Raw genomic sequence first — 71,828 nt, forward strand, 5'->3', positions numbered from 1 at the left:
CTCAGTTGAGAGGGCCCTTATTGACTTAGGGCGCCTTGCTTTCCGGAGGCCTTCTGCCCCCCCCCGGAGTCCGCCGCATGGCGTGAGTTACTGGATTGCGTTGCCCTCCACAAGCCTGTGGTGGACGGTGGCCCGGATCAGGTGAGATGGCGGCTCGAGCCATCGGGCCAATTCTCCACCAAGTCTCTCTACCAGGCCATCGCCCCCTCCTCTGCCCCTCCCTCCCTTACGACAGTGTGGTCCATCTGCCTGCCTCTGAAACTCCTGATCTTCATGTGGCAATGGATTCGCGGCCGGATCCCGTCTGGGGTCGAGGTTCGCAAGCGCAATGGCCCGGGCACTGGCCTTTGCCCGCTTTGCGGTGTCCCCGAAGACTCGAATCACATCTTCTTCTCCTGCGTGTCCGCTCAATTCGTGTGGAGCTGCTTCCGCGAAGTGGTGGGTGGAAATTGGTGCCACACCAACTTCCCCGACCTGTGTGCCGAACTCCAGAACTCCCCCTTGGCTGCTCGCCACATTAGGTGGCTTGAGATTGGGGTCATCGCTTGGACACTCTGGACGATCCGCAATAAGCTTGTGATTCAGCGCACTCCTCTGCGACGGGCTACTGACGCTATCTTCAAACTGTATGGTTTCTTGCAGCTTTGGCGGCCGCTTAGCTGTCCTCAGGACCGCGACGCCATCTCCGCCTTCATCGCCGACCTCCACTCGATGGCCGTCCGTCTATCGCCGCCGCCTCCGCCGGATCCTGACTAGGCGCTTGTCGTGTTCTCCGGCGCTTTTCTTTTCGTTTTGTTGGGCTTGTTGAGCTGTGCCCTCAGCAGAACCTTTGTACTTCTCTGTGAGACTTGGGTGTGTGTGTTTGAACTAGTCCTTGTATGTGTGCTCTCTGGCGGTTTGCTTTATTTATAAAGCGGGGCAAAAGCCTTTTTCGGTAATATGAAGTTTGAGCTTTCAACGGCTGACACAAGCACACATCTACTCCTGCTTGCCTATTTTGGCTACTTGGTCGTTGGCATGCCTTGCAGTTTTCATTAAGCTATTGATGTGCTTCGGTACACCTTAAAATTCTGTTTTGGTTTTGAATTGTAAATTGTATCCCCATAATGTTGTAATTTGACCTATCCGCGCAAAATTAACTTTAGGAAATAGCATGCCTTTATATTGTTCTCTTTGAAGGATAATTTATACTTGTTGAGAAGTGTCTTGCATGTGCATGGTTACTAGTAGTATACTGATTTATACTGTATTTGTTTTTAGAAAAAAATAGGGTATCTTCTGTACTAAACATGCGTTCCAAGTCTCTTCCCAAGGATGCAGCAATACCAGCTCACTCCGGCATCATCTGCTATCTCTGACCACTCCCGCCTGGTTCTCAAGAAAATGGATGTCAAGATTTTCAAAGGGTTCAGATTTGAGGCATACTGGTTAAAGATGGCGGGCATTGATACAGTGGTCGCACAAAGTTGGAACAAGCCCCTAAGATCTGCTGAACCGGTGAGGAGACTGCATTCCAAGTTGGCTCGCACTGCCAGAGCCTTGAAAAAGTGGGATAAAACGATCAAAGCCTCTGCGAACCTGGCTTTCAATGTGGCAAACGAGGTTATTTTCAACTTGGACTTGGCATTGGAAAGCCAAGAGCTTTCGGAGCCTGAATGGGCGCTCCGTAGGTCTCTCAAGGCTAGGCTGTTGGGGATCGCTGCCTTGGAGCGGATTGCTTGGCGCCAACGCTCGAGAATCTCCAAGATCAAAGCAAGTGATGCAAGCTCCAAATTGTTCCACCTCCGAGCTAATGGCCGCAGAAGAAAAAACCACATCCCTGTTCTGACTGGCCAACATGGAGATGTAACGGAGCACAAGCTGAAGGAAGACATTCTTCTGCAACATTTCAAATCCATTCTGGGTTCGCCGGGGGCAAGGACGAGGGTAATTAACTGGGATTTGCTGCAACACCCCTCCATGGACCTGCAACACTTAGACCTGCCATTCTCGGTGGAGGAAATTAAAAAGGCGGTTTTCAATTTGCATGATGAAAAAGCTCCTGGACCTGATGGATTCATTGGCATTTTTTTCAAGAGATTTTGGAATCTTATTAAGGATGACTTGGTGGCTGCTGTCAACCAGCTGTTTTTCCTCAGAGGGGACAATTGGAAGCTGCTCAACTCCGCACACATTGTTTTGTTGCCAAAGATTGATTCGGCCAGAAGTGCTTCTCATTTTAGGCCAGTGAGCTTGATTCACAGTTTTGCAAAAAAATTCTGCAAGTTGCTAGCAAATCGGCTGGGACTGGAGCTTGAAAAACTGATCTCATGCTCTCAGAGCGCCTTCATTCGTGGGAGAGCCATTCAAGACAATTTCCTCTATGTTCAGAACACTATCAAATATGCACACAAAAAGAATATCCCCCTCGTCTTCCTGAAGCTTGATTTCGCAAAGGCGTTTGACTCAGTCCTTTGGCCATACTTGATTGATGTCATGAAGGCTTATGGGTTTGGACAACGATGGAGAGATATCATTACTCAGCTGCTTGCCTCCTCCACTTCGCGCATTCTGCTTAATGGTTGCCCTGGGCCAGTGTTTGCTCACAAGAAGGGATTGTGACAGGATGATCCCCTATCTCCGATGCTTTTTATCCTGGCTATGGACCCCCTGATACGGATGTTGGACGATGCTACAAGGAGGGGCTTGCTCCTACCAATTCCCGAGAATGCTGTTAGGATGAAAGCAAGTCTTTATGCAGATGATGCTGCAATTTTCACCTCTCCTGACCCTTGGCAAATTAAGATCATTCTCAAGATCCTTGATGTCTTTGGTAGCATTTCTAGCCTATGTATCAATCCTACAAAGTGTGTCTTATACCCAATCCGCTGCCACCAAGATGAGCTACAGGGCCTGCTTGAGGATTTTGAGGGATCGGTTGGCTCCTTCCTGTGCAAATACTTAGGGTTACCCCTCTCCTTCAGGCGCCTCAGAAGGATTGATATGCAGCCACTGCTTGACAAGAGTGCGGGCAAATTGAGCATTTGGAAAGGAAAGCTCATGAACCGGACTGGTCGTCTTGACCTCATCAACTCAGTCCTCACGGCTACGATCACCTTCTTCCTTACCTCTTTTGCCCCCAATGCCTGGTTCACTAAAAAATTTGACAAGATGAGGAGGAATTTCATTTGGGCTGCTGATGAAGAGGCCCATGGAGGGAAATGCCTCGTTAACTGGAAGAGGATTTGCGCTCCAACGAGTGTGGGGGGCCTTGGCATCAAGGATGTTCAGGCCTTTAGCAGATCCCTTAGGCTTAGGTGGCCTTGGTATGAGTGGGACGGCTCGTATAGACCCTGGAAAGGAACACTTGTGCCCTGCGAGAAGGACGATCTGAATCTCTTCGCGTCCTGCACATCGATCTCTCTGGGAGATGGCGCAACTGCAAAATTCTGGACTCACAGATGGCTCTCTGGAAGTGCACCATGTGAACTGGCCCCTGATCTATTCCACATGGCCAGATCAAAGCATCTTGCGGTGCGCGAGGCTCTAGCAAATGGGGCTTGGATGAGAGGGCTAAGGAACATCAATTCGCCTGACCAACTGGACTCTTTCATTGATCTATGGTGGAGACTACAGAACACGGTCCTGTACCCGCGGCCGGACACAATCTCTTGGAACCTCTCTGCCAATGGAGAGTACTCAGCTAAGTCAGCCTACGTGGTTCAGTACCTCACTAGGATCCCACAGCCGCATCTTCAGAAGGTTTGGAGCATTAAGGCCGAACGCAAGGTCAAATTCTTTATATGGACCCTCCTCCAGAACAGGCTATGGACTGCGGACAGGCTATTGGCTAGAAACTGGGATCACAATGATGCTTGCTCAGGATGTGATCAAACGCTGGAATCTGCCAAGCACCTAATCCTTGATTGCCCCTTTGCTAAAGAGGTGTGGTTCAAGGCTCGTGAGGATTCCCCTCTTGCTGCACAGGCTGCTTTGGGCGCGACTTCGATTTTATCTTGGTGGAACACAGTTCGGAGCCTAAAAAAGAGAGGAAGGGATGCTGATGAGTGCACTGCAGCAGTGTACATTTCTTGGAATCTGTGGTTGGAAAGGAACAGCCGGATTTTCAAAGACAAGACAAACACGAGCGTCGCGCTTCTCTTGCTGGTGAAGGACGAGTTAGGCCTCCCAATGGAGGCATGGGAGTACTCCTATTTTTTCTTTCTGGCAGCTAGGCTGCCTTTCTTTTCCTCCCCCCCCCCCCCCTGTGCCTCTCTGGCTGATCGCAGCCATGTACAGATTTCCCCCTACTTTAATGAAAAAGCAGAGCTCCTGCAGTTACGGTCAAAAAAAGTCTCTTCCCAAGAAAAAGACAGAACGTGTTCTGAAGGCATCCACGTAAGTTCAGATCATAAAACGGAAGAGACTCCCGCAGTCACAAGACCAAAATCCGTCAGACCCAACACCCAGTACATCAAGCATGCTATTTGTATCCCAATACAAAGACCAAAACATTCAGTACATTAAGCACGGTATTTGTACAGTAAGTCTTGATCTCCAGACTTTGGTCTGAGTGGAGAAAAGAGACACAAGCAGAGATTACATCAACTTCTTTTCAAACATTCTAGAAGGGGTTGTGGTCCTTCATGAAACGCTCCATGAAATCCATACGAAAAAACTAGACGGGGTTGTTTTCAAAGTGGATTTCGAAAAGGCGTACGATAAAGTCAAATGGCCATTTCTGCAACAGGCTTTGCGCATGAAAGGTTTCGACCCGGCTTGGAGACACCAGGTTGAATCTTTCACGCAAAAAGGGAGTGTTGGAATCAAAGTGGATGACGACATAGGTCACTATTTCCAGACACACAAGGGCCTGAGACAAGGAGATCCGATGTCACCTATTATGTTCAACATTGTAGTCGACATGTTGACCATTCTAATAGGAAGGGCAAAGGAGGCTGGTCAAGTCGGTAGCCTGGTACCTCATCTAGTTGATGGAGGGGTGTCTATCCTACAGTACGCTGATGATACTACCATCTTCATGGAGCATGACTTGGCAAAAGCGAGAAACATGAAGCTGGTGTTATGCTTATTCGAACAATTGACCGGCTTAAAGATTAACTTTAACAAAAGCGAATTGTTCTGCTTCGGAAGAGCCAAAGAGGAACAAGAGGTGTACAAGCAATTGTTTGGGTGTGAACTGGGGGCTTTACCTTTCACGTATTTGGGTATAGCAATTCACCATCGTAAGCTAACAAATAGAGAATGGAAGTGTATTGAGGATCGATTTGAAAAGAAACTGAGTTGCTGGAAGGGCAAGCTGATGTCGTATGGAGGCCGTCTAATTCTCATTAATTTGGTACTCACGAGCATGCCTATGTTTCTCTTGTCGTTTTTCGAGATACCAGTTGGAGTTCGGAAAAGACTGGATTTCTATCGATCCCGCTTCTTCTGGCAGAGTGATGACCTGAAAAGGAAGTATAGACTCGCTAAATGGGATATTATTTGTCGACCGAAACACCAAGGGGGTCTAGGTATCGAAAATCTTGAGGTTAAAAACAGATGTCTTCTCAGCAAGTGGCTGTATAAGCTATCTGTAGAATCGGAGGCCACGTGGGCGCAGATTCTGCGTAATAAGTACCTTCATTCGAAAAATTTGTCACAGGTGATAGTGAGGCCGACGGACTCGCCTTTTTGGAAAGGACTGATGAGAGTTAAATCAGTCTTCTTCAACAGAACAAAGTTTCTACTCGGAAACGGTACTTCTATGAGATTCTGGGAGGATACATGGCTATGGGAAACACCCCTCGCGCTTCAATATCCCTCCCTTTATAGCATTGTGCAACGAAGAGACGCTTTCGTTGCAACCGTGCTTCAGTCCACTCCCCTCAATATCCACTTTAGGAGAACACTTGCCGGAGCCCGTTGGGAAGCATAGCTTCATTTGGTGAGAAGACTGATGTATGTGCAGCTTTCTCAACAGCCGGATATGTTGTGCTGAAAGCTAACCAGGAATGGAGAGTTCACGGTTAAATCTATGTATTTGGATGTGATCAACTCTAGCTCTATTCCTAGTTCGAAACATGTTTGGAATGTCAAAGTACCTTTGAGAGTTAAAGTGTTCATGTGGTTTGTACACAAACAAGTCATTTTAACTAAGGACAATTTGACAAAGCGCAACTGGACTGGTTCTACGAGATGTAATTTTTGTGATCAGGATGAGACCATCAAACACCTCTTTCTTGACTGTCCGATGGCGAAGATTTTATGGCGGACTGTTCACATTGCTTTTAATATTACTCCTCCGAATAATATCAACACGTTATTTGGGACGTGGCTTGACGGGATAGACTCCCAAACAGCGAGACACATTCGTGTAGGAGTATGTGCTTTACTTTGGGCAGTCTGGAACTGTAGGAATGATTTGGTTTTTAACAGAACAATAAATACTCATTTTGTTGCAGGTTATCTTCCGAGCCACTGCGTCGATCCGTATGTGGTCGCTGCTCACTCAGACGGAGGCCAGGGAGCGTTTGGTTACTGGATCTACCCGATGGGAGATGGTAGCTCGGGCTATATTCAACCGGTTTGGATGGCGGTCATGTAATAGGATAGACAATTAGTTTTCCTATCTATCTTTTGCCTGCCGGTTGTGGCTTTCCTATTCACTCTTCATGAGCCTTTTTGCGGTTCGTTTATTTCAGACTTCATGACATTTGTTGAACCTATTTGCTTTGTAATAAAGGTGGTCGTATGCATCGTTCTGATGCAGAGGCCGGGGTTATACCCCTTTTGCAAAAAAATCGATATGAGCCGCCCACAGATCTCAGTGTCCTGGGTTGCAAGCTAAGGGCATCTCCAACTGCAACCCACAAATTTCATACCACATCCGTCCGCGGATAAGAGGACTAGTCCGCGGACACGGATGCGGGAGGACGCCATCCAAAGCTAGCCGCATACATTTTCATAACTCAAACTAACCGGACGAAATTTGATCAAATCGAGCGAATTTTGATATAAACATGGCGGATTTCATTGAAATTAGGATAATTTGTACACAAAACTGGACGATATTAAGTCCGGTGAACTAAAAACCTTAAAATAAAACCCTAAAGTAGCCTATACTTCATGGTGACCTCGTAGGTCATGTTGGGTTGGCTGGCGGCTCGTCCTCTGTCATCCTTGCCCGAACCGGCGTCGGAGTCGGGCTTGGGGTGGCGGAAGGTGGTGGCATTGCGGCAGGGCTTCTAGGCAGCCGTCTGACGCTTGTGGATGATCCTCTTTGCTTCCTCGTGCGTCGTGCGCAATGCGGCCACGGCCACCGAGGACGCGGGCTGGGGAAAGGGTGACGCTCGTCGGAGGGGGTGTCGGTATCGTTGATGGACCATTCCTCGCCGTACCTAGCCATCTCCCCGTCGAGGCGGCGGAGACGACGCTTGGCCGTCTCCGACGTCGTCACCAAGCGGTCCAAGGGCCAGGAGTACGCCAGGTCCGGGTCCCCGCGATGTGTGGCGGGGAGACATCCGAGTCCACGAACTTGGACCGGTGCGCAGCGTTGCGGCTGTACCACCGGCGCTGCTCCTGATCAACGCACTCTTGCACCGTCATGGCGCTCCGGAAGGACGAAGAGCTGCCACCGCTCCCGCCGTTGCCGAGGTAGTGGAGAAGGCGACCGCGCGCCTTGGGCAGGTGCGACGGCGCGCGGCGCTCCTCCTTGACGACGCGCCGGGGCGATGGCGAGAGCCGCTCCTCCTTGACGCGCCGAGGCGGCGGCGAGAGATGCTCTTCCCTCATGCAGCGTCCGATTTGGACGCAGCGGCTGCGTGGCGGCGGAGAGTGTGGAGGGGATGCCGACTTCACTGGGAGGAGAGCCTTGAGTGGCACAACCGGGCCGTTGATGTGGACGACGGAGCGACGGAGCATCAGCTCCATCTTCTCCTCGAACTCTGCGTCGGTGGCGGCGTACACCTGGTCCGGCACCGCCTGCGAGAACTGCGATGGCAACGGCTGCTGGTCCTCGTCGTCGCCGGAGGAGATGACGATCTCCTCCCACGTCGAGTCGCCGCCAGCCGATGAGAACGATGGTCCCAGAGTTCGAGGGCGGCGTCGCCACGATCCGCTAGATCCCGCCCCGGAACCGTGTGCCAGCGCCGACGTCCAGGACTTCCCCATCGCCGGAGATGTGGAGGGAGATGTGCGGGGAGGGGAGGAGTAGGAGGAGGAGGATGACGAATTTCCGGTGGGCGAGGGCGGTCAGAAGAGGACTTGGGATCAGTCCATACTCCGGCAATCCCCCCCCACCACCACCACACACACTTTTGTCTCCGGTCCGCGGGAGAAATCGCGTCCAGTCCGTGCCGTCCCCATTGGATGGCTTCCTCGGTCCAGACAACGTGGTCCATACGGATGCGGACGGTTTGCGGGTCCGCCTTGAAGATGCTCTAAGAGCAGCAAAACAATTCATCATTAATTTTTTTCCTCCAATATTGGAGCGGGCTACAAGCACAAATTTCAGTAATTTAATGGTGGCAAAAGAAAGCAGCCTCGAGTCTGAAGAATTAAAGGAATTTTACTTTGAAAAAAGAGCTAGCAGGTAATTTTACCGTGTTTAGCCCTATGATTTGTGGACTGTCAATAAACCTTTCAGAATACTTAGTAAATTCTGAAGTTAACCCTACGCTGCACTGCGCAAGAGAGTAAATGTCTTGCAGTTTTGTAAGTGAGGAGCTATTGGAAGCAACAAATGAATCGATTTGAATCAATAAGCAAGGTTGCTTAGTACTTAAATCCATAAAAGAAGGTCTACACCGATTTCGATTACCTCAGTTCCGGTGTCACAACAAGATTTTTTATAATATTTCTCTGAATGGTCAGATATATATTTGTACTAATGTTGATATGCAAATAAATAGCCATTGTCTTGCAAAAAAATACTAGCACTGTTACAATTATGTGTGGCTGCGACTTAGATTTATAGATCTCAACCATCCAAAGTACAGAGACGGTGATGTGTGCGATGAACCAATTATTGGCCAAGTGTGGATTGAGCAATGTATTGACTTCCCTAGTAAAACCAGACATGAATGCCTAGTAAAGAAAATGCCGATCGAGGCCTAGCCGTTGAGCTGGCAGGTTGCACACGGGCACTCTCCAACAGCTTATGGTATCGTGACTAATGTGAATACGAAGTTTGAGCCTTCAACAGTTGACATCTACCGCAAGACCGACGGCGGATTGCGGTGGCATTGCGCTGCCGTGTTTTGGGGCCGGGCGCGTGTGGATGGATACGTGCAGGATGGTGGCGTTGTCTGGCGTCATGTTGGCGTTGACGGCAGGTCTCGCAAGGTCGGTGCGTCAATACCTGCTCTGGAGATGAATCAGTGGATGACGGCGGCGGTGGCCTATGAGAGTGCGCCGGACCGGTGTGTGACCCAGTCCCAGCATTGTGGCTTGGCTGAGGCATCCGGATTTAGATGTTAGGCTTTGGTGCAATGTCTGTTTCGTATTCGGCTCCGACATTCGGCATCCTGCAGCAGAACCAAGCTTGTCTCGCGCCCGGCAGCAAGACCGAGCTCGTCTTGCACCTTGCGGCAGGACTGAGCATGTCTCGCGCCTGACGGCAGGACCGAGCTCATATCACACCCGGTGCCGCAGGACGGGTCGATGGAGGCCAGTTTTGGCCGGCCGACTGGGTCTCGGCGATGGGGGCTGTCTAGGGGTGCGAAAGGCAAGTCCTTTCTGCTCGTCTCTTTGGTTGGGGTAGCGGCAGGTCTCGGGTGAGGTGGTATCAAGGTCTTGGATACCGGGGCGTCGGCCCTGGTGGTGGTACTGCGGCGCGGCTTGGTGCTACCCGATGGCCATGGTCGTGTGGGCGGCGTGGGTGGCGGGATGTGGCGTTCGGTGGCCCTGAGTGTTGGCGGGGGTGAAAAACCTGATCTATCTTCGGATGGACCGGTGGTGGTGCAGCTCGTTCCCTTCTTGAAGGCGTCGTTGTGGCTCTCATTTGCTCGTCGTGTTGCTCCAGGGGAAACCCTGACCCTCGAGTCGGGTGGTGGCGACGCTCTGGTGTCGTAACCTTCCTGAAGGTGCCGCCTTGAAGCCCACGGTTCGTCGTTTGCGGTCTCATCTCTTCACGGTGTCGTGTTCACGGTGGAGGACCCCAGTTGTTCTTGTAGTGTTAGGGATGGTGTTGCTGCGCTTAGCGCCTATGTATCCTGTCTTGGGTGTATGCGTGTGTTGTGGTGGCGTGCGTTTGTATCGGGTTGTGGAGGATTTTTACTTTATATATAAAGCGGAGCGAAAGCCTTTTTCGGTAAGTAATATCATGCCCTAATATTGTTCTCTAAGTTGTGTGAATTATGTGCAAATCTAAAAATGGAAGAGACTCACACAGTCGCATGACCAAAATCTGTCAAAACCAAGTATTCCAGCACAAAGACAAGCATTCTCTAGACAGTAAGCCTTGATCTTCAGACTTGGGTTCTGAGTGCAGAAGAGAGCTTTGTAAATCATCACAGCCAAAGACTACCTTTACTTCTTTTCAAATATTCATTCGACACGAGCCGCCCACAGACCAGTGTCCTGGTTCCTAGCTAAGAGCAGCAAATCAATTCATCGTTAATTTTTACCCCTTCAAAACTAGAGTGGACCCAAAGCACAATATTCAGTAAAATAATGGTGCAGAAGAAAGCAGCCTCGAGATCGAAGAATAACAATGAAAGAAATGATGTGATTCAGTGACGCCAATGTACACCAAGTAGCATTGTTTGTTTCCAACCAATTGTGAAACGAACCTACTATAACTTGCAGCTTGATACTTTGATACGAGATCATGCAACATCATACTTTGCTACTTCGGTTCTAACAAAATTCCAACATTCAAGAATAACATAAATTATGAGACACGCATCAAAAAGCAAAGATCACTTTAACGGAAAATGTTACTGTACTTTACCTAGCAAATAACTATTTGTACAAATAAAGGAACAAATTATTCACTCCTGTACTGATATGATGCACTCAGTAAATAAATAAGATCATTGCCAGGATGATGATGCTTTGTGGAGTACTGTCTCATACAAGAAAAGAAACAAGTGGTCCTCCAGCAGGTGATTTACTTACTTTGAAAATAAACATGGGTTATTTTGCTGTGTTTAGCCTGGCGTGTGATATATGGATTATCAATAAACCTTTTAGAATACTTAGAAATGCTAAATTTGACCCTGTGATGATTGTTGATTGCGCAAGACAGTGTCCATATTACAACAGTCCTGAAGTTTTGCAAGTGAGGAGCTATCCAAAATAACAAATGGACCTATTAGAATCAGTAAGCAAGGCTGCTTAGTAGTTAATAAATCCATAAAAATAAAAATGTATAAATCATATTTTAATTGCGTGTATTTTTATCGGCACGGTTTAGGATAATTAATAAAGATGGCTGCATGCATCGATTGATGCAGAGGCCGGGGGTCTAACCTCCTTTTCTAAAAAAATATGTATTTGTATTATATCGATACATTGGTAACGAATAACCCCTTGTCCTACAAAATTTATTTCTAGCACTGCTAGAGGCATGTGTGGCTACATTGTGTTGGAGCTTGGAGTATGTACTTTTTCTAACAACTTTGATTTATACATCTGAACCATAAAAAGTACAAGCACTGTGATGTGTGTAAGGAACTACTTGTTGGCCAGTGAGCAGTGAGCAATAACTTTGAGTTCTCTAGTAAAACCGGACAAGAGTATATATATATATATATATATATATATATATATATATATATATATATATATATATATATATATATATATATGGACACTGAAATTCCATAGCATTATGTCACCCTAGGTTTGAGACACAAGAGGAAGAGGGCTCAATTGAAGTGATCACCATGGTGGTTACATTATTCTTCATGCTAGCGTCACGAAAGGGAGTATCTCGAATGGGAATAGATGGTATTGGGAATAGGTGTAAAACTATATCAATGTATCTGCCGGTCTAGGTAAAGCCAGTGAGCCGGCAAGTTACAGGCCCCCTCTCGATATCAGGACTGAGTAGTGACCCTCGTGAATAGAAAGTTTGAGCTTTCAACGGTTCACACAAGCAGACGTCTCCTCCGGATCTCAGGGCCCCGTTCTGCTGCACGGCTGCTGCAACACCCTGTAGTAAGGCCAGACTCAGCTTCAACTTTACCGATCTTAAAATGGAAGAGACTCCCGCAATCACAAGGAAAAAATCCGATCAGATCCAAGTAGACCCGGGCTTGGACAGCCCGGCCCAAAAGCCCGACATCCGGGCAAGGCTCAGGCTCAGCTTTCGCCCCAAAGCCCTGCCCAAAAGCCCGAAGAAAAGCCTGAACAGGGCATAAATCACTATTTTATTAGAAATATAGGTAATATATCATTTAAATGTCCCGAAATTCATTATTTTAATTGAATAGTGCACTGTCATGTGTTTTGGGCCAGGCCGGTTCGGGCTTGGGCTTGGGATTTTGAGGTCGGGCTTTGCAAAGCCCGACCTGAACCAGGCCCAACACGAAGGATGCCCAGGTTTAGATCCAAGTACCCCAGCACTAGAAAGACCCAAACACTAACTACATTAAGCACACTATTTGTAAAGTAAGCCTGATCTTCAGGTCGACTTTGGTTCTGAGTGGAGAAGAGAGCCATAGTCAGAGAGAGTCTCAGAGATTACATAAACTTCTTTTCAAATATTCATTCGGTATGAGCCGCCCACGGACCATAGAGTCATGAGTTCACAGCTAAGAGCAACAAATTGAGTCATCGTTAGTTCTTGCCGCTAAAAAATAGGAGGGGGCTAGAAACACAAATTCAATAAAATAATGGTGGCAAAAGAAAGCAGCCTTTAGACAGAAGAATAACATAAACAAAATATGTGATTCAGTGACACCAATGTACACCAGGTAGCATTGTTTTGTTTTCAAGCAATTGGTAAGGAACCTCCGTGTCATACTATAACTTGCAGCTTCGGTACATTGGTATGAGAAACATGAAACATCATGTTCTAACAAATTTCAGCATTCAAGAACGACATAAATGTGTGGTTGGTATCAAAGAGTAAATATCGCCTTCATGGACCATGTTACTGTGCATGACTTTACCTAGGAAATTATTATGTGCCAAGAAAGGAACAGGTTATGCATTCTTGCACAGACTGAAGAATAACAGTTAAACAAAATATGTGAATCAATGACACCAATGTACACCAGGTAGCATTGTTTTGTTTTCAAGCAATTGGTAAGGAACCTCCGTGTCATACTATAACTTGCAGCTTCGGTACATTGGTATGAGAAACATGAAACATTATGTTCTAACAAATTTCAGCATTCAAGAACGACATAAATGTGTGGTTGGTATCAAAGAGTAAATATCGCCTTCATGGACCATGTTACTGTGCATGACTTTACCTAGGAAATTATTATGTGCCAAGAAAGGAACAGGTTATGCATTCTTGCACAGACTGGAGAATAACAGTTAAACAAAATATGTGAATCAATGACACCAATGTACACCAGGTAGCATTGTTTTGTTTTCAAGCAATTGGTAAGGAATCTCAGATCTATTATGAAACATCAGGAACTATAACTTGCAACTTTGGTACTTTGAGAAACATGAAACATCATAATGTTCTAACTTCTAACAAATGTCAAGATTCATGGACGACATAAATGTGAGGCAAGTATCAAAAAGTAAAGACCGCCTTCATGGAACATGTTTACTGTGCATGACTTCACCTAGGAATAGATTATGCATTATTGTACTCATATGTGCTGGGATCCTCGTGCTATTTATCCACTAACATGACACTACAGGTGCGTTGTGATGCACCACCATGCTCTAAACAGTATCTGATCCCCATCACCTTGCCGTGATCTGCTTGCAATATTGCATGTTCCGAACTCATGGTATTGTCCCCACCAATCATGGATGGCACTCGGCATGCTCCTACCTTTGTTCAGCTATAAATTCTTTGTTCAGCGGCCTCCGGACATCATCACTTCACCCCACTACTCAGGAGGAATTGTCACGGAAGAAATTATACACAATCTGCAAAAAGATGAGCAGGTTTCATCCAGAGCATCAGTGCAAAATGAGAAGCAGGTTGCATTAAACAAAACAAACCTCCACTAAAGTTGTGTTTTCCTCTGGAAGCAAGTCGAGGCTACAAAGTGCATACTCTGTACATTCGTAATAAATCCTAACACTACTAGAGGCATGTGTGGCTCGAGTTTGGAGTATGTCCTTTTTTGACGACTTTTATTTATACATCTCAACCATCCAAAGTACATAGACGGTGATATGTGCAATGGACCAATTATTGCCAACGAGCAGTGAGCAATATAGTATTTGAGTTCTTCCAGTCATGAACGCTAACTTGGCTAGCCTATATATATGTAGGATACTTTCCGGGTCACTTCTCTAGCACTGTTAGCAGGCATGAGCCACTCAAATTCCATAGCAGTATGACAACCTAGGTTTGAGACACAAGTGGAAGAGGGTTCGATTGAAGTGATCACCATGGTAGTTTATCTTAATGCTAGCACCACAAAAAGTGAGTATCTGGAATGCGAATGGGTGGTGTTGGGAATAGGTGTCAAACAACATTATAAGGAATACCGATCCAGGCCTAGCAGGCAAGCTTGCAGATTGCAAAGGAACTCTCTGTGAACGTATGATGAAGTGACAAATGTGAATACGAAGCTTGAGCCTTCAGCGGTTAGCACAAGCCCACGACTCATCCCGCTTGCCTAATTCTGTTATAGAGTCATTGCCACGCATTCTAATTTTCAGTAGGCCCATGATATGCTTCGGTACACCCCCTTAAAAATTCTGTTTTGGTATAGCACTATATAGTGAATGCTCATAATGTTGTAATTTTACATATCTACATATAATTAACTTCAGAAAATAGCATGCCTTGATATTGTTCCCTGTGTAGTGTGAATTATGTTCTTAAAGGTTAATTTATATTTATTGTGAAGTGCCTTTGCATGTGCATGCATGGTTACAAGTACTAGTACACTAAAAGCAACTACCTAATTTTTAGAGTATTCCAAGTTTCTTCTGTACTGAATATTAGTTCCCAGTCTCTTCCAAGAAAAAGAGAAAGTGAACATGTTCAAAAGGCATCCACATAAGTGCAGATCTAAAAAATGAAAGAGACTCCTGCAGTCGCAAGACCAAAATCTGTCACATCCAAGTATCCCAGCACAAAGACGAGCATTCTCTGTACTGTAAGCCTTGATCTTCAGACTTGGGTTCTGAGTGGAGATTAGAGCTTGTAAATCATCACAGCAAAAGATTACCTGAACTTCTTTTCAAATATTCATTCGATACGAGCCGCCCACACCCCACAGTCAGACCAGTGTCCTGGGTTCCTAGCTGAGAGCAGCAAATCGGTTCATCGTTAAATTTTGCCCCTTCAAAATTGTAGTGGGCCATGAGCACAAAATTCAGCAAAATAATGGTGGCAAAAGAAAACAGCCTTGAGAATGAAGAATAGCAGTGAAACAAATGATGTGATTCAGTGATGCCAATGTAAACCAAGTAGCGTTGTTCTGTTTCCAACCAATTGTTAACAAACATACTATAACTTGCAGCTTGATACTTCGATACGAGGTCATGTAACATCATACTTTGATACTTTGGTTCTAACAAAATTCTAACATTCAAGGATAACATAAATTATGAGACACGTATCAAAGAGCAAAGATCACTTGAACGGAACATGTTACTGTACTTTACCTAGCAAATAATTATTTGTAAAAAGGAAAAAAAATTATGCACTCATGTACTGATACGCTGCACTCGGAGCAGCGTATTATTTTTTCAAATACCACATTCAAAACCTTGTTTATTACTAACTGAACATAGCTATATATACAGTAACTCATTGACCAAACTACTGAAATTGGGATACATAATTGGGCGAACATTAAACTGCTAAATCCTCTCATATAAATATATTCAGACATAATATACTTGGAAGGCACAAAAGTACTCTTTCATCAGATCATGCATCAGTACATTGTCTCACTAACTGTTCACATAAGGTAACTAATAGCAACTACTACGATACATTATTAACCTCATCGGTGACAGCCACTCTATAAACTCAGCAGGCTTCCTGTATAAATGCCAATGGAATTGGGGTCTCTCAGTTTTAGCGAATCGGGATAAGTGTCATGTCTTGGATCATAACTTAGCAGAAATCCCTCTCCTGGCTCTCCATTACAAAGGATACCTTGTAGATTACCCTCTGCACTGAAGAAGATCTTCCCATCATCGAACATCAGAAAAGGGTAACTAAAAGGCCTAGCAACACGTGAAGGCATGCTGTATTTCTTAACCCAGATAACTTTCTCAAAATCTGTCAGAAACCACAAGTCCATAGATATGTTATGAATATTGTGAACCATAACCAAACAACCATTCAACTCAGCCAATGATAACTGGAGTTCAAGTTTTGAGTAACTGCAATCCTCGTTCTCTTGCACAAACATCTGCACCTGTTCTGGACCACGTAGAACACCCCACTCTTCCGTCTCAAGGTTGAAACAAGCTATGCTGCCAGGCTCAATGGTTATAACCCCAGTTTCAACGTATGTGGAGTAAAAGTCCATCAAGAAGTACACCATCCCATGGACGACCACCCATCTCATCTTGTGACCGCTACAGATATGGGACGGAGGGTCCTGTTTTCTCCTCCAGCTTCCATTGTTCATGTCATCAAAGGTGATAATCTCACATACCTGCCGGTCACCAATTCTAGAGACACGTAGTGCCTTGTACTCTCTGGTAGAGGAGACCTGCCCAATTGCACACGACTGGATTTGGCAGTGCCATTTGTTCATTCCCTTCACCTCTAGCTCATGCACCAATTCCTCTGAAAAATCAATCGGCAAGGTGATGGTAGCTCCACTGGCCGGGTTCAGCACCCAGAAAACCTGAGAGAACAAAACCCAGTTGAAACAGACGAGGTCTAGCCGCGTGCGTGCAACACGGATGATATCGCCCTTGCTTGTGAGCCGGCGAACGGCATCACCCGACTCGTTGACCAAAACAATCTCATAGCCGTTGCTTGGAAACCTCTTCACGATGTTGCCCGACAGATCCGAAATAGCAACGCTGTTGACCTCACCGTCGTCGCGGTAGGCAATGGCGAGGAGCGGGGGCGCCGTGTGGTGGCGGCACATGTGCGCCGCGATGAAGAATGGGTCGGAGGTGAGGGCGCGCCAGGAGGGGCAGACGGCGCGGAGGCGGCAGAGGTCCTTGGCCGGGATGCGGAGGAGGACCTCGTACAGAGCGTCCGCGGGCAGGTCGCCGGAGCTGGAGGCGGCGGGGCGCGGCTTCGAGGACGACATCGCTGCGGTAAGTAGATCCCATGAGCAAGCGAGGGAACAAAATCGACGATGGGTTCAGATGGGGTTGTGTGCCGAGTAGACGAAGCAATTGGTCTTACCGAGAGAGGTGGCGGCGAGCAGTCGATCACTGAAGACGAGATGTTGGAGGGGAAAACGGCCGGCGGTGAATCGATGGCCGTCGCACTGATCTAGGGTTTGGTTTAGGCCTTTGGGACAGCAAGGGCTCGAATGCGAAGTGTCCCGAACTTCCGAATTTCCCAATTTCGGCTAAATCAAAAGGGAAACACTTTAACAGTCACCTAATGGAAGTCATTCGTCAAACCAGCCGCATGCCATCGATTCGCTTAAATCTCACGGTCAAGGGTGCTTTCCTCATTTGACGAGTTTCCAAAATAGCTCATTCGATTTTGTCGTAGCATCCTCTCCAATAAGGCGATAACACCTCCCGCATTAACCCCACGCCCCCACCAGCCTCAAACTCACCCCATCGCTCGTCCTCATCTCCATCGCCTACTCTCGTTCCACCGATCTCGCCAATCCCCTCGCCGCCCTCACCTCTTCACCATGAACGAGCCCTGGTGTGCCGTCCCAACCGGTGGCTCCCACCGATATTAGCACGACGCCCATGTCCTATAAGCTCGCGACCCCATAGCCGTCCCGGTCATCCCCTTTAGCTTCGATCCCTGATGAGTGATGCGCTATCAGTCCATTAACTCAATCTGATTGCACGCTTTAGGCCAAGAACTCGAGAACCGATCAATTTAGACCATAAACTCGTTTATTTGATCAAATAAGCCAAAACCAATTTGAGAGGGGAAAACACGGGCATGTGACTGCCATGTCAGCACACCTTAGACCCCTAGCGCTTTGGTTAATTTGTAGTGGGTGTTTTTTTGCAAACTGGCCATTACAATAAAGTGGCTGAAGAAAAAATAAGATCCTGGTTCATGGTACTCGAACTCGTACTATTAGGAAAGAGGATTGCCTAGAAGACCACTAAATACAATTACTGGTTGAAGAAATGGGAAGCAGCTGCACTATATATTTACAACAAGATGTTTGGCGTTAACGGTAGCATGCAAAATCTGCTCATTGACCGATCGCTTTCCTTTTTTTCACGAGTAGTATTGTACGACAAACAAAGGAAAATGTAGCTACGAGCAGCCGCAACAGTTTTTGTTATTCAGTTGCACATAGCCTCTCACTAACCAAGTAACCATCTATTTAAATTAAGCATATTGCTTGTGATCTGACAGAAAGTAGCTTGTACCATGGTCATTGCCTTATATGATCTCTGAATAACTTCCCACGGTTCCGCTGCTTGGTCTAGAGAGCAGACTCTACCAAAAAAAAACTCTACATACAAAGGTATAATGTCACGTCGTTCTAACACTCCCTCCATTTCATAATTTAGTGCGTCCTTAAGATTCAACTTTGAGCATAAATTAGACCAACAATACATAAATCGTTTTACTGAAAAATTGTACTTTTAAAAACTTCTTTCGAATACGAATTCAAAGGTATTTGTTATTTCCCGCAAAAAAAAAGGTATCTGTTATGCTACCGGCGCAGTCGCCCATGTTGGTTAAATTTGTGATAAAGTTAAATCTCAAAAATCTACATTATAGAATGGAGGGGGTATATAGTTTGTGCTGCATAAAGTTAGCAAACTGATTGATATCTGTCGCATGTGTCTCCAAGTAAAATTATCGATATATGTCAAACAACTATTCCAAATGAGTTGAAATTTTCCCAGATCGGTACTAGGTACATTTGTGTTTTAATGGCATTTTTTTTCTGAAAATATTAGTTTTGAACCAAATTTTGAATGAACTAAAACTGCCGACACCTCTCAAAACCATTTGTCGAAATGAGCTGAGATTTGAAAGGAATCATAATTTGGCTACAATGTTCAGAACACTAGCACCCCAGATGGTAGATATAGTTGGCACCAAGTTTTAGCATTGAAGTAGTTGCCGTATGGTCATTACACGCATCATCGAGCCTCGCACGCCATCGACTTTAGCATCCCTCCGTGTAAAGTTGGTGGTTCGTGCAAAATTGCCAAGTTGCAACACTGCCAATGGTAGATGTCTTGTGCAACAAACCTGTATAGTAGACGGTCTGTGCAAAATTGACCTCAATAGTTGACAGTTCGTCAAGAGAACGCACGCATGCAGCGCTTAGATCGTTTTTCTCTCCCCGGTGGCTGGAACCCTAGCCGCCGCCTGGAGAGGCCATCTTTCAGCGCCGTCCTCCAGTGGCTCCCCTTCGCCGGCGACCTCGGTCGTCGGTGGTGAGGGGGGTCGCCGGATCCACGCGTATGGATTGTTTTTTTACTCTTGTAGTCTAGGTTTTTAGGCTGTTCATCGTCTTGACTTCGACGGCGACGATGACGGCGCTGAATAAAGATTCTTCGAATCCTTCCCTGACGAGGCCATCGGTCCTATGGTTGGGGATGGATTTGGAAACCAGTCTGTTCAAGTAAGGATGGCGTGGCGACGGCGGCATCCTCGTGGTGGACCTGTGTCCTCGGGCTCTGCCGTTGTGACGGCGTTTGCTCCAGCGTCGACGTGGAGCTTAGGAGGTAGTCCAGGAGCGGATGCAGATTGTGGTCTGCATCGACGACATCTGGAAGACGGAACGTGTGCTGGGTTCGTGGTTCGTGGATGGCAGGTATGGTTTCCTCCTTCGACGTCTTAGTCGTGGTGGGGTGTCAGATCTGGAGTTTGATGGCGTGTCCGGGGTGTTGCCCCGGTTTGATTCGTTCAACGGCAATGGCTTCACTTTTGATGAGCCACCTTGGAGGTCCGCAAATCTGCATATCAGCGATGGAGCCGCGTCGAGCTCCGGTGAGGAGGTGATCCGTCATTCTTTTCTTCGGTGGCTGTTGTGGTGGTGCCGGAGGCATGTGACGGGCGTTGGTGTCAAGCTTAGAGATGTTCTGCTATCTTTTCAGTTTTATCATGTCGGTTCTTACATGACTTGTACTTTGTTCTTTACGATATGAATGAGACACGTATTACCATGAAAAAAAGGTTGACGGTTCATCGAACAACGCGCCCTGTCGACGTTTCGGCTGAGCCATCAAACCAGTATTCATCTGCATCAACTCAGGTGGGGTGTCTTTTTTTTTTTGAGAGAGAGAGATAGAGAGGGAGGGGGGAATCAGTATTCGGTTTCAGTCCTGACATTCTTGGTTTTGGCTTCTCATTTGGAACAAGCACAAAAAAAGTGCATTTGAACTTGCCAGGATATCTCCGCCTCACTTTGGCTGGATCTCCCTACAACCTGAGGGCCCAGTGCAGTGAGCTAAACCATGTAAGAAAGTGAGAGTTCCGGTGAATTTTAGCTGAACACATGGCACGCTTCCCTTGCCGTGCGTACAAAGTACAAACAGAAACAAACACAGTATTCCCTCCATAAAGAAATATAAGAGCGTTTAGATCACTACTTAAGAGCAAAGTAGTGATCTAAACGCTCTTATATTTTTTTACAGAGGGAGTACCTCGCAAGCAAGGTCAACAAAGACGGAACACCATTCTAATGGAAGCAATACATATTATGTACAGAATTATTCAGGAGTTTTTTAGCCACATCCAAATAGCGTGTGGCAGACATGCATGGCGTAGCAAATTTAGCAAATGCACAAGTTATACAGCAAGCATTCTGTTGCGGCTTCGCATCTTCGCTGCTGATACCACAACGACGATGGAGCCTAGCCGACTACTAGGTATTAAAGTTTCTTTCTAGCGATACACCGAAACCAAGATCGACTCCAGGAGGGCTGCCGATCACATCAGAACAGAGCCTACTCCTCCTTCGAGGCGTGCGTGGCGGACACCGTGGAGACCATGGAGTCGACGCCGCACTTGTTTCGCACGTTGGAGCCCCTGCAGATCTTGTAGTAACCCTTGTCCCCCCAGTTCTCGCCCCATGAGTTCTTGATGATCCAGTAGGGCTTCTCCTTGAAGCGGGAAGGCGCGAAGCCGGACGCCCCGTAGCCGACGAGAAGGACACCGTGGTCGAGGTGCCTGCCGCATATGTATGGGCATGACACTCCGCCGATGTATGTCTGCATGTATGCAGCGTTGATACCGACTACACATGAGAGGAAAAATATGTGTCAGTGATTTCTAATATATATAGATTGATTGTTCCATGTGCTTAGAAACACGGATCTGGATTGTAAACTCCATGTGAGACAGTTATACTCACTGGCCAGCGGTCCATATTTCACAAGGTTAGCAGCAATCTGTTCTTCATCAACAGCGACAACGCTGAAGTTTTGAACTGAAGCAGCAATCTTGGACTTCTCAAATTTGCAGGTACCGTCCTTCCCGGTGTAAGGGTAATCCTTTTCTCTCTCAAGGCCACCAGATTTCAACAGATAGCTGAAGGCTGAAGTCATCAACCCACCGTTGCATCCAGCATCGCATGAATCAGGTTCTGCTGGGTCGCACTGAAAAATTCACAATATGATGCAGCATATTAAGTTGAGGCACCCATCAAAGTAACCAGGCAATAAAAGGTAATATAATTGTTTTACTACCCTTGCATTCGCATTGCAGAAAGAATTGTTCAATGAAAAAGGCAGAACAGCACGGCATCTACCTTACTAATATTTTTCTAGACAACAGTTTCCTGTGATACCAGTGGTTATTGACTGGAGAAGATAGGTAAACTGAGATAAATACAAAGAAACATGTAGTATCAAAACTAAGTAAACAGCAAGACAGCAATATAAGACCTACCCAGCTAACAGTTTGCTTTTTTCCCCAGTTACAGATCAGAATATCAAGTTAAGTGGCATCCAGTTCAATGAGTTGACAATATAGAAATCATCAAACAACTTGGATTAATTACACAAAAATTTCAGTGGCTATGCCTATTCTGGTGGATGGACAGTAATCTTGATAGTCCATAGAGATCAAAGTGGCACCTTTACAGCTCGCCCACCAAATCAGTGAATAAGCACAAGGCACCTTGGTGAATACTGAATACTGAGTCACTGACCGATGATAGGTCTGTCTCAACCTATCCATTATCCTAAATTATGACATCCATCCACTCACCAAACATTCTTATCTTCATCTTTATTCTAGGCTTGAAGCTATCATCTCAACAAAAGGAAGGCTTTAAGCTACCCCACCCACCACCACCAACAGGTTCTCCAATATAAGTTTGAGGTGATTACCATGTTGATTATTTTGGCTCTTCTCATAAAAGAAGTCGATCGCTTTTGTTGACTGTTAATTAATGATATCTCAAACGATATTGCCACTCTTTGTCCTTCAAAATTCCCTTGTAAAGTTTTCCATGGAATACTGATCCCAGTTCCCCTCTCAGAATTCACCTAGACCCTTTATTTGGTTTGGTGCGTTGCCCAATCAGAAATCGACAACATAGAAAAGGTCCACACCAACAGACAAAACATAGTGACGTGCCACAAAAATCCAACCTATCTTGAAACAATCAACCAATCACAAAAAAAGAAGAAAAAGGAGCCTCACCTCATGGTCGCAGTCGACCAGCTGCTGCTCGGAGAGCACCTCCATCTTGCCCGTGGCCAGGTAGTTGGCCCCCTCCAACGCCCCGGACGCGCTGAACGACCAGCACGACCCGCACGAGCCCTGCAAAATCACCAAGGTCAGGGGACGAGGCCAGATCGGAAGATAAAACGGCCAAAGAATCAGGGGAAACCTGGTTCTTGACGGGGCCGACGGCGCCGTGGTCCCTCCAGTCGAAGTCCTCGGGGAGGCCGTCGGTGGGGAGGACGGGCGCGTCGTGCGCCGACCCGGCCATCTCCCGCAGGAACGACCGCCGGGTGGTCTTGAGCCCCAGGAAGGTCCGGCGGAACTCGGCCGGGGTGAGGTCGGAGAACTTGGTGACCCCGTGCTCGGCCGACGGGTCGAGCATCTGGTGCCGGCGCGCGCGGCGGAGGTTGGCCTTGAAGACGGAGAGCCGGTGCGCGTGCTCCTCCGCGTCCCTGTAGGTCTTCCCGAACCGCTGCACGAAGCCGAGGAACTGCGAGTCGAGCTCCAGGTCGTTGTCGAGGGGGTCGGGGCCGCCGACGACCTGCCGGATCAGGGGCTCCTCGTCCCCCGCGGCCGCCGCTGCCGGCGGCGGGGAGAGGAGGAGGCCCAGGAGGACGAGGAAGGGGGCCACGAGGCGATGATCCATTGGGGGGATTTTCTTGGTCGCTTGTCCGGGTGGGTTATCTTTGCTTCGGCTCCACTTCGTGTTGCTTTATAGGAAGTTGTTAAAGGGGATATTTTCTGTTTAGACTCCTGGGTGCTGTTCTTTTTGCGGACGGGTCCTCCGAAGATCCATGGATTATCCAAAGATATTTTACTCCTCCTTGTGGGCCCCACGGGATATACCCACCGTGGACGGTGGGGTCTGGGAGAAGAAGCCGACTCAGCAGGGGCCTACACACACGACGAGGTTGATGGCACGAGACCAACAAGCCGATGAGCAAACCAACATCACACACTAAATGAATATAGATACACATCGGACACTCACAACGCAGGGTTTCCTTCCCCTCGCGTCATCCAAGTAGAGATCAAGGTGCTGTTGGGTTAAGTCCCTTCACAAGTCCAACACATATGAACCGTTGATCTGTTCTGCATCCAACGGTTGCGAGTGCTTCCAAGGAAGTGAAGCAAGGAGAAAACCCTAGCCACTCCATCCCTGCTGGTGGTGGCTGCCATTCGTGAGAGTGAGAGAGAGAGCACACAAGAGAAAACACAACCTGAGAGAGAGGAAGAAGAAGAAGCAGAGGTTCTGTCCAGATTTGCTGCATCTGACTAGACAGTGTTCAAGCTGGTGGTTGGAGGCTCAAACGTGCTTGGATCAACCCCAAACTTGGTGAGCTCGTTCCTTACTTTGAGTACTTCGATCTGGTTAGCTGGTTTGAGGATTGGGTCAGTGGAGCATCAGATTTGAGAGTGGTTTTGTCAGCTCTGACTGCTGCAGTTTCAGAACAGGGTAGTTTTGGGAGACGAACAGTTTGGGTAGGCAAATGATGTCCGATTGAGCTGCAATTTGGAGGGGATGTCAATAACTCATGTGTCTACTTGTCTGCCAAATTTGGTGTTGTTTGGTTCAGCGGTTTAAGAGCAGTTTGCAAAACACTGAAGGGTACAGAAGCTGTGTAAACTCTGCTTTGCTGAAATCTTGCTTCTCGTGGTTGTTGTTGCTTTTGCCGGTTGGCAACGTGGAGAGTGTGTTGTAAATCTCTCTAGAAGTTCTAGAGCAGACTTTGTACTCATCATTCTCATAGTGAAGATGCGTGGACCGGTCAGTCCACAGCCGTGGTTTTTACTCCTCAAGTTGAGGAGGTTTTCCACGTTAAATCCTGTGTCACATGTGCATGTTGTTTGTGTTATTCCGCTGCTTACTTGTTGGTTGAAGCTTTCCTCAAAGTTCATCACAAGTAGAGGGGGCTGTGTAGTGTGCATATTTGCCGTGTCGGTGAATTTGTGCAGCGCATTGTTGCTGTCCAGCCTCAACAAAGTGGTATCAGAGCCTTGGTTTGCTTGTGCAAATTGCTGAGTTTCTTGTGGTGAAAGATGGAAGTGAATACCAGCAGGATGATATCTTTGAATGGTACAAATTATCAAGCATGGAAGAGCAAGATGGAGGACTTGTTCTATGTGAAAGAATACTGTAAGCCAGTGTTCTCCACTGAGATGCCGGAGGGCATTGAGGAAGGTCAGTGGAAGGTACTTCATCGCCAAGCTTGTGGGTTTATTCGGCAATGGGTCGATGACAATGTTTTGAACCATATCATTGATGAGACACATGCATGCACCTTATGGCAGAAATTGGAAGAGTTGTTTGCCCGAAAAGAAGGTACAAACAAGATGTTCTTAATCAAACAATTGATGTGCTTGAGGTACAAAGAGGGCACTCTAATTGCAGATCATGTGAATACATTCCAAGGCAATATAAATCAGCTTTCTTCAATGGGAATAACATTTGAAGATTAAGTGAGAGCTTTGCTGCTACTAGGCTCATTACCGGACAGCTGGGAGACCTTTAAGGTCACGGTTTGCAATTCAGCACCTAATGGAGTTGTCACTTGGAATCTTGTGAAAACGAGGGTACTAAATAAAGAGTCCAGAAAGGTGGCTGAAGCTAGTTCTTCCTCACATTCAGAGGTGCTAGTCACTCAGTCCAGGGGGAGAAGCAAGAGCAGAGGTCCAAGTAAAGGGGCAGAAAGAGGTAGGAGCAAATCAAAAAGTAAGTATGCTGATTATGAGTGCCATCACTGCCATCAGAAGGACCACATTAAGTGGCAATGTGACAAGTGGAAGAAAGACAAAAAGAAAAAGAAGAAGTAAGATCAGAAGCAAGTTGACAGTGATAGTGATAGTGACACAGAGGGCAACCAAGTTACTGCAGTAGAAGAGGACATCATGCTTGTTATGCATGAAGAAAATGAGGGCAGATTTGGTTCCACTGTTGAGGAGAGGATCACTTTTGTTTCTGATGAAACTATCAACCTTGTGGATGGTGACGGGATGATTTGGATACCGGACAGCGGTGCTACCATTCATGCTACATCTCGCAGAGAGCTTTTCACTAACTATATATCAGGTGATTTTGGTGTTGTGAAGATGGGGAACAATGATAGAGCAACCATCATTGGAAAAGGAGATGTGCATTTGAAGACCGCAAATGGTACAAGGTTAGTCCTCAAATCTGTGAGGCATGTTGAGGCACTTCGTCTCAATATTATCTCGGTTGGTTTGCTTGATGAAGATGATTACTTGAGCAGTTTTGGAAAAGGGCAGTACAAGCTCAGCAAAAGCAACATGATTGTTGCAAGAGGTAAAATGGTCTCAGTGTTGTATCATGTTCATGCTAAGCTCTTTAGTGCTTCTGTCAATGCACTAGAGAAGGATGATCATTGTGCTCTATGGCACAAGAGAATTGGGCACATGAGTGAGAAGGGGATGACAGTGCTTGTGAAGAAAAAAATGTTGAAGGGTGTGAAATGAGTTCACATCAAGAAATGTTCAGATTGTCTAGCAGGGAAGCAACACCGAGTTGCCTTCAAGACTCTACCTCCTCACAAGAAGCCCGAGAAGCTGGACTTGATACATTTCGATGTTTGCAAAATGTCAGTAAGATCTCTTGGTGGTGCTAAGTACTTTGTGACTTTTATTGATGACTTTTCCAGGAAAGTTTGGGCCTTCACTTTGAGGACCAAAGATCAAGTACTAGGTGTATTCAAGCAATTCCAAGCCTCGGTTGAGAGAGAAACTGAGAAGAAGATCAAGTGCATTCGCACTGATAATGGAGCAGAGTACATTGGGCCATTTGATGCATATTGCAAGCAGCAGGGTATTAGGCATCAATTTACTCCCTCGAAGACACCACAGCTGAATGGTCTTGCTGAGAGGATGAACAGGACAATTATGGAGAGAGTTAGATGCTTGTTGTCAAGTGCAAAGCTACGCAAAAACTTTTGGGGTGAGGCTTTGATGACTGCAGTTTATCTTATTAATCTCTCACCAAGTTATCCTTTGCAGGGAGATGTTCCTAACAGGGTCTGGTGTGACATGGACGTCTCATATGACCACCTGAAGGTTTTTGGGTGCAAGGCCTTTGTTCATATTCCTCAAAATGAAAGGTCAAAGCTTGATTCGAAGACACGACAGTGTATCTCTCTTGGCTATGGTGGTGATGAGTCTGGCTACAAGTTGTTTGACCCTATAGCAAAGAAAGTTGTGAGAAGCCGTGATGTTGTGTTTGTTGAAGACCAAACAATTGAGGATATTGTGAAGACAAAGGGGCAGGTTCCTCCTCAGCAGCAGCAAGACATGATTGATTCTGACCCAGTTCCTGCAGCTCCAGCTCCTGTGCAAGTTGAAGCAGATGCAGAAGATGTACAAGATGATGTACATGGTGATGCAGTGAAGAAGATGCTCCCCAGCAGCAGCAACAAGAGTATGATGCTGAAGTTGATGATCCGGATCAGCAGGAAGCACCAGCACCAGAAAGTCCACTAGCTGCTCCACTCAGAAGATCCAATAGGGGTCGAATTCCTTCCAGCAGGTATCCCTCAGATCAATACGTGGTGTTATTATCTGACGGTTCAGAACCTGAATGCTTTGCAGATGCAATGGAAGATGAGAACAAGAAGGAGTGGAAAAATGCTATGCAAGAAGAGATGGATTCCTTGCATAAGAATCATACTTATGAGTTGGTGAAGTTGCCCAAGGGCAAGAAAATTTTGAAGAACAAGTGGGTCTACAGAATCAAGCAAAAAGAGCACACATCACATTCAAGGTACAAGGCCAGGCTAGTTGTAAAAGGATTCGGCCAGAGAAAAGGCATTGACTATGATGAGATCTTTTCTCCGGTTGTGAAGATGACATCCATAAGAGTAATCCTTAGCATGGCAGCAAGTCTCAACTTGGAAGTTGAGCAAATGGATGTGAAGACTGCATTCCTTCATGGTGAGTTGGAGGAAGAAATATACATAGAGCAACCTGAGGGGTTTCTTGTGAAAGGCAAAGAAGACTATGTGTGCAAGCTGAAGAAAAGTCTCTATGGCCTGAAACAAGCACCAAGACAATGGTACATGAAGTTTGAAACTGTCATGGGGAAGCAAGGCTACAAGAAGTGTAGCTCAGTCCATTGTGTGTTTATTCAGAGGTTCTCAGGTGATGATTTCATCATATTATTGCTCTATGTGATGATATCCTGATTGTTGGCAAGAATATCTCTAGGATTGCTAAGTTGAAGAAGGAGTTGAGCAAATGTTTTGCCATGAAAGACTTAGGTCTAGCAAAGAACATTCTCGGAATGAAAATTGAGCGAGACAGAAATTGCAACAAGTTGTACTTGTCTCAAGAGAAGTATATTGAGAAGGTACTTCAGAAGTTCAGGATGGAAAATGCTAAAGTTGTGAGTTGTCCACTAGCAGCCCATTTCAAGTTGAGCAGAAAACAATGACCTACCACTGATGAGTAGAAAAAGAAAATGCATCATGTTCCTTATGCTTCAGCGGTTGGGAGTTTGATGTATGCTATGGTGTGTACAAGGCCTGACATTGCTCATGCAGTTAGTACTGTGAGCAGATTTATGTCCAATCCAGGAAGACCTCATTGGGAAGCCGTGAAGTGAATTTTGAGATATCTCCGGGGCGGCACAAATCTGAAACTTTGCTTTGGTGATGGTGAGGCCAAGCTGATTGCTTTTTCAGATTCTGACATGGCTGGAGAGGTTGACAGAAGGAAGTCTACTTCAGGTTACTTGGTTACCTATGCAGGGGGACTGGTGTCATGGAAAAGCAGGCTGCAAAAGTGTGTGGCATTGAATACAACTGAAGCTGAATTCATTTCTATAACAGAGGCGAGCAAAGAGCTATTGTGGCTGAAACGGTTGGCTTGTGAGCTTGGTTTTAAGCAAGACAAGTATGTGTTGTTTTGTGACAACCAAAGTGCTATCCACTTGAGTAAGAATACAAGTTTTCGTTCAAGGTCCAAGCATATAGAAGTCCGTTATCATTGGATTCGAGATGTGTTGTATTCCAACCAAATGCAACTTGAGAAGGTTCACACCGATGACAATTGGGCTGATATGTTGACTAAAGTGGTGACAAGGAAGAAGCTCGAAGTATGTCGCCGGCTCGCTGGCATGGCTGCCGGAAGGCAGTGAGACCCTCCATGATGTCGGGAGGGGGAGTTTTTTGGGCTAAGTCTCTCCTCCACATGGAGGTGTGTTGGCAGCCCAACATCAGCCTACACAAGTCCAATACATATGAACCGTTGATCTGTTCTGCATCCAACGGTTGTGAGTGCTTCCGAGGGAAGTGAAGCAAGGAGAAAACCCTAGCCACTCCACCCCTGCTGGTGGTGGCTGCCATTCGTGAGCGTGAGAGAGAGAGCACACAAGAGAAAACACAACCTGAGAGAGAGGAAGAAGAAGAAGCAGAGGTTCTGTCCAGATTTGCTGCATCTGACTAGACAGTGTTCAAGCTGGTGGTTGGAGGCTCAAACGTGCTTGGATCGACCCCAAACTTGGTGAGCTCGTTCCTTACTTTGAGTACTTCGATTTGATTAGCTGGTTTGAGGATTGGGTTAGTGGAGCATCAGATTTGAGAGTGGTTTTGTCAGCTCTGACTGCTGTAGTTTCAGAACATAATAGTTTTGGGAGACGAATAGTTTGGGTAGGCAAATGATGTCCGATTGAGCTGAAATTTGGAGGGGATGTCAATAACTCATGTGTCTACTTGTCTGCCAAATTTGGTGCTATTTGGTTCAGCGGTTTAAGAGCAGTTTGCAAAACACTGAAGGGTACAGAAGCTGTGTAAACTCTGCTTTGCTGAAATCTTGCTTCTTGTGGTTGTTGTTGCTTTTGCCAGTTGGCAACATGGAGAGTGTGTTGTAAATCTCTCTAGAGGTTCTAGAGCAGACTTTGTACTCATCATTCTCATAGTAAAGTTGCGTGGACCGGTCGGTCCACAACCGTGGTTTTTACTCCTCAAGTTGAGGAGGTTTTTCCACGTTAAATCTTGTGTCACATGTGCATGTTGTTTATGTTATCCCGCTGCTTACTTGTTGGTTGAAGCTTTCCTCAAAGTTCATCACAAGTGGAGGGGGCTGTGTAGTGTGCATATTTGCCGTGTCGGTGAATTTGCGCAGCGCATTGTTGATGTCCAGCCTCAACAGGTGCCCCTTATTGCATAGAAAGAAGGGAGATTGAGAGAAATACAAGGGAAGGGTCATTGCCTCATTGGAGCACCAGAGCACCATCGGCCTCATAAAAACCTCCTAAAAATAATAAAATATTCATTCTATCATATTCCTAAAAACCCTTATATCCCCGACATGTTAAGAGGACCCTCTAAATCATCCACATAGCATCTAAATATAGTGGAGAAAGGGGGAAATACACAAGCCCCTCTAACCTCACTTTGTTATAATCAAGGAAGTTTTCCTTCTTTCCAAGCTCCCGCTCTCGACCACCTCATCGTGCCACCGTTGTTTCCCTCTTATCCCGGCCAAATAGTTGCCAAACATCTCTACTCACCGCCATGGGTCAATGCTGAATAGAATGCAATATGTAGTCTGCATATGATCATCACCGTTGCGGCTTGGCCAACCGCCACCATGGTTGCACCATGGGATCTCAATACGCCAACCCTCTGCTATCGCGAACTCCTTCTCTCTTGTCATCCATCCATCTGAGAGAACTCCTACCGCATGCGTCGAGCCTGGGCCATCAACTTCCACCCCGGCCAGAGCAAGACACACTTAAGGCGTTTTTATGAATTTCTCAAGAGATCATTTCAGCTTGAATTCGTGGGGTTTAATCATATAAAATATGTGTTGGATTGCACAATTTATGTATATGAGCTCGCTCCTCGAAGATACTTCGTCCTCATATGATTTTGATGAGGGTTTGTTCGAAAAAAGTTGCTTTGAGAAGGTTGCATTGTTGCTAGATGAATGTGAGGTAGAGACAAACATGAAGAGGAAGCATCCAGGTTCGCAAATAGGGCATGTGAATATTATGGAACAAAACGGTAACTATGACCAGCTCATCCATGACTACTTTGCGTACAAACCCGTGTATCATCCGCATCTCTTAGGCCAACACTTCCCTATGTCAAGAGAGCTCCTTATATGTATTTTCAGTGATATGGAAGCAAAAAGGAAAATGAAAAGACTTAATATCTTGACATTGTAAAGAATTTGGTTGAGTTGCTCTTATTCACTACAAGTTTTGTACATTGATCGGCTAATCTGGCTCATGCACATTCGCATCGATCAACTCTAGCGCGCGCACATATAACTATTGTTTTTGTCAAAATGAGGAGCTTGTCACTCCAGTTTCATTTTATAACACAAAAAAACAAAAAACAACATCCATGCCCATTTAGGGGTTCCAAATCTCAAACCAGGGAAGCAAACACATGCACCCTATCATGGCAACATGTGCAAAGGGAACACACACCGCAGGGTCATCACACATGACTCCTCGACGCTATGAAAATGGTACTATTATGCATAAAACTACATCATACACTCGTGTCGGGTATAACAAACCCACAACAAAAGAGGGGAAAAACAAGGTAGACAGGAAGATAAAGCAGTTTTCTCCTGGAACTTTTTATCTCTCATGTATGATCATGAGCTTCGAGACTAACCTACTCCAAGTGTGCACGTACTCGGGGTCCATCATCTGCTCTTAGCAAAGAAGCATGTAGCCGTCTCAATTAGCAATGACGCCATGGTCTGAAGCATCAGTCAACCGCCACTTTTCTGTAGACCGTTCCAATATGATATCCAATAAGCAACTTTAAAGAAGAGCAGACTAGGATCATGTGGGTAGACATGATGAAATGTAGCAAAATTTCTGGCTTTCCACAAAGTCTAAATTACTGTTGGCACACCCAAGGCCACTACAAGTCTATGTTCTTTGGAGAAACTCTCTATTCAGCCACTAAGCTATTTCTATTTTGTTGGGGATATTGCTCACACCAGTCACACTTCTCATAACACTCCACACAAATCTTGCCACAACACAATTATAAAAAAGGTGTGCTGCAATCACCTCATGATCACAAAAACTACACTTAGTGTCTTTTCCTTTCCAATTTCATCTAACGAAAATATCCTAGTCAACACACTATTCCTACTTTTTTTTTGCATTCCACATCATTCTATGTGGCCATACTACCTGATTAGTTTTCAGAGTTATGTACAATGATCCAGACTTAGTTAAAAGCAATGTATACTTATCCTATTTGTCGAAAATAATTGCATCTCTACATATATCCTTAGGCTAAGCCCACATGTCAGTAGTTTCCCCCCTTAATACTCTTCTAAATCTAACTTTGCTCATTTCATCTTGTAGAGGTTTATCAACAATAAAATTTGCACTGAAGTAAGTATATATAATCTAGGAAGATGCACACATTAAGGTTTATCTCCAATCCATAAGTCCTCCCAAAAAAAATGTCCTCTCCCCATTACCTACCATCTTTCTACCATAGAACAGGAAAATAGGTTTAACTTTCATTAAACCTTGCCAAAAATTAAACTATCCAGGTTTGCTCTTAGATGACCTTAAAGTAGAGTTTCCCATGTATTATTTTCCTAGCTAGACTCTGCCACACGGGAAAGTATCCAGTGCTCCCAGCCTTGGGGTACTCCTAGTGCTCCAATGTTCAAAAACATTTTTTTAGTGTTTCAAGAAAATTCAAAAAAAATTGAGAATGTTTACAAGGAATGTCACTACATCCCCTAAAAATTTCAAGTCCAAACTCGAAACACACATTGAGAAACAAAAATATGAAATCTAGCATGAATAGTGTAAAGAAGAGACAAAAGCAACATTGACACTATTCAGATCTGGATTTCTCTTTTTTGTTTCTCAATGTACATTTTGATTTTGGACCTGAAATTTTTAGGGGATGTAGTGACATTCCTTATGAACATTCTCAATTTTTTTCGGAATTTTTTGAAACATTTAAAAATATCTTTTGACATTGGAGCACTGGGAGTACCCCAAGGCTGGGAGCACTGGATACTTTCCCCTGCCACACACCCTATTCATTTTCAAATTTCCAAATCCATTTGGAAAGTAAACAAATATTCATAACATCTAGATCAATTACACCTAGACCACCCAGCTCGTTGGGTCTACACACATCTTCCCATTTAACCAAATGGTACTTTTTTGTGTCTTCTTCCTCCTGCCATAATATTCTTCTTCTATAATAATCATATTTTTACTAGTACCTTTAGGGAGTTCAAATAGAGAAATCATATACAAAGTATGTTACTTAAACTTGAATTGATTCAAATCAACATCCCTCCATATATAAGAACCACCCCTAGCCATCCATACACATAATTTATTCTCCATTTTCTCATGTGGCAAATTCCAGTCACTATTACATAATCTAATTGAATTAACTGGAATACATAAGTATTCAAACGGTAATTTCCTACAGCGCAAGTAAAAAATAGCAACAAAATTGTGTTGCTTTTCTATAGCTGCACCAAAACAAAAAATGTCGCTCTTATGAAAGATCACTTTCAAACCAGACGAATGTTGAAACAGACAAATAATTAACTTTACATTCCTAACACTTCCCAACCCGTCTTTAGACACAAAAATAATGTCATCTACATACTGCAGCATGTTAACACCATTTGGCACTCACTATTGCGCTAGATTCTGAATTAGACCTTGTTCATGAGCTTTTTCCATCAACAAGTGTAAAGTATCTATGGCAATGTTAAAAAGGACTGGGGACAGGCCCCCTGGCTCAAACCTTTTTTTTGGTTTTAGAAAATGATCAATCTGGTCATTTACCATTACAACCACGTTAGCTCTCTCAACATTTTGCATAACCCAACTAATAAATTTATGAGATAATACTTTCTTCTCCATAAAAAAATTCAAAAACTCCCAATTAATTTGTTGTATGCTTTCTCAAAATCTATTTAAAAGAAAACAACACTTTCTTTTTTCCTATGAACTTCAGGTAAAATAGTAACACCATCTAGTATATATTTCCCCTTTATAAATGCAATTTGTATCGAGCAACTACATTATCAGCTGCTCTAGTGACTTTATTATGAGTTACTTTAGTAAAAAAAATAGAGATAACATTGAGCAAGCATATGGGTTTGTATTGTTGAAGTGTTTCATCTCCAACACATTTAGGAAGTGCCTCAACTCCAACTATTAATTTAGGTTATGAGGGGCAACGTTCCGAAGGATGGCGGCGCTTCATCTTCGAGTTTGTCTTTCAGCCATCAATCCTCCTCGAGTTTGTGCGTCGGGGACGGAGCCAAAGGAGCTCCGGCGTAGCTTCTTGCCATATCCTTGAGGCGGCCATGTTAGGGTTTCTTCTCATGCATGTGCATCGACGAGATTGGTGCCAGGCGCTTCAGATTGATCCAAGGGTTCAATGGCAATGATTGTGCCTATGTTGTGTTGGTCCTTAGGGGCACGTGCACGAAGACTCCTGACTATCATCGACAAGGTTAAGCCGGCTCTGTTAAGGGAGCCCCCACAACGGCGCGTCGACGGCTCGTTTTGACGGCAGTAGTCGTCCTTCATGGCACGGGGTGGTCGATGTAATTTTTATTATGTTCGGGTGTTTTGTACTTCTTATGAACCTTTCACACAAAAAATCCTGTTAAGAATAGCATGTCCTAATAATTCTCTGTTTAGCGTACAATTATTGTCACCGGAGTGCTGTGTTTGACCCGGCGGCCGTGGAAGATCCAGTGAGCTCAGCCGTGAAGATAAGGGTAACAGCAACCAACCAAGCAACTAACACCGTTCACCGAGACGCCGTTGCGATTTTGCAATCGCCGGGGGACGTCGTCGACAAATTCTCGCCCCAAGGTCGTCCCTTCCGGCGTTCCGTAAAGAAAGGCACCGGCGCGCTGCACAGACTACTTTGCTACGCGCTCTGACACACGCTCTACATCAAGCTTCTGTCACTGACAAGCGTGCCATCCGTGCCTCTGACCGCCCGTGTCAGTGAGGGAGGTTCATTTCACAACGGTCTGCTAGGCAATCTAGCGGAGTAGTTTAGTGATAGCATGAGCAATCGTGTATGAGCAGGAGAGCTCGCTCGTGACGCCGACAGCGACATGGAAACCGACTCGTTTCGTGCGCGTTGGAAACAATATTCGCCTAGTTTTCTACCACAGCAAATTGACCGCCTGCGTGCGTGGTACAAGTTGAACCGCAGAGCCGCTCGAGGATAAGCTATTCTTTTTCTCTAATGCACTCTCCGTTCACAAATATTGTTCTAACTTTTTTTAAACGTTATGTATGGACACGTTTTTATTATGTGTTTGTTCACTTATTTCTGTCCGTATTCAGTCTATATTTATGAACGGATGCAGTAATAGCAAATACTATTCTTAGAGCAAATTTAGTTTTTTTTTTGGAGCTGTGAGCAACTTTAGTATAGTCACTATAATCGGCAAAAGTTGATATGCAAGCTAACAGCAAAAAATTATGAAAGTTGTAAAATTAGAATCGTCATCGTGCATAAATTCTCTGCAAATGGAACCCCATGTCATTGTGTCATATATTCTTTAAAATAGCTTCAAAATAGCATACATCCACTATGCTTCTAATTTTTTAAGACCTCACCATCAACTGTGGTCTTAAATTTGAAATTGGGTCATCCGATTCTGAGGTCAACATTTTTTTTTAAGAAACTCTCTTATTCAATTCTTTTAATTCATCATGCTCCTTAATTTTAGAGCATTTTCATACGATTGAGGTATTCCGTTTTGGATTTGCTTCATGATTTTGACCAGGTCAACGATTTTTAAAATTAATTGAGCTACAGGAGTATAAAAATATATTAATCGCGCGCACCCTCTCACCACCTAAAGAAAAGAAGCGTCAACAGGTGATATTGTAGCATCAAAACAGTACATGCACACACCGACATAGAAAATTTCCTCACATAAGTATGGGTTTATTAGCAGATAACACAGAATCACGCCGCGAAAGACCCACCAAAACATGGCATTATAAATAAAATGAAAAACACACTTCCATCATCTCCCTGACTAGCCAAACCAAATACTCCCTCGGCTCCAAAATATAAGGTGTACTTGTTTCTTTTTTTGAAAAGTCAAATTTATTTAACTTTGACCAAGTTCAAAGTTCGCAGATACTGAATAAATAAAATATGAAAATTCATTTCATGATGAATCAAATGATGCCAATTTGATATTATGGATATTGATATATTTCTCTACAAATTTGGTCAAATTTAAAGAGGTTTGACTTTTCAAAAACCTAATACACCATATATTTTGAAACATAGGGAGTAATTTTTTTATGAAAACCTAACAACACCAACGACGCAGCAAAGCGCGCCCAACTCTTCTAGTTTGATTTAGAAGCATCAGTTTCATTCCTATAAATATTTGCGGAAAATTAATCACACTACTGCAACTTATATTCATAGGACAACTAATTAATTAATTAAACTAATAACGGTGCACACGTAGAAAAAAATATGTTAGTTACATACGAGGCCACGAAGTGTTTCCTCTCCTCATAAGCAGCCAGGGAGTCGCATTGCATTTGCTCCTCTTGTCGCCTCCAGGGTGTGTCGCCGGGCAAAGCCCGCGTAGCACGACGACTTGGGGGGGGGGGGTCCTTCCGAGTAGTGGTTCCCTGGTCGGGCGCATGAGATGACGCGGAGGGCCGGCTGCTCCACGTGTTGGCGCACGTGCGTCAGCAGGGCAGTGGTTGGACAGGGCTAGCGGCTCAGCCCCGGGTGTTGGCAACCTTCGGTGGCGACCCAACATGGCTTGGTCGTCAGAGAAGTGGGCGTCACAACGAGGTCTTGGGCGGCGACGGGCTCTAGGTCGTCTTAGGGTCTTACTTAGGGCGGCGAGATGGTGGCGCCGTCCCTTTGTAGGAATAATGTTCTCCTTGTCCTTTTGTCGTTTCATTGGTGTGTTTATCGCTGAAGATGTGTCTCCGGCGCGTCTTTCGAGGTCCGATCAGTTTAGTTTTCTAGTGGATTCCTCTGGATTTGACCAGGTTTTGTGGTCTTTAGAGTTTATATAGGGTTTTCTCAATGTTTTTTATTTCTCCGGGACGGCGATTTGCTTCGCAGGTTGTGGCCGCCGGCATCTACTGGTCTACATCGACGACTTGCCGGGCGCTGCTTCTACAAGCTCATGGGTTCAAAATGTTCGCTCCATCGAAGCGGAGGCCCAAAGGCGACATCGAGCTATGGTCACAGCGCGCCGCCGGTGGATGCTAAGTAGCCTACAACTAACCACTAGCGACCACAACAGCGACATGATTTGCTGCAGGGGCAGAGAATGCTGCAATGCAGGCATCGATGGCCTGAAAACTCGCCTCGATGGCCTTGTCCTAGGATGGACATATGCAGGCGACGGCACTACGGGCCTCGTGGTCCCTAATTTGTCGCTCCATTTCCACGTCCTCCTTTCGACCGTTGTCCATGGCGACATCGTACAAAGCATAAAAGGGGCCTAGTTCGTCCGACTGCTCTCGCTCCTGCTCCTCCTCATCCCAAAACTGAAAATGAGGGGTGCACACTCGTGTTTTATATGTTGTCTTGCACACACGTCACTTCTAAGGCCGCAACTTCTACACTTAATTTGTCAACTTAAGCGCGGTGCTTAGGTCTCAAAAAGATCAACCTAAGCACCGCGCTTAAGTTGACAAATATTTTGAGACATTTGTGCTACAATTTTTTTTGGAAAACTTCAAAATTGCAAAAATATTTTGTTTTCTTTTTAGTTTTGTTTCCCATAGGTCCTACAAAAAGGCATCCATCGGATCACAACAATGAAAATTCATTGGAGCGGAGGTCCATCTCTAGTAAAGGTGAGGTCATTTGCACCTTGTGAAAAATGTATTACCCTTAGTTAATCTTAAGCTTGAGGAGGCAATCACTTTTCATACCCTATTTTAATAATTGCATTTTCTCTTTTAGTTTTATAATTCTCTCGACTTTAGTATTGCAAAGTTCTAAGCTTGGGGAGGTTATTTTTGCATACATAGATTCTTGTGCAATGTTCTTTGTCTTAAAATTTGCATGCAACCGTGTGTCCCGCTATTTTGATATGCTTGTTTTGCATTAATTATACACAGTGTGAAGAAATTTTGTTATCCTATGAAAGACATTGTCATGCTCTCTTTCTATTAAAACCAATAAAGGAGTTCTTTGAATTGTTGCCTTTCTTTAAAATAAATACATAAGTTAGGGATTCTAGTGGTGCCTTCATTAGCTATAATGTTGTAGTGATTTTTGCTCAATGACATTGGTTGATCTGGATTGTGTGATGGTTAGCCCCCCCCCCCCCCCCGGCGCCAAAGTACCCAGTTGGGGTACTTAGCTTTTGAGTCCTTTGCATGATGATACTGTGACACTCCTATGTAGCATTTGAGTTCTTTTATGACGAATGCAAGTTCAAAGTCTTTGCTCTTTCGTTTCATCTTTTATTTCTAGCCTCTGTAGTGCCGAGTACTTCCCAGATCCACACTGAGACTTGATGCATACTTCGTTGGTACATCCAAACTCGCTGAAGGACTTCCTATTGTTCTCCTACACTTAGGCCCAAACGTCTCCACAAAACAGCCATCATACAACCTATCGTGGCATTTTCATAGTCATTCTGAGTATATCGCTATACACTACCATCATATTACATTACATGGCTAAAGACTTGTTCTTTATTGTGATATTTGTTTACTTTGGTCGTATAATTAGCTCCATTTTGTTTTTCACAAATAGCCATTGTTCTCATATGCTATAGATCTTTTAATATTGGTACGTTGCCAGACCATTTATATAGATTTCAAAAGGTTTAAATTTCAAAACTTATTTTGAATTCCAAAAAATATTCACAAACTTAAAACAATGTTATAATTTTCAAGAAAAGTACATGACTTTTAAAATGTTCTCAAATTTTGGAAAATGGTCCAAAGTTTCAAATTCTTCATGAATTTGAAAAGTTATCTTGGTTTTCAAAAACAATGTTTAGAAATTCGAAAAGAGTTCATGATTTCTTTTTCTAAATTTCACAAAATGTTCAAAAATTTAGAAAATGTTCTAATTTCAAAATTAGTTCGCATATTTTTAAATAGTTCATGTATTTCAAAAAATGTTCAAATATTTTAAAAAGTTCCTGCATTTCAAAAAAATGTTTGACATTTAAAAAATGCTCAAAATTTGAAAAATATTCAGATATTTCAAAAAATGCAAAACGAAAAGAAGGAATAACATAATATAAATTACAAAAAAACTAAAAGAAAACAGATAGAAGAAGAAATGAAGAAAAAAAGGTTTAGGGACCTACCCAAACCGGTGGGAGCAGACACAGTGGAAACCAGAAATGGGCTAACCCATTAGAGCACCCAGATCACGTGAGGGTGCGCGATTGCGTGGTATCCGCCGCGGTATGCGCGAAGTAGGATTTGCCAGCGCTTCAGGCGCGGGTTACAGGTCATTTGGCAAACCGGCACACACCCCATTCGCGCTGGCCTGGCCCATTTTAGTTCCTTTTTTTTCTGGTTTAATATGGAGTAATGCAGCGGGAGGGATTCTAACCCATGACCTGCAGCGTAATCGCTACTCGCATTATCCAACTGGGGTAGACCACATTTTTGTTGGGGGGGGGGGAGAGTGTGTTTTATTCCTCGCTAATAGAATTACAGTCTGCTAATACATCTTCAGCTACACTCTCTGGCACACGGCGCAACCAACAAGCGGTGCTACCACCAGAACGACCAATATTAGCAAGACTATGAGCAACTCTATTTTGATGACGCTCGATTTTCTGTGGAATAAACCCACGCAACTCCAGAAGTTTCTTGATCTCTAGCATAAGATGTGAAGGAAATATGCCCTAGAGGCAATAATAAAGTTATTATTTATTTCCTTATATCATGATAAATGTTTATTATTCATGCTAGAATTGTATTAACCGGAAACATAATACTTGTGTGAATACATAGACAAACAGAGTGTCACTAGTATGCCTCTACTTGACTAGCTCGTTGATCAAAGATGGTTATGTTTCCTAGCCATAGACATGAGTTGTCATTTGATTAACGGGATCACATCATTAGGAGAATGATGTGATTGACTTGACCCATTCCGTTAGCTTAGCACTCGATCGTTTAGTATGTTGCTATTGCTTTCTTCATGACTTATACATGTTCCTATGACTATGAGATTATGCAACTCCCGTTTACCGGAGGAACACTTTGTGTGCTACCAAACGTCACAACGTAACTGGGTGATTATAAAGGTGTTCTACAGGTGTCTCCAAAGGTACTTGTTGGGTTGGCGTATTTCGAGATTAGGATTTGTCACTCCGATTGTCGGAGAGGTATCTCTGGGCCCTCTCGGTAATGCACATCACTTAAGCCTTGCAAGCATTGCAACTAATGAGTTAGTTGTGGGATGATGTATTACGGAACGAGTAAAGAGACTTGCCGGTAACGAGATTGAACTAGGTATTGAGATACCGACGATCGAATCTCGGGCAAGTAACATACCGATGACAAAGGGAACAACGTATGTTGTTATGGGTCTGACCGATAAAGATCTTCGTAGAATATGTGGGAGCCAATATGAGCATCCAGGTTCCGCTATTGGTTATTGACCGGAGACGTGTCTCGGTCATGTCTACATAGTTCTCGAACCCGTAGGGTCCGCACGCTTAACGTTTTGATGACAGTTATATTATGAGTTTATATGTTTTGATGTACCGAAGGTTGTTCGAAGTCTCGGATGTGATCACGGACATGACGAGGAGTCTCGAAATGGTCGAGACATGAAGATTGATATATTGGATGACTATATTCGGACACCGGAATGGTTCCGGGGGTTATCGGATATATACCGGAGCACCGGGGGGTTACTGGAACCCCCCGGAGGCTATTGGGCCTCATGGGCCCGATTGGTGGAAGAGGAGAGGCGGCCAAGGGGCAGCCGCGCGCCCCTCCCCCCCCCCCCCAAGTCCGAATTGGACAAGGAGGGGGGCGCCCCCCCTTTCCTCTCCTCCACGTCTTTCCCCCTTCTCCTATTCCAACAAGGAAGGGAGGGAGTCCTATTCCCGGTGGGAGTAGGACTCCTCCTGGCGCACCTCCTCCCTGGCCGGCCGCACCTCCCCCCTTGGTCCTTTATATACGGGGGCAGGGGGCACCCCAAGGACACAACAATTGATCGTTTGATCTTTTAGCCGTGTGCGGTGCCCCCCTCCACCATAGTCCACCTCGATAATACTGTAGCAGTGCTTAGGCGAAGCCCTGCGTCGGTAGAACATCATCATCGTCACCACGCCGTCGTGCTGACGAAACTCTCCCTCAACACTCGGCTGGATTGGAGTTCGAGGGACGTCATCGGGCTGAACGTGTGCTGAACTCGGAGGTGCCGTGCGTTCGGTACTTGATCGGTCGGATCGTGAAGACGTACGACTACATCAACCGCATTGTGCTAACGCTTCCGCTTTCGGTCTACGAGGGTACGTGGACAACACTCTCCCCTCTCGTTGCTATGCATCACCATGATCTTGCGTGTGCGTAGGAATTTTTTTGAAATTACTACGTTCCCCAATAAGATGTCCATAGGCGGAGCGATCCAATGAATCATCTGATAAAGCCGCAACAACACACGAGCTGTCATACTGAATCACAATTGAAAGGTCTGACTATTGCATACTCATTGATAGTCCTTCTAGCACTGCACTAACTTCTGACTCTAGGGCATCATTGTAGTGAAATAGGCAATGATAAGCCAAAAAGATGACCACCCCATTCGAATCTCTAAAAACCATACTTGAACCTGCCCTCCTAGTTTCTTTCACAAACGACCCATCAACTGATAACGCCACCCAGCTAGGAGGAGGCCTAGGCCAAGGGGCATGATGTTTTACGCGTGGAGCCGGGGCTACATGCACCATGTTCAGTTGCATTTTACCTTTAATGATATGCTTGATGCTATGTTTTTGGGCTTGGTCAAAAGAAGATAAATAGCTACACAAGAAGGTCTTTCATATTTCTAGAGGCGGAACCACCTTGTTGTGCAGCTGATCATTACGCAAGCTCCAAATTCTCCCTAGGAGTATAATGATCATGGCCCTCACATCCTCTCGCTGCTCCGACAACAGGTTAAATAACTAGTCGGATCCTGTGTTGATCAACATTTCTTTCGGCGGTAGAGGCCATACCTGTCGCATCAACTCCCATAGTTACACAGAGTACGGACATGTGATCAGTGCATGGAAGGAATCGTCATTGGTTGCACCACATAGCCGACAACCACCAAACTCACTGATGTGATGTCTTGCTTTACATGCATTCGTGGGCAAAGCATTAACAACTATTTTCCATGCAAAAGTACGCATCATGTGCGAACCTCTAGCCTGCCACACCAAGTTCCAACAAGGGCGATTTCCATCAGGCCTTGAGCTACTGGCACCAGCATTATGACGATGTACATGCTCCTGTATCGCCAGTTGATATGCGCTTTTTACTTAGAATTGACCGAATTTACCAGGAAACCATGCAATAAAATCATTTCCTTGGCTTGGCGAGGTACGGATACCACGAATGAACTGCACATCCACCAGCAAGAAATATGCATTTAGCAACTCTACGTTCCAATTCCCATTGCTTCCGAGAAAGTCTGATACTCTGTTCAACCTGCAACGACCCTTCGCTGAGATTGGCCTCAATGATAGACCTCTTGGGATCCAAGGGTCCCTACATGTTCTGATAATATTACCATTACCCACTCGCCAAATCATTCCGCGCTTGACTAGATGTTGTCACAAGGCATTTTCTTTCCATCTTTTATATACTTTTGCCACACGGTTTTTTCTTTTTGACCGGTTTTTTGTTTTAGTTTCTTCTTCTTTTTCCTTTTCTTTTCATTCATATTTCCTCCTTTACTTTTTATGCATTAACTTTTCAAATTTGATGAACTTTTTTCAAATCAATGGAATTTTTTCAAATTTGACAAATATTTTTTCAAAATCATGAACATTTTTTCCAAAGTGATAATTCTTTTTAAAATTCAAGATATTTTTTCAAAATTAACGTACTTTTTTCCAAAATGGTTGATTTTTTTTCAAATTCATGAACTTTTTTTCCAAAGCGATGAACATCTTTTCAAACACAAGAGTTTTTTTTTTCAAAATCGACGTACTTTTTCCAAAATCAATGAACTTTTTTAAAATATGGCATAATTTTTTCCAAATTTGATGAACTTTTTCTCAAAATGGATGAACATTATTTTAAAAATCATGAACTTTTTTCCAAAGTGATGAACATTTGTACAAATTCAAGACCTTATTCAAAATCGACGTACTTTTTTTAAAAATGAATAAAGTTTTTTCAAATTCGATAAACTTTTCCCCAAATCGGCAATCTTTTGTTTAATCGGCGAACTTTTTTGAAATTTGATGATATTTTTTTCAAAATTGATGATTTTTTATTTCAAATTTGATGAACTTTTTTTCCAATGTGTGAACTTTTTTGAAAATTTATGATCTTTTTTCATAAACAAACAACTTTTTCCAAATTGTCTTCATATAACTCAAAATTCTAAGCGGAATTGTAAACAACAGAGGGATAACTTGCGTGGCTACACTGGCTCTAAAACAATTCGCGTTGCTATTAGTCACTAGCGTTCACATGCGCTTGATGTTAGCTAAGCAAATCCAAGGATATAGCGGCGCGAGTTTGAATCTGCACACAACCACTTTTTTGGTGAGGTTTTTTCACGCAATATAACATAGTGCACTGCGTTGCTCGTTCGTGCGCCAACCCACTGTGCGCTGCTGTGGGCGCCAATTGGCTTCTGCAGTGCTGAATGCGCCAAATAGGAGCACCCGGATCTGCTGCTGTAGGCAATAAGACAATTTCCCCCTGAAGCAAGTTTAGATAGGCCGGCTCATCAGCATATTCTGTATTGGAAATCTTGTAAAATATGTTTTTGGTTATAAACTATAAAACATTCTTGGAAATCTGTTTTAAATTGAAAATTTTAATATATCGAGGAATACAAAATTCCATGTACTTCAGCATATAAGTGTTTACATGTTTGACATGATATGTTCCTCTCTTATTTAAAAAATGTTCATGTATACAGAAATAAATATTCATGTATTTCAAGGAATTTCGTATTTTTAAAATGTTTGTTTGTACATGCCAAAATATAAATTTTCTCGCATATGTTAGAGTATATGTTCATACTATTTTTAACATTATTCTTATTTTCCTAAAAAGAAAAAAAGGAGAAATACAAGGAAGAAACATCCTAAGGAAATGAGAGATAAAAAATAAACAAAAAAGAAAAAAGGAAAAATAAAAGAAAAATGATCCCCCAAGCACTAAAACTGCCAGCCGCGCCGCTCGGCATTTGCGAACGGTTGCTGGCTATTGCAGTCCAAAATGTATTATTTTTAGAAAAAAAGACCAGCTTGACAAAACCCATTTCCAGTAAGGAAAAACAAAACAGGCTGACAAATCTCAGGACAACACCAGCACTGTCGTCTTGATCGCTTGATTGAAGCCGCCCGTCCTTGTCTCTGATGGAAACGCTCATCGGCCAGACACTGTTACCACTCCTGCCGCGCTGCGACAGAGCTTCTGATTTGTGCGTGTGCCACGTCTAGTCCTTGGTAAAAGAAAATGAAGCCTGCCTGGACTGGAAGCCTGGAAACTGCGGCATGCGTGGACGCGTCGGCAGCGATCTTGGAGGGAGCCATCGGGTGCCACATCTAGTCCGTGTACAGTAAAGAAAACGATGCCTACCTACACCGACTATAAATTGCGCCATGTGCGCCGGCCCGTCTACCGTGTCAACCAACATGTACTATATGTTATCACCCGTCTACTCAAGTAACTCGACAAGCCAAACTATGACACGCTCCGATTCAGAAATCGTGTCCTTCGTCGATTACACATCATTGGCGAAGAAGAAAGAAAGAAAGAAGGAAGGAAGGAAAGATACCAGTTCATCGATTACACATCATTGGAGGCAGCAGTACACTTGCTCCGTTCCGTGAACCTTCGGCCTTCCCCGTGACTGTGACGCCACGGGCGCACACACAGGCCGCCACGCGCGTACGTAAGAAATGACGCCAATCGACAATGGCAGTTAGCTAAAACGTTCTACTCTACTACGACGACTTCAATGTAGTACCACCAGTACTAAGGCGTCGTCCACCCGATGGGCCTGCCTCTATGAATCGCAGACGCCTCCAAACACGCACGTAGCTGTCGCTGCGCGCACTTGCGTCAGCTCTGACCGCACCGTTTCCATCCTCCAATCTGCACGAGAAATCGTTGGGATGCGATCGTACCTGTGGCTGCTGCTCAAGCTTCCTGCTATACTACTATCTGATTTCCTTTTCTTCGATGATACTGTGCTGATTTTTGGTCCACTGTTGTTCTGATAGAGAACTTTGACGCGGACAAGATGATGAAAATAAGACAAGCAAATTTTGAGTACTGATTGAGGTCCTGGGTGAGCCTTTTCTTCGGTGATACAGCAAACTGTTGTTCTGATAGAAAACTTCGACGCTGATGATGAGATGGAAATAAGACGAGCAGATCTTGAGTAGTACTGAGGTCCTGGTTGAGCCTAGCCTCGTGTTCCACGTGAGCGGGAGAACTTATGCCAAATGTCTTTTTTGTGGGGTTGTATGCACATCTTGAGCTGTGAGCAACCGTTTGATCTAGAAGGTGGCAGCTGCAAAAATCGAAGAAAAAGGTTTACTAAATGAAAATGCACAGACGCGTCTCATGTATTAAGAATAGTGGCCACATAGCGGAATATTTCTATTTTGGACCGATTCCGTAGACATTTGGGATCGGATGGATGCGCGCGTTGCGAGTCCGGTCGTGCTCACTACTGTATTTAGATTACATTCCGGAGAACCAACATGGCAACATGTGGTTGAATGGTTAGAGAGACACTGATATTCTCGGCCCACAAGGATTTAAGTCCCGGTGCACGCATTATTTCTGTATTTTTTTCAGGATTTTCGGCGGTGCGCTTTCAGTGCGAGGAGATGTTCCCGTCGACGACGAGACGCCTACGACGACCTCGTAAATTTCAAGATAATATGCCAGTTCAGTCTCTCAAAGATACTCGATGAACCGATACACACGCACGTTGAAACTTTTAGGTTTTGACTTGAGATAAAGCTAATATGCAAATTGAGAAAAAACTAAGCCAGTACTCTATTCAGATCATGTAAATAAATGAGCGAAAGAAATGGTACAAAGGCGCATGTGTTACACTCTTGCGTAGTTAGGCACTTTCAAAGCGGATCCTCAAACCGTCCACATACGTTCAAACTGTGCTATTCGGGCGTGTTGTGTCATTCAACGTGCGTCTGTACTGATTTATCGAGCGGTCCGGACGTACTTTTTTTGGCAAACGCGAGACAAATTAGGGATGGGAGGTTCGCGAGAGCCCGGATAATAGACACGTAAGACTCCGACACCCCGGGCCCACCCAAAACCCCACCAAAACCCTAGGCCTCTTGCCACTAACGGTGGGCTTCCTCCGGAAGAATATACGTTTACTTGTACCATAATACATGTACTATAGTAGAAAATTTGGGCGCCAAGCCATGCAAACCGACTTGGGCACATGTAATCTTACCCCTCATCCACCTATATAAGGGGAGGTAGGGGTCTCCCAAGTTGGCGTCTATCATCTCCTCATCTCTCCACGAGAGAAACACAATCAATACAATCTGACATGCAGGACGTAGGGTATTACTCCATCATGGAGGCCTAAACCTAGGTAAATCTGTATCTTGTGTGTACCCCAATCTGATCCTCTATGCGCTCCAATCCATGAGGAACCCTATGCAGGGATCTGTCGAGATTCTTCTCCGTTAGTTGGCGTGCCAAGTAGGGGCTGGTGTGCCCATAATGACTTCCACATATTCGACATATTGATCTTTGCTTCGTTACTTTTCCGTTGCCACTGTCACGATTGCTTCAAAACTGCTACTGTTACTTTTGCCACTGTTACCGTTACTTCCATATTACTTTGCTACTAAGTATTTTGCTGCAGATATTAAGTCTTTCAGGTGTGGCTGAATTGACAACTCAGCTGCTAATACTTGAGAATATTCTTTGGCTTCCCCTTGTGTCGAATCAATAAATTTCGGTTGAATACTCTACCCTCGAAAACTGTTGCGATCCCCTACAGACTAAATCCCTTGTATAGGCACCGGGTCACTAGGGTTACAAAATATGTCGGCTACAACTAGGGTTAACATGCCGATCATTCAAATATGCCTTGAAGTATACGCCGGGTCTTCGGAGGATTCCATCTTGAGTACGCCGAGGGCCACGGCTTGCGTGACCCATTCTTTGGTTGTCGGTGGGTCCTCGGCCTGATCTGGGAATGGCAGGCCGATGTGGTGAGCACCAACCTCTACCATCACACGCCGGCCGATAGAGGATGTGGGCGAGCTGGTACGCCTCCTTCGTCGCCTCGAGGCGTTCGGTGGCGCCCTCTTCACCGGCCTCCACCACTTCCTTCGCGGCATGGTGCTCGATCTCCGCGTCGCGGAGCCTCTTGATGGACGGCCAAAGCTGCTCGCACCCCTCCCCCAAGACGAAATAAAAGTGGCGAAGGGGAGCGGAGCTTATCCAAGACGTAACACCCACCCCTCTCCCCAAGCGTAGATATAGCTGCGGACGCAGCGCTTTGTCGGCTGCTCGTATATTTTTTACGGATCAGGGAAACTTTAGTGCACCTGTTCCGACAAAAAAAAACCTAAAAGGGTCGTAAGGGCATCTCCAACGGCAACCCGCAAAAATCCCCCCGCATCCGTCCGCGGACAGGGGGGACCAGTCCGCGGACACGGATGCGAGAGGCAGCCATCCAACGCTAGCCGCATACATTTCAAACTGCATTTTAACAAAGCAGATGAAATTCATGCAAACCGACCGATATTCATCAAAGTTCGGATGGAAAATAGCACAAATCATCCACACATACTTCATGAACGGATCATGTCCTCCCACACATACTTCCCTTCAGTTTAGTCCAGCAGTGTGTGCACGTATTCATGCAAATTAAGTCTAGTACAACAAGGTCTCAAATTCGACTAGACCCCGGATGTCCAATAAGTTTTTCATGAACGGATCATGTCCTCCCACACATACTTCCCTTCAGTTTTGTCCAGCAGTGTGTGCACGTAAATGGCCACCCCTCTGACCTGTGGTACACCACCGCGACGCGTGCGGGCTACATATAATGTGTAGACCAACATTAAGTGAATGAATCAATTAACAAGTTGAGCAAGAGGAAGTAAAAACTTACCATCTCGTCCATGTCCGCGTGAAATGGCCACCTTGCCTCGAGCTGACTAGCCAAGTTGCAAAACTTGATGACGCTGACCTGGATAGCACGCCAGCGATACGACAACGACCTCACATTGCGTCGTCGAATGATATACATGTCATAGGGCGCAACGTGCTTGCCCGCGTGAAACAAGTCCGAGGCAGGTGGGCATAAGAAATTGCACTGACTCATAGTAGGGCGGCCCTCTGGTCTTGCCTATGAAATCCACTGATACAGCCAGCCACGCATCGCACAACAACTCATCCTCCATGGTCGAGTAGCTCACCATCATTCGTACTTAAAAAATGACATAACATTTGAAAATAAGCTCAGTGCCATTTGACCGAACACCTGCGGGCGTGGTGTCCGGCATGGAGGTCGTCGGAGTGTACCTGGTTACAAATGGCTCCAGGGCTGAAAGCTCCGTCGAAACGGCGAGCGGGCGCGTCGGTGCTGGTTGCGGACGTTCGGCAATGCCTCTGTGGCGGCCGGAAACGAACAGCAGCGGCGGCGGAGGTGGAGGGTGCGGATGCAAAGTAAGGGAGAGAAGGGACGAAGTGGAAGAAAATGAGACCGGGAGGGGGGATTGGATGGGCTGAGGATGTCTGAGTCCTATATTTCGGGTGTCCGGACTCCCGAAAACCTCTCTCACTTTTATCTCTAATTTACGAGAGAAATCGCGTCCAGACCGCCCCGCGGAGCGGACCGATGCAGGTCGACGCTGGACGGTCCGAACAGTATGGTTCACACGGTCGTGGGAGATTTACGTTCCGCCTTGGATGCGCTAACTATATAGCCCGGCGGCGAAAAGCGCATCGGCTAGAGTTGTTCCGGCAGTAATCCAAGAAACACGACATGTTTCGATCTAGAAGCGGTAGAACTGTAGTAGTACGGAACTGACTGTGGCCCCATCCAAAGTTTGCTGTCACCTCCCTCTCTCGTCCGCGACCGCGCCGCCCCGCGGGCGGCCGGCCGTGCCTCCCCTCCGTCCCCGCGCGTGTCCCCCTCCCTCCTCCTCCTCCCCGCCGCCGTCGCCGGCGCCCGCCTCGGGCCTAGCCCGGGCGACGTTGGTGGCGGCGGCCCCCGGCCCTTCCCCGTCTAGGGTTTCTCCGGCGCAGGACGGAGCGGCTCCGGGCGGTGTCTTCATGCGGCGGCGGTCCTGCGCGGCGGCGAGGGCGAGCTCTGGGCGGCGGGGCAGCGCGGCGGCACGGGCTGGGGGCGCCCGCCTGGCCCAGATCTGGGCCCTTCGGGCTTCATCTGGGTCGGGACGGGCCGGCGACAGGCGTGGCGTCGGCATGGCCTTCAGGAGGCGGTGGGCGAGCGGCGATGATCGGCGGGGGCTGGCGGCGTCGACGCCAGCTTGCTGCAGCGTGGCCGGCGGGGCTTAGCGGGCCCGTTTCGGGCCTGGCCGGGCCAGGGGTGGCCTGCTATGCCCCGCTGCCGTGTCCGGACGGCTACCGCGACGGTGCCGGAGGTGCGGGCCTCCCGCACGACGGCGGTGGAGGTGGTTCCCTCCCGCTCGGCCTTGATGCTGCTGCTCCCATCGCTCAGATCCTCTCTCCGCTCTTCTTGGCCTCGTGGTGGTGTTCGCAGCGAGACGGTGTTGGTGGCGGCACAACCGTGATGGCGCATAGTTGGGCGGTGGTTTGGCTGGTCGGCTTTGATTGGCTGGTGGGGTTTGGCGTGCGGGAGAAATCCTTGCCGGTTCATCCGGCTCCGATGCGGTGACACCGGCGGGTGCCACTATCCCTTCTTGGAGGGTGTCGGGAGTAGCTATCCCCCACCTCCCTCCGCGTACTGGGGGAAACCCTAAGGACTTGTCCGGGCAGCCGCGTCGTGGGCGTCGCATCCCTTCTTGGAGGTGCTGCTTAGTTCGCGGTAGATCTGAGCCTCGGGCTGTGATGGTTTGTTTCCGGAGGGCGTAGCGGTCGCGGATCATCCGTGCTTTGTCGAGCTGCCGTTGTTGGCATTTTTTTTTTCTTTGGGCTTGTTGTGCTGCTCGCCCCAGCATTGCGATGTGTCTATGGTGGTTTGCTTTGGAATACAAAGCGGGGAAACCCTTTTTGGGTAAATACTGTAGTAGTACTCCCCCCGTCTAGGTGTATAAGTCATCTTAGGTTGTGCACCACGACCAAGGCGAAGGGGAAAACGAGAGAATTTTATTTTTTTTGCTAATTAATAGAATTGCATGCAATGAACTAACCACTGCATGTCATGTATAGTAGTCTCAAGTCATTGAAAGCATGCATGACCCACATCTCTTATTGGTTTGGTTGATATGCCATGAAACAAGAAACGAGGAGGGAGTTAATGTATCGTGCCTAAGTGTTTTGGGATTATTTGGTTTTGGTAAGGTGACTTACACACCTAGACGGAGGGAGTACTACGAATCACTCGCATGCCATGAGAGACCAAACTAAGTCAGTAAAGATGCAGCAATTTCCGAAGTGTGCGTGCCGGCAGATACAACAAACATGCTCTCTCGCACACGCGCTCCAACCGCAAAACCAAACCAATAGGCGTGAGAGCAAAAACCCAAACCAAACTCCGTATTTCCGGAGGAGGCGAGCCAAAAGGACACACATAGCAGCCACAACCCAATTCCTATTTTTTTCCGTGGCCGCCGCCGCCACCGCAGCTTTGTTGATTTATATAGCCCACACACGGGACAGCGCCGAGCAGAGCTCCTCCAGTCCTCCTCTGCATCTCCGCCCTCCGCCACAGGAAACAGAGGCAGGCAGGAAGACACCACACCCGCACCCAGACAGCACTCACGCACCCATGGCTGCGGACAGCAAGCTGCAGAGCCCGCTGCTGCCGCCGCCGGCCGGCAGCGAGGGCGAGGAGGGGCACGGGGAGGCCAGCAAGCGGCTGGAGAGCATCCTGAGCGACGAGTCGGTGCCGTGGGCGCGGCGGATGTGCGCGGCGACGGCGGTGGAGATGCGGATGCTGGTGCGGCTGGCGGCGCCGGCCGTGCTGGTGTACATGATCAACTACCTCATGTCCATGTCCACGCAGATCTTCTCCGGCCACCTGGGCACGCTGGAGCTCGCCGCCGCCTCCCTCGGCAACACCGGCATCCAGGTCTTCGCCTACGGCCTCATGGTACGACCCACGCCCCCTCCTCCTCCTAGTCCTAGATTACATTATTACGCAATCCTCGATGGATTACGCACCCGATCGTGCAATCCCGGCCGCCTTTTCCTTTCCGAGGCCGAATCCACAGGATGTTTTTTCTTTTTTTGCGAGGGAAATCCACATGATGCAAACTAGTACTTCGGTAATAGTATTCTTTTTAACAAAAATTGAAGATAGATTATCTTCTAGTACTCTACCTTGTACTCCATAACAGTCCATTACATATAAGGCACTCACTATTACGGGACAGTCTGACACTCCGGTAATAGTGCGTGCCTCGGATTATTACTATTCAAGTCAATCTACCAACACCCCTTTTTTTTTTTTTTTTGAAATTACTGAACAAAGAGGCTGGGCAGTGTTTGCTTTTGCTTTGGCCAAGAAATGTGAAAAAGGAGGTGCAATTTCTCCGGCGTATCATGCCATGTCACATCCAGAGTTCCTTTTCTCTCTTTTGAAAACATGTCGCATCATGAGCTTACCTCGTGCCTTCGTACCAATTCTTCAATCATCGGTTCCAGCTCGTGCAATTCAATTCTCAGATCTCATCCTCTGTGAGTTGTCCTCACCTACGTGATAGATAGATAGATAGATACATGACGACTGGTTATGGACTTGTGGAACGGCGGTAGGTAAGTGAGACCCGTAGCCACCCTCCCTCTAGAATCTACAAGTAGATCATCCAACCCGACGGAACACACGTGGGAGTGAATGAGGATGCCGCTGCCACCGGTGCACGCTGTGCGCCCTCAATGCCTTCGCGGGGAGGACAGGACAGTGCCTATTCAGCCTACAGTAAATTTTTTAGTGACGTACTGTATTTATACGTAACTGTTTTGGTGGGTCGTGTAATAAAAATAACAATCGAACTTGGTTATTTCTTTTTTGACCTATCAAACATGGAGTTTGAATTACATTCGAGAATGCATTTCTTATGGCTTCAAGTCCGATTCAAATGCTCTTATTTTCAGACTTGATCTCATACGCTCTTATTGCAATATTGTTTTAGAAACGAGTTAATTGCAATCATTTTGAAATTTGTTACATGTTTCCATTTTATCCCGGTCTTGCCGCAAAATGAACTTCAGGTGCATTTTCCGAAATCGCCGCAAACTGAAACGCCACAGAATTTTCACTGGAACCCAAATGCATTTCAGAGCCACCGAAAGAAATCGCCGCAAGCCGAAATGTCACAAAATGAACTCCAGGTGCATTTTATTTCGTAGCTTCCTCGTATATTCAGAGAAGTGCCACAGTCGATGCCTGGCCGAGAATCTAGATTGCGCTCAGACGACTAATCAATCAATCAATTCTACGAGCGCCCGGTTCCAGCGAGCATCGACCGGCGTTTGCAGCGCAACCCCGCCGATGAAGAAGTGAACCGGCCTTGTTTTGTTCGCGTGCTTATTATCATTGACCACGAGTGCGTACTACTCAACGACAGGCTCGGTCCTTCCGGACTGCAGCGTTGGCTTTGCTCCTTTGGACGACCTTCGGTGCAGCAGGGATGCGATTTCTCCGGTCCGGCGCGTCATGTCACGTCGCATCACGAGCTCCTTTTACTCTGTCGAAACAAAAAGTCACATCAGGCGCTCGTGTCTTCCTACCACTACCAATTATTTCGATCCTCCATTCTAGCCTGTGAGTAGTTCTCACCTACTTCACGACTGGTTATGGATGTAGGGACTAGAATCTGAGTGAGTAGATCCAACCCAACACACGTGGGAGACACTGCCCTGCCCTCAATGCTTTCGCCCTACACCACTGTTTTCACATTCAGACGCTATCTTTTCTTGCGGGGAGGACAGTGTCTGTCCTCAGCCTGCTGTACTCGTAGCTAATTTGGCGGGCCCTGTAATTGAAAACAATAATTGAACTTTCTAGTTCCAAACTCTCCTTTTCAAAAGTTCATTTTAGTTTTCTTTAGCCCAATTCCAGTAAATGTTGCACGGATCATTCATATGAATGCATTCCGGAGCTAGTTAAGATGCACGTCGGATTAATTACACAGCGTTTTCCTAAATTTCAGAAGATCCTCGCATATTCAGACCAAGTGCCACAGTCTAAAATTCAGGAATTTCATATACACCATGAAAACATGCCGCAAACAAAAGATACGTTTCCGAAAAGTGCCACAAGCTGAAGTATCACTTTTTTTACGGATTTTTTTTTTCAAATGCATTCCAAGTTAAAAGATACACTTCAGATCCATACACAGCCATTTAACATTTTAAAAAATGTTTCACATATATTTACAAAAGGCAGTAAAAGCTAAAGCAATTTCAAATACAAAATTGAAATTTGAATGCACATTTGCACAGGATTTCTATCATATTTCTTTCCCAATGCATAATTGCAGATATATTGCACATGCATTTGTCAATTATTTCATTCCCTATTTCTTAACTTGAGATTCATTTATATATGCATTACATAATTATTTCAGTCAGGTTACGCAATTTCAAAACCACTCCACATCAGTTTCTCAGAAAGCCGAAGCATTTTGGAATTACAAAACTAGAATTATAATTGACCAACTCTGCAATGCTTTGCAGCTTGGCATGGGGAGCGCGGTGGAGACTCTATGTGGGCAGGCGTACGGCGCGAACAAGTTCGACATGCTGGGCATCTACATGCAACGCTCCACTGTCCTGCTCATGGCCACCGGCATCCCGCTCGCCGTCCTCTACGCGTTCTCCCGCCCCATTCTCATCCTCCTCGGCGAGTCCCCCGAGATAGCCAGCGCCGCGGCCATCTTCGTCTACGGCCTCATCCCACAGATCTTTGCCTACGCCGCCAACTTCCCCATCCAGAAGTTCATGCAGGCGCAGAGCATCATGGCGCCCAGTGCCTACATCTCCACGGCCACGCTTGCCGTCCACCTCGTCCTCAGCTACCTCGTCGTCTACAAGTTTGGGCTGGGGCTTCTGGGCGCCTCGCTCATGCTCAGCGTCAGCTGGTGGATCATCGTCATTGGGCAGTTCATCTATATCGTCACCAGCAGCCGGTGCCGCCTCACGTGGACTGGGTTCTCCGTCCAGGCGTTCTCCGGGTTGCCCGAGTTTTTCAAGCTGTCCCTGGCCTCCGCCATCATGCTCTGCCTCGAGACTTGGTACTTCCAGATACTGGTGCTCATTGCTGGCCTCCTCAAGGACCCCGAAATGGCTCTCGCATCGCTCTCTGTCTGGTAACTGGTTTTTATCTGAACTTGTCTCTGATTGCCTGGTCTGCCGAGATGATGGCACAACTAATCATTCTGTTGTGTTTATGTGTGCTTGCAGCATGACCATTTCAGGATGGGTGTTCATGATCTCAGTTGGATTCAATGCAGCAGCTAGGTAAAGTTGTTAACCACTTGTAAAGTTTTCACTTGCTTTAACTGCACCAGGTGAAATGAACTGGATTCTTACATGCATGTTTTGCAATACAGCGTGAGGGTGAGCAATGAGCTTGGCGCGGGCAACCCCAAGTCGGCGGCGTTCTCGGTGGTGGTGGTGACGGTGCTGTCGTTCATCTTGGCGGCGATAATCTCGATAGTCATCCTGTTCTTCCGTGACTACATCAGTTACATTTACACGGGGGGCGACGATGTGGCGGCAGCGGTGTCCAAGCTGACGCCGCTCCTGGCGCTCACCCTCATCCTCAACGGCATCCAGCCAGTATTGTCAGGTATACCAGAACACACAGAGAAGATAATTTTTTTCTGTTCAGTTTTGGGGCTCTCAGCTTTAGACAGAAGCAACCAAAAGCATTAAATTCGTTTGGATGCACACTGATGTGGATGTTATGAGCAGGGGTGGCCGTGGGGTGTGGGTGGCAAGCGTTCGTCGCCTACGTCAACGTCGGCTGCTACTACGTCGTCGGCATCCCTCTTGGCTGCCTCCTCGGCTTCTACTTCGACCTCGGTGCGGCGGTAAGGCATCCGTGGATGGTTCTGGACAGTCTCACCCCGATCAATCATGCATATCATTTTCTTGACATATAACAGAGTGGATGACACAAAATGCAGGGCATATGGAGCGGTATGATTGGAGGTACCTTTATGCAGACTGTGATCCTGGTGTGGGTTACCGTGAGGACCGACTGGAACAAAGAGGTACACATATGAGATTCTCCTCGACCGTAATAGACATTAGGACCTGCATGCAAGACTGCAATGGTTTCACTAAGTGATCTAAACGCTCTTATATTTCTTTACGGAGGGAGTACAAATTAGTTAACAAGTCACACATTGCAATGTTGAACACCCCAAAAAAACACCAATACGCTACACTCACATTACAAGATTAGCAGGTGGATGGTGACCTGGTGGTTATCTACGAGAAACACACAAGACTTACCTTCTTGATCTGATTGCAGGTGGCCGAAGCGAGGAAAAGATTGAACAAATGGGAAGGCAACAAGATGCCTCTATTAGCAGGCCAAGAATGAAACAGTGGATCCTGTATATGATCAACGGAAATGTGGTCCGTTCGCAAGTTGATCTCCCTAAAATGTGTAAAGTGCATTGTTCATCGTGCAATTCACCATTGAAATTCCCTACTTCCGTTCTGCTATTCCCGCTTCGCAAGCACGGTAGCAGCGGCGATCTTGTCATGTTACTAGCGAGTAACGGGATTCTATGGCGATGATAGATTAGTGTGGATGAGATCACTTTTTTTGTGTGAGATATCAATATTGTTGGACTGCACTAGGGGTACAGCGGTCAATAAAAATCCATTAGCTGTGTGCATATAGTATGGGAGGCATGCAAAAGCAATCTAAAGCATGATGTCATAAGATTCTCTCATCCTTTGGTCTTGAAATTCTTCTCTCTCTCAAACTGTGGACCCAATTGATAATCTCTTTTCATCATTGTCTTGCCACTTCTCACCATTGTCTTTGATGTGATGAGATCTTCAAAACTGAAACCCATGTTGACAAGCTTCACCGCCCCCCGCCCCCCAGTACTTGTTGCCTACCAAATTGCGGACATACTTCGTGAACTTCACTAACCACCCATTCAAGTGTTGCATGATAGTGCTTGTATCTTTTGAGAGTAACATTCGCTACTTGTTTGCAACACTTCAATACACACTCTCTGACTTTGTAAAATATAAATTGCATTGCCAAAGACATCCAAATTATTACATGGAAACCACACACTATTCGGGCGGTAAGTGGTAATCGCTTGCTAGTGCCAACAAAACAGATTTCAGCTATGAAGTAAACGCCAAAAAGGTGTTCTGGAGATTTGAATTTGTGTTTTTTTTTCACCTAGAACTCCTCGAGTGTCATCTCACAATGAAAATTTGCACCCTCCTAGCACACTCAAGCATCTTTGTTGCCAACTTTTTTTTTCTGCTATTTCTGTCGAATTTAATATTCATTAAGGAGTAGATGAGCCTGGGCTCATCTTTGGATTATCGCTAGTTAATGCAATGATATCATCAAGATCTAGTTCGGTTAAATTGCTAAGAGGGGAGAAGAGCCATTGACACGGAGTTTCTACACTCAATCTCAAATGCAAAAATAAAAAATAGTTTAAAAATAATACAAAATTGATTTTTGGTAACAAACATTTTTCAGTTTTCTACATGTGTGCAAATTCCCGTGAAGAAAAAACATTTCGTAATACTTTCAAAAATAGATGCTAAAAAACTAAGCAATGTTTCTTAATCAATTCTTTTTCCCTTGATTTTTTCGGATTCTACTGTTCATAACAGGAGCATTTGAACTCAGAATTAGAAAAACACCCCCAAAAGAGCCGCATTATATTTCATTTTGGTTTTGGTTTTTCTATGATCAGATCTCTTGTCATGTTTCCGTTGCTAAATAGAACTCCCTCCGTCTCATAACATAAGAATGTTCTTCAAGCTAAACAGCTTGAAAAACGTTCTTATATTATGAGACAGAGGGAGTAGTATGTAGCTAGCTATAATTTATTTTATGGGCACAATTGTGTGCCATATCTCATTTAAATTCACCTTTTTTTTTTGAATGGGAGCATTGGAGCATGTGAGAATTGGCGTAACTGGATATTTTGTAAATATAAGCGTTATTTTGGGCTCGGCCCAAATCCTACACTTTTTTTCTAACAAAAGATAAAAATGCATAAAGAAAGCCCAAAGTACATTTTTCATCATCGGTGCCCAGCCCAAGTAGCTGAATAAAACCCGAAATTACTCACGGCGCAGTTTTTAGGGTACGCCGTAATCAATCTGCTCCGCCGCCATTTCCTCCTCCCTTTCTCAAGCCCCAGCTTCCATGGCTCATGCCTGGCTCCGTCCAGCCGGCCGCGCCGACGACAGTGAAGACGACCCGGACTCCCCAACTCCTCCAGGGACGGTCCTCCTCGACCCGCTGGCCTACATCGACGGCGAGCGCAACGCCACCACGGCCGCCGCCGCCAGGAGCAACGGCGGCCCCATCCAGGTCACCTTCTGGATCGCCCGCCCGCCGCGCGTCTCCCACCTCGCAGTCCACTGCCCCGGCCTGCCACCCGACGCGTTCCCCGAGCCGCCGCTGGTCGTCGCCACGGATGACGACCTCGCGCTCATCCGCGTCTCCGTCCCCCGTCCGCAGGGACGAGGGCACGGCCGCTCGGACGAGTTCTTCGTCTACCGCGCCGGCGGTGGCACCGGCGGACGTCCGCTGCTTCTTCTTATGATCCCCGAGCCCCAACAGCTTTACGGGTACAGGAAGGTCGGGATCCTGAGCTGTCGGGCTGACGATAAGTTCTTCATCGCCACCCTCGTCTCAGACCCCTTCACACGCCATGATCGTCATACGACGCGCTACATCCACCTCTTCGACTCCGAAACCTTGGCATGGAGCAGCAAGCTGGTCCACGTCGACTGGCCGACGAACAAGAAGTACAAGTACGCTGTCACGAACAAGGTGATCACGATTGGAGGAAGGCACGGCTCGATTGGCTGGGTTGACCTCTGGCATGGCATCCTCGTCTACGACGTGCTCCGGGGCTGCAACAACGACGTGCTGCGCTTCATCCCGCTGCCGTCGCCGCCGGAGTCCGATCTCCAGCTCCAAAGCATGGTCTACCACTCCGATCTCAAAGCCAAGGGGCCGACCGTCCGGGACATCATCGGTGGCGTTGGCGCCATCAAGTACTTCGCCATGTACAGCCCCGGCGTCCGCACCACCGTCGTCTCCGGAGACTGGCAAGCGGACACCTGGAGGATGAAGGACCCATGGGTGAAGTGGCAGGCCGCCACCTGAAAGCTTCCAAGATCATGGTGGACCACACGACACATTCCAGCCTGCTGCCTGATGAGCCAGACGACCAAGACGCGGAGGAAAAGCCGGTCTTGACAAGGCTCCGCGTTTGTAACCCTGTTGTGAGCCGCCATGACGACGACGTGGTTTACATCCTGACCAAGCCGATGCACCAGGATTACAAGACATGTGTGATTGCCGTCGACGTAAGAACCAAGGCTCTCCGAGGGGTGGAAGAGTTCGACGGAGGAAGAACCACTTAAAGAAGCACTCACTGCATCCCAACCTACACACAGACCGATATCTTTAGACGTATGGGTACCGAGGTAGAAGAAGAGGAGGAAGTGGAACAATGGATTGGTCATGCCTTCTATAAGTAAAAGTAAGTGGCCCGCGATTGAGTTGGTCATGACATGAAACTATGCAATGTGGTTTATGACCAAGTTCATTATATTGACCAAGACCACCGATTGTAGCTTCAGATTGGACTACCTTAATTAGAACCTAGAAACATGCTTTAGTCACTTATTATTTCGTTTGTATCTATGAGAACAATGGTCTGCAGGGAAGATTGTATTACCTCCGCCCAAAAAAGGTTGACTTTGATTTGTCTAGATACGGATATATGTAAACATCTGTACAAATGTAAGACAACCTTTCCGGAACACAGGGAGTCGGAAATAAATAAAATTAATGACGAATTATTACTCTGCAGTATTAACTAGGCAATGCTGCAGGGAGTACTGGATGTTTTTTTAGGAATGTTAAAATCTAACGTCAGATTCTTTAACCATGGCAAATCGGACGCCCCAGATGACAAATTATATTGTCACGAGGATGAGAATGTCCTTCAGCAAGCACGACAAATCTTGGCAAAGAACTAACCTTGGCGAGGATTTGCCATGCTTGCTAAAGAAAAAGCCATCCCCATGACAATATAATTTGCCATCCCGGCCATTCGACTTGTCATGGTAAAAAATCGGACATTCGATTTATATTGGGGTCCATAATATTTTGGTCCAAGTCATGTGAAAACTTTTAGTCCAATGGTTATGCAAAAATGGTATATTCTCCCCTCATCGCTCATGTAGTATTTATGTTTCTTAATCTTACTGTGATATTATAAAATTTAATTTCACAGCTAATAGCGCTGGTTTCACACGATGAAGCTATACAATCTTTCATATAATTTGTCAAACAAAGTTAGATAAGTTTGACTGCACATGTACTACCTATTTACAAACAAAGATGGTCTTTCGTATAACCATGTCAATACTAAAATGGCTTGAGGCACAGAAGGGGATGGTCATGAAAACAGGTCAGCCAAATAAAATAGATAGCTATCTCAGAATGGTAGATAAGTACCACAAGTTCGCAGCAGTTCGGAGCTGGTCATATTTGAAGAGTTCAATGCTCTTCAAGATTGGATCTCGAAGTAAACATGAACATGACCCTGCAAACAAAAAGAAACTGTATGAGAGGGCAGCAAAATATTTACACTGCAAATGAGGAAGCAACCATCATTCAGGGCAAATTAAATGGATGCAAAACTGGTGTTGTATCGGTCTGAAATTGTTCCCCAAATGCCTGTTTGATCCCCAATCTCCTCCACATGAATGCATTGTGATCCATTTTTTATGTCATGTTCAGAAATTGTATGACAGGGCAGCAAAATATTTAGAGCATCTCCAACAGCCGCCCAATGCGTGGCGCTCAAAAAATGGGTTTACAGTGCGCAAGTAGTTTTTTAGGGCGCTAGAAGACGTTTGCTCTAACAAGCGCCGTAAAATATGCAGCGCGCGCGAGTCCAGCGGTCCCAATCAAGCGGTCCATCTGCAGCAGCCCAGAGTTTGAAGCGCGCGCGACCGGGCGCACTAAATATGCTACGCGCGATACCTTTTTAATGCGCACGCTGCATTAGTTATAGCGCGCGTGTTTTTTGTGCGGCTGCTGGAGACTTCAAATAGGATCCACGCGTCGCTTATATAGCGCCTTTGTTGGAGATGCTCTTACACGGACAAAAGAAGAAACAAACCGTTCAATGCCTCCTGCAGTCTGTAGCATTCTCACTTACTAGAAAACAAGGCTCCCATAAACGAACATGCCACGGGGACTGGCATCCATCAAAAGGCCAAATGTGTACAGCCTTAGTACGAAATGATCAAGACCAGTCGAATTTCCAGATGGGGCTAGTAGCGCAGGATCATGATTTTCTGAAAGTTTAGCACGCGCGCAACCCGGCGGATGGCTCCAGCGTGCGCGGTATAAGGAGTTGGGCGCGCGGTCGGATTCGCTATCTCCCGCTGTGTATTTGGGACGCCCGCTTCCACGCGCGGCACACTCGAGCGCTCGCGCTGCACTCTCTCTTCTCCGCCTCCTACGCCCCGCGCGCGCCGGTGCCGGCGAACTGCACCCCATGGACGCACGCGTCGGCACCCCGCTCACCCCATCCTATAGCCGTGACCCCTCCACCACGGCCGCCGCCGCCGCCGCAAACCCTAGCCCGGGTGGTGTTGGCCTCGCCTCCGCCGGAGCTCCTCCGACCATCGGCCTCGCGCGCGGCCTCTTCATGCCGCCGCGGATGACCTCGGCGGCGGGTGGCGTCGCGCCGGCGCCGGCCCGAGCCGCCGCCCCCTCCTCAAAGCTCCCCAATGCGGCGCGGCCAAAGAAGGGAAAGACATCGGCGAAGAAAAACAAGGCGGCGGACGGCTCCGGCACCTCGAAGGCGAGGAGGAAGAAGCTTGCAGGGCGTGCGACGGGCGCGGCGGCTACCAAAGCGCCGGCGAGCTCACTCGTTGAGCCGGCGGCCGACGCGCACAACATGTTCGACGAAATGCCCCCAAGGTAAAAAAATTCCAACTTTTCATTTTTTTTGTTATTTTTTCAATGCATTCACATATAGATAGCTTATTTGCATTGTTCAAAAAACTTTGTAGTCTCAATGATGATGCATACATGTCAATGATGGGTGTTGGCTCCAACAATTCGCATTGGTCTCAAACCAATGACATGCATTTCGAAGACCATGAGTTCGAGGTGGACGAGGAGGGTGAGGGCATTGTCGACGCACCGAAAGGAAGAGCGGGCAATTACACCAACGCCGATGACATCTTACTATGCAATACTTGGTTGCAAGTGTCGAGGGATCCATCCGTTGGAGGTGATCAAAGTAGAGATGCTTATTGGGGGCGGATGAAAGAACACTCCGATGTTCACAACGTGAGTGGAATTGACCGCTCCGAGAGATCACTTCGGTCCCGATGGTCGACAATCAACTCGGATTGTCAAAAGTGGGCGGCCTGTCAAAAGGCGGTTGACAAGTTGAACCCAAGTGGCACAAATGAGGACGATAGAGTAAGTGGCATTTCATACATGTTCATCATACTTGTTGTTGGTGCTAACTTGCTCTGTTTTCATGTAGTACAACATTGCGCAAAACTTGTTCAAAGAAGAGGAGAGGAAAACCAAGAAGGGGAAGATCAAGAAGGAAGGGTCTTTACCTTGCCCCATTGCTATAACGTGTTAAAGGATGATGAGAAATGGAAGAAGCGTGAAGATTTGGATGATTTGCATTTGAGCAACAAACGCAAGCGAACAATTGAGTTGGATGATGATGATGAGGAGGATGATGCATCAAGTGATGACGGCAAGAGAAGCCCCACACCCAACTCGGTTTCATACTCGAAGCCAAAGCGACTGGATGGGTGCAAGAAAGACAAAACCGAAAAGAAGAAGAGGAAAGGAGATGATGAGCTCAAAAATGCTATGGAAGCTATTGTGAAGGCAAGAAAAGAAGCCAACGAGGTGAGGAAAATGGCAAGGAACCAAGATGCCGCGGCCGAGGAGAGGAGGTTGGCGGCCGAGGAGAGGAGGGTGGCGGCCGAGGAGAGGAAGGTGGCTTTGGAGGAGAGGAAGGTGAGCAATGAGGAGCGAACTAGATTGTTGGAATGGGAGAAACACTTCTTCTTCTTGGACACACTAACCTCAATGCGGCGCAAAAGGAGTATGTCAATCTTGCCCGTGAAGAAGTCTTGATCCAAAAAAGAGCCATGGTTCGTGCGATGGGTGGCGGTGGCCTCGGCGCCATGGGTGGCATGGGTGGCTTTGGAGGTACCGTGGGCGGTTTAGGTGCCATGGGAGGCATGGCTGGCTTTGGAGCACCCCCCGACGCTATGGCCACCATGGGAGGCATGAGTTTTGCTTCTCTCATGGGAGGCATGGGTGCACCTCCGGCCGCCATGGGCGGAATGTCTTTCGATGTGCCTCCTCACACACATTTCCATGAAGATGCCGTTGAAGATCTTGCCAACACCGTCGGAGCTTCACGTGATGCGGTGCGCGATGAGGAGAGGGAGGAAGATTCATCTTCGGAGGCGGAAGAATCGTCTTCCGAAGATGAGGACGAGGACGAAGACGAGGACGAGGAATGATGTGTCTTTCATTTGTGTCTTGAACTTGATTTGCATTTTGAACTTGGTTGGATGAACTTGTGGGCATGATTTTGAACTTGTGGGCATGAACTTTTCTTCATCAACTTGTTTGTGTGAAATTTTATATGTCATGTTCATTGCAGTTTGAATGTTTCAACTTCATTTTGTGTCCAAAATGCCATATATGCAATGCCCCGGCGAGTCGCGCGCTGCATTTTTTGCGCGCTGCTGGAGCGGCGTGCGCGCTGCATTTTAGCGCGGCTGTTGGAGCCAGCGCTGGCGGCCGCGCAAAACCAGGCGAACAGCGCGCGGCAAACTAGTTTTTAGCGCGCGGCGCGAAGCGCGGCTGTTGGAGATGCTCTTATGAAATAGGGGAAAGGCGAAAACGGGCACTTAAACCATTTGGTCGAACATGTAGCAGACAGGAACTGGTAAGCAGGGGTGGAGCCAGGATTTGGGTATAGAGGGGGCCAAGCCAAGTATGGATAAAAAAATCTAGTACAAAAGATGATTATCGAGAACAAGGTTGAGCACTTGCACGTCAGCTTCATTAACAATTTGACAATTCAAAACAACCGGCTTAGAAAACGAATTAATCTTCATGGTGTTTGGCAGTGGGTTTTTTTTCGAAACGTTTGGCAGCGTTTTTACTCCTCATAAGATAGGAATCTCAGTTTCAGAAGCAACCAGTTTAGAGAACGAATTAATCTTAGTGTTGTTTGGCAGTGTCTTTTCTCTTCGTAGTTGAGGAATTTTAATTTCTGAATTCTATACTCATACAGTCAACATAGGACATTTTTACACCACAAAAAGGAACTCATACAAGATAATCTGCATCACGAAAATTTCTAGGATGCGTACAAGATATGAATTCTTAATAGCATCTCAAATCACAAAATAAAACAACTAAATCTAATGTATAATTTCAAAACTGATAGGAGATGAAAATCAAGAGAAATTAGTATACCGTGATGTGCTAACCTGATAGTTTTGTTGGCTGAACCAGTTTAGTACGTTGCGTCGTCAACTCGCCGTATGAAGCCCCCATAATCTCTACCCACGTACATGCTAATTACGGACGAAAGAACGGAGTCCAAGAGATTTAGATTGGAGGTTACGTTGTCAACTGGCCGCTAGTGGGCTTTTTTCTCTTCTTTTTTGTAAAGTACACGTTAAGAACTTGAGATTAGGGGGGCCAACTACGTTGTACGTGCGATTATGGGCTCGTTGCCTGTACTTCTCCAAGTATATCGCTCGATCCTTGGGGGCGGGGGCCTGCTCGTCCCCCCTTGGCTCCGCCACTGCTGGTAAGCAGAGGCATGTCGCTCGCGGCCGACGCGTCACGTTTGTGCGTGACCGCGGAAGGAGAGCGGAGGGGGCGGGGAGGGTCTCTCCTCCTCGAAGAGGTGGTGATACTCACGGCCACGGCAGAGGACGGCACTCGGAAGCGGGAGGCGGAGGCGGCAAGAGCTGCCCGACGGAGCGTCTCACGGTTGAGAGGTCGGATGGGACGGGTGGGGGTAGGGTTTGTGCGCCGAGGAGCTCGGCCGCAGTCGGGTCAAGGCCAGTGCCACGGCGGCCCGGAGACCATCGGCGGCAGCATTCACAGTCCCAGGCGAGGGGCAAAGGAGGGTGCGCTTGGAGTAGTGTACCGATTAGCTAAGTAACGTCATACTACTACACAGTAACATTTTCCATGAAGGTGATCTTTACTCTTTGTTAATTATCTCACGTTCTTTATTTCTCTCAAAGAAAGAAAGGCGATCTCCAGCCGCCAGGAGTCTCCACCGCCGCTGCCCTCCGGTGGCTGTCCTCCGGCGGCGACCTCGGTCGTCGGTGGCAAGGGGGTCGTCGGATTCACGCTGTGGCTCATATTTTACTCTCGTTGTTTATGTTTTTATGTTGTTTATCGTCTCGGCTTTGGTGGCGGCGATGAGGGCACTGAATAAAGTTTCTTCAGATCCTACTCTGACAAGGCGATCGGTCCTATGGTTTGTTGGAAAAATGCCCTAGAGGCAATAATAAATGGTTATTATTATATTTCTTTGTTCATGGTAATTGTCTATTGTTCATGCTATAATTGTGTTATCCGGAAATCGTAATACATGTGTGAATACATAGACCACAACGTGTCCCTAGTAAGCCTCTAGTTGACTAGCTCGTTGATCAACAGATAGTCATGGTTTCCTGACAATGGACATTGGATGTCATTGATAATGGGATCACATCATTAGGAGAATGATGTGATGGACAAGACCCAATCCTAAGCATAGCATAAAAGATCGTGTAGTTTCGTTTGCTAGAGCTTTTCCAATGTCAAGTGTCTTTTCCTTAGACCATGAGATCGTGCAACTCCCGGATACCGTAGGAGTGCTTTGGGTGTGCCAAACGTCACAACGTAACTGGGTGACTATAAAGGTGCACTACGGGTATCTCCGAAAGTGTCTGTTGGGTTGGCATGGATCGAGACTGGGATTTGTCACTCCGTGTGACGGAGAGGTAACTCTGGGCCCACTCGGTAATGCATCATCATAATGAGCTCAATGTGACTAAGGCGTTAGTCACAGGATCATGCATTGCGGTACGAGTAAAGAGACTTGCCGGTAACGAGATTGAACAACGTATTGGGATACCGACGATCGAATCTCGGGCAAGTAACATACTGATTGACAAAGGGAATTGTATACGGGATTGATTGAATCCTCGACATCGTGGTTCATCCGATGAGATCATCATGGAACATGTAGGAGCCAACATGGGTATCCAGATCCCGCTGTTGGTTATTGACCGGAGAGGCGTCTCGGTCATGTCTGCATGTCTCCCGAACCCGTAGGGTCTACACACTTAAGGTTCGGTGACGCTAGGGTTGTAGAGATATGTGTATGCGGAAACGCGAAAGTTGTTCGGAATCCCGGATGAGATCCCGGACGTCACGAGGAGTTCCGGAATGGTCCGGAGGTGAAGAATTATATATAGGAAGTCCAGTTTCGGCCACCGGGAAAGTTTCAGGGGTTATCGGTATTGTACCGGGACCACCGGAAGGGTCCCGGGGGTCCATCGGGTGGGGCCACCTATCCCGGAGGGTCCCGTGGGCTGAAGAGGGAAGGGAACCAGCCCTTAGTGGGCTGGGGCGCCCCCCTTGGGCCTTCCCCTGCGCCTAGGGTTGGAAACCCTAGGGGTGGGGGGCGCCCCCCTTTGGCTTGTGGGGGAAGCCACCCCCTTTCCCCCCCTTGACGCCGCCCCCCTTGGAGATCTGATCTCCCAAGGGCTGGCGCTCCCCCAGGGGTCCTATAAATAGGGGGGGGGGGGGGGAGGGAGGGCAGCAACACACCAGCCCCTGGCGCCTCCCTCTCCCTCTGCTACACCTCTCCTTCTCGCAGAAGCTCGGCGAAGCCCTGCCGAGACCCGCTACATCCACCACCACGCCGTCGTGCTGCTGGATCTCCATCAACCTCTCCTTCCCCTTGCTGGATCAAGAAGGAGGAGACGTCGCTGCACCGTACGTGTGTTGAACGCGGAGGTGCTGTCCGTTCGGCACTCGGTCATCGGTGATTTGAATCACGGCGAGTACGACTCCGTCATCCACGTTCATTGGAACGCTTCCGCTCGCGATCTACAAGGGTATGTAGAGGCACTCCTTTCCCCTCGTTGCTAGTATACTCCATATATAGATGCATCTTGGTGAGCGTAGGAAAATTTTAAAATTATGCTACGATTCCCAACAGTGGCATCATGAGCCAGGCCTATGCGTAGTTACTATGCACGAGTAGAACACAAAGCAGTTGTGGGCGTTGAGTTTGCCAATTCTTCTTGCCGCTACTAGTCTTATCTTGTTTCGGCGGCATTGTGGGATGAAGCGGCCCGGACCGACCTTACACGTACGCTTACGTGAGACAGGTTCCACCGACTGACATGCACTAGTTGCATAAGGTGGCTAGCGGGTGTCTGTCTCTCCTACTTTAGTCGGAACGGATTCGATGAAAAGGGTCCTTATGAAGGGTAAATAGAAATTGGCAAATCACGTTGTGGTCATACGTAGGTAAGAAACGTTCTTGATAGAAACCTACAAACCACGTAAAAACTTGCAACAACAATTAGAGGACGTCTAACTTGTTTTTGCAGCAAGTGGTATGTGATGTGATATGGCCAGAAGATGTGATGAATGATATATGTGATGTATGAGATTGATCATATTCTTGTAATAGGAATCACGACTTGCATGTCGATGAGTATGACAACCGGCAGGAGCCATAGGAGTTGTCTTTATTATTTTGTATGACCTGCGTGTCATTGAATAACGCCATGTAAATTACTTTACTTTGTTGCTAAACGCGTTAGCCATAGAAGTAGAAGTAATCGTTGGCGTGACGACTTCATGAAGACACAATGATGGAGATCATGATGATGGAGATCATGGTGTCATGCCGGTGACGAAGATGATCATGGTGCCCCGAAGATGGAGATCAAAGGAGCATAATGATATTGGCCATATCATGTCACTATTTGATTGCATGTGATGTTTATCATGTTTTTGCATCTTATTTGCTTAGAACGACGGTAGTAAGTAAGATGATCCCTTATAATAATTTCAAGAAAGTGTTCACCCTAACTGTGCACCGTTGCGAAGGTTCGTTGTTTCGAAGCACCACGTGATGATCGGGTGTGATAGATTCTAACGTTCGCATACAACGGGTGTTGACGAGCCTAGCATGTACAGACATGGCCTCGGAACACACGCAATACACTTAGGTTGACTTGACGAGCCTAGCATGTACAGACATGGCCTCGGAACACGGAGGACCGAAAGGTCGAGCATGAGTCGTATAGAAGATACGATCAACATGGAGATGTTCACCGATCTTGACTAGTCCGTCTCACGTGATGATCGGACACGGCCTAGTTAACTCGGATCATGTTTCACTTAGATGACTAGAGGGATGTCTATCTGAGTGGGAGTTCATTAAATAATTTGATTAGATGAACTTAATTATCATGAACTTAGTCTAAAATCTTTACACTATGTCTTGTAGATCAAATGGCCAACGTTGTCCTCAATTTCAACGCGTTCCTAGAGAAAACCAAGCTGAAAGATGATGGCAGCAACTATACGGACTGGGTCCGGAACCTGAGGATCATCCTCATAGTAGCCAAGAAAGATTATGTCTTAGAAGCACCGCTAGGTGAAGCACCAATCCCAGAGAACCAAGACGTTATGAACGCTTGGCAATCACGTGCTGATGATTACTCCCTCGTTCAGTGCGGCATGCTTTACAGCTTAGAACCGGGTCTCCAAAAGCGTTTTGAGAAACATGGAGCATATGAGATGTTCGAGGAGCTGAAATTGGTTTTCCAAGCTCATGCCCGGGTCGAGAGATATGAAGTCTCCGACAAGTTCTTCAGCTGTAAAATGGAGGAAAATAGTTCTGTAAGTGAGCACATACTCAGAATGTCTGGGTTGCACAACCGCTTGACTCAGCTGGGAGTTAATCTCCCGGATGACGCGGTCATTGACAGAATCCTTCAGTCGCTTCCACCAAGCTACAAGAGCTTTGTGATGAAATTCAATATGCAGGGGATGGAAAAGACCATTCCTGAGATATATTCAATGCTGAAATCAGCGGAGGTGGAGATCAGAAAAGAACATCAAGTTTTGATGGTGAATAAAACCACTAAGTTCAAGAAGGGCAAGGGTAAGAAGAACTTCAAGAAGGACGGCAAGGGAGTTGCCGCGCCCGGTAAACCAGTTACTGGGAAGAAGTCAAAGAATGGACCCAAGCCTGAAACTGAGTGCTTTTATTGCAAGGGAAGTGGTCACTGGAAGCGGAACTGCCCCAAATACTTAGCGGACAAGAAGGCCGGCAACACCAAAGGTATATGTGATATACATGTAATTGATGTGTACCTTACCAGTACTCGTAGTAGCTCCTGGGTATTTGATACCGGTGCGGTTGCTCATATTTGTAACTCAAAACAGGAACTACGGAATAAACGGAGACTGGCGAAGGACGAGGTGACGATGCGCGTCGGGAATGGTTCCAAGGTCGATGTGATCGCCGTCGGCACGCTACCTCTGCATCTACCTACGGGATTAGTTTTAAACCTCAATAATTGTTATTTAGTGCCAGCTTTGAGCATGAACATTGTATCTGGATCTCGTTTAATTCGAGATGGCTACTCATTTAAATCCGAGAATAATGGTTGTTCTATTTATATGAGAGATATGTTTTATGGTCATGCCCCGCTGGTTAATGGTTTATTCTTGATGAATCTCGAACGTGATGTTACACATGTTCATAGTGTGAATACCAAAAGATGTAAAGTTGATAACGATAGTCCCACATACTTGTGGCACTGCCGCCTTGGTCACATTGGTGTCAAGCGCATGAAGAAGCTCCATGCAGATGGACTTTTGGAGTCTCTTGATTACGAATCATTTGACACGTGCGAACCATGCCTCATGGGTAAGATGACCAAGACTCCGTTCTCCGGAACAATGGAGCGAGCAACCAACTTATTGGAAATCATACATACCGATGTGTGCGGTCCAATGAGTGTTGAGGCTCGCGGAGGATATCGTTATGTTCTCACTCTCACTGATGACTTAAGTAGATATGGGTATGTCTACCTAATGAAACACAAGTCTGAAACCTTTGAAAAGTTCAAGGAATTTCAGAGTGAAGTTGAGAATCAACGTGACAGGAAAATAAAATTCTTACGATCAGATCGTGGTGGAGAATATTTAAGTCACGAATTTGGTACACACTTAAGGAAATGTGGAATAGTTTCACAACTCACGCCGCCTGGAACACCTCAGAGAAATGGTGTGTCCGAACGTCGTAATCGCACTCTATTGGATATGGTGCGATCTATGATGTCTCTTACCGATTTACCGCTCTCATTTTGGGGCTATGCTTTAGAGACTGCCGCATTCACTTTAAATAGGGCTCCGTCGAAATCCGTTGAGACGACACCGTATGAATTATGGTTTGGGAAGAAACCTAAGCTGTCGTTTCTAAAAGTTTGGGGATGCGATGCTTATGTCAAGAAACTTCAACCTGAAAAGCTCGAACCCAAGTCGGAAAAATGCGTCTTCATAGGATACCCTAAGGAAACTATTGGGTATACCTTCTACCTCAGATCCGAAGGCAAGATCTTCGTTGCCAAGAACGGGTCCTTTCTGGAGAAGGAGTTTCTCTCGAAAGAATTGAGTGGGAGGAAAGTGGAACTTGATGAGGTGATAGTCACCCCTTCCGAACCGGAAAGTAGCGCAGCGCGGGAAAATGTTCCTGTGGTGCCTACACCGACTGGGGAGGAAGTTAATGATGATGATCATGAAGCTTCGGATCAAGTTACTACTGAACTTCGTAGGTCCACAAGGACACGTTCCGCACCAGAGTGGTACGGCAACCCTGTCCTGGAAATCATGTTGTTAGACAACGGTGAACCTTCGAACTATGAAGAAGCGATGGCGGGCCCGGATTCCGACAAATGGCTAGAAGCCATGAAATCCGAGATAGGATCCATGTATGAAAACGAAGTATGGACTTTGACTGACTTGCCCGATGATCGGCGAGCCATAGAAAACAAATGGATCTTTAAGAAGAAGACAGACGCGGATGGTAATGTGACCATCTATAAGGCTCGACTTGTCGCTAAGGGTTATCGACAAGTTCAAGGGGTTGACTACGATGAGACTTTCTCACCCGTAGCGAAGCTGAAGTCCGTCCGAATCATGTTAGCAATTGCCGCATACTATGATTATGAGATATGGCAGATGGACGTCAAAACGGCATTCCTTAATGGCTTCCTTAAGGAAGAGTTGTATATGATGCAGCCGGAAGGTTTTGTCGATCCTAAGAATGCTAACAAAGTATGCAAGCTCCAGCGCTCAATCTATGGGCTGGTGCAAGCATCTCGGAGTTGGAACATTCGCTTTGATGAGATGATCAAAGCGTTTGGGTTTACACAGACTTATGGAGAAGCCTGTGTTTACAAGAAAGTGAGTGGGAGCTCTGTAGCATTTCTCTTATTATATGTGGATGACATATTATTGATGGGAAATGATATAGAATTCTTGGAAAGTATAAAGGCCTATTTGAATAAGTGTTTTTCAATGAAGGACCTTGGAGAAGCTGCTTATATATTAGGCATCAAGATCTATAGAGATAGATCAAGACGCCTCATTGGTCTTTCACAGAGTACATACCTTGACAAGATATTGAAGAAGTTCAATATGGATCAGTCCAAGAAGGGGTTCTTGCCTGTATTGCAAGGTGTGCAATTGAGCACGGCTCAATGCCCGACCACGGCAGAAGATATAGAAAAGATGAGTGTCATCCCCTATGCCTCGGCCATAGGGTCTATTATGTATGCCATGCTGTGTACCAGACCTGATGTAAACCTTGCCGTAAGTTTGGTAGGAAGGTACCAAAGTAATCCCGGCATGGAACACTGGACAGCGGTCAAGAATATCCTGAAGTACCTGAAAGGACTAAGGATATGTTTCTCGTTTATGGAGGTGACGAAGAGCTCGTCGTAAAGGGTTACGTCGACGCTAGCTTCGACACAGATCTGGATGACTCGAAGTCACAAACCGGATACGTGTATATTTTGAATGGAGGAGCAGTAAGCTGGTGCAGTTGCAAGCAAAGCGTCGTGGCGGGATCTACATGTGAAGCGGAGTACATGGCAGCCTCGGAGGCAGCACAGGAAGCAGTCTGGATGAAGGAGTTCATTACCGACCTAGGGGTGATTCCCAATGCGTCGGGCCCGATGACTCTCTTCTGT

The 71,828-nt window shown here is 46.4% G+C and overlaps 3 protein-coding genes across 3 annotated transcripts; 1 reads left to right on the top strand and 2 right to left on the bottom strand.

The window, feature by feature from the left end:
- Window positions 1–15,923: 15,923 nt before the first annotated feature.
- LOC123122354 (putative F-box protein At1g47765) lies at window positions 15,924–17,675 on the bottom strand. The gene is made up of 2 exons (XM_044542542.1): window positions 17,462–17,675; window positions 15,924–17,365 (listed from the first exon to the last, which is right to left on the bottom strand). Exon 2 carries the CDS (start codon window positions 17,361–17,363, stop codon window positions 16,107–16,109), a length of 1,257 nt encoding a protein of 418 aa, XP_044398477.1. The 5' UTR covers window positions 17,364–17,365; window positions 17,462–17,675; the 3' UTR covers window positions 15,924–16,106.
- Window positions 17,676–20,907: 3,232 nt separating this feature from the next.
- On the bottom strand, window positions 20,908–23,596 carry LOC606331 (cysteine proteinase 1). Its single transcript, XM_044542543.1, has 4 exons — window positions 23,067–23,596; window positions 22,877–22,996; window positions 21,582–21,825; window positions 20,908–21,464 (listed from the first exon to the last, which is right to left on the bottom strand). The coding sequence occupies exons 1-4, from the start codon at window positions 23,544–23,546 to the stop codon at window positions 21,175–21,177; spliced, it is 1,134 nt and encodes a 377-aa protein (XP_044398478.1). The 5' UTR covers window positions 23,547–23,596; the 3' UTR covers window positions 20,908–21,174.
- Window positions 23,597–50,858: 27,262 nt separating this feature from the next.
- Window positions 50,859–56,185, top strand: LOC123122356 (protein DETOXIFICATION 40). Its single transcript, XM_044542544.1, has 7 exons — window positions 50,859–51,363; window positions 53,952–54,583; window positions 54,678–54,734; window positions 54,827–55,065; window positions 55,191–55,309; window positions 55,406–55,492; window positions 55,756–56,185. Exons 1-7 carry the CDS (start codon window positions 51,040–51,042, stop codon window positions 55,825–55,827), a joined length of 1,530 nt encoding a protein of 509 aa, XP_044398479.1. The 5' UTR covers window positions 50,859–51,039; the 3' UTR covers window positions 55,828–56,185.
- Window positions 56,186–71,828: the final 15,643 nt, after the last annotated feature.

The sequence above is a fragment of the Triticum aestivum genome, chromosome 5D, assembly GCF_018294505.1.
Source record: "Triticum aestivum cultivar Chinese Spring chromosome 5D, IWGSC CS RefSeq v2.1, whole genome shotgun sequence".
Taxonomy (NCBI): Eukaryota; Viridiplantae; Streptophyta; class Magnoliopsida; order Poales; family Poaceae; genus Triticum; species Triticum aestivum.

What these genes read in the sequence shown, in the direction of transcription:
- LOC606331 (XM_044542543.1), bottom strand. Translation starts at nt 23,546, where the DNA reads ATGGATCATCGCCTCGTGGCCCCCTTCCTCGTCCTCCTGGGCCTCCTC. An exon ending in TGGTCGACTGCGACCATGAG is followed by an intron (nt 21,826 to 22,876) that starts GTGAGGCTCCTT and finishes TGAATTTTTCAG; the next exon opens with TGCGACCCAGCAGAACCTGA. An exon ending in GAAATATGGACCGCTGGCCA is followed by an intron (nt 21,465 to 21,581) that starts GTGAGTATAACT and finishes TCTCATGTGTAG; the next exon opens with TCGGTATCAACGCTGCATAC.
- LOC123122354 (XM_044542542.1), bottom strand. Translation starts at nt 17,363, where the DNA reads ATGTCGTCCTCGAAGCCGCGCCCCGCCGCCTCCAGCTCCGGCGACCTG.
- LOC123122356 (XM_044542544.1), top strand. Translation starts at nt 51,040, where the DNA reads ATGGCTGCGGACAGCAAGCTGCAGAGCCCGCTGCTGCCGCCGCCGGCC. An exon ending in CTCGCATCGCTCTCTGTCTG is followed by an intron (nt 54,584 to 54,677) that starts GTAACTGGTTTT and finishes GTGTGCTTGCAG; the next exon opens with CATGACCATTTCAGGATGGG. An exon ending in GGACCGACTGGAACAAAGAG is followed by an intron (nt 55,493 to 55,755) that starts GTACACATATGA and finishes ATCTGATTGCAG; the next exon opens with GTGGCCGAAGCGAGGAAAAG.